This window comes from Glycine max, chromosome 19, assembly GCF_000004515.6.
Source record: "Glycine max cultivar Williams 82 chromosome 19, Glycine_max_v4.0, whole genome shotgun sequence".
Classification (NCBI taxonomy): Eukaryota; Viridiplantae; Streptophyta; class Magnoliopsida; order Fabales; family Fabaceae; genus Glycine; species Glycine max.
The window spans coordinates 2364300-2436388 of record NC_038255.2 but is presented as its reverse complement, the minus strand read 5'-3'; the positions used below and the strand labels follow the sequence as shown (position 1 = coordinate 2436388).

The 72089-nt window shown below is 33.2% G+C and overlaps 7 protein-coding genes across 10 annotated transcripts in view; 3 read left to right on the top strand and 4 right to left on the bottom strand.

Annotated features, from left to right (window-relative positions):
- Positions 1 to 2522, top strand: part of LOC100778657 (uncharacterized) — a 4302-nt gene extending 1780 nt beyond the window's left edge. Inside the window, exons 2-5 of the mRNA XM_003554839.5 lie at positions 1 to 338; positions 976 to 1365; positions 1848 to 2083; positions 2184 to 2522. The exon at positions 1 to 338 is cut by the window's left edge and continues 951 nt beyond it. Of these exons, the coding sequence (XP_003554887.1) occupies positions 1 to 338; positions 976 to 1365; positions 1848 to 2083; positions 2184 to 2435 (1216 nt within the window). The 3' untranslated portion in view covers positions 2436 to 2522. The remainder of the gene's footprint in view (positions 339 to 975; positions 1366 to 1847; positions 2084 to 2183) is intronic.
- Positions 2523 to 5443: 2921 nt separating this feature from the next.
- On the bottom strand, positions 5444 to 8898 carry LOC100778120 (putative NAC domain-containing protein 94). Of its 2 annotated transcripts, none has more exons than XM_041012848.1 (4): positions 8577 to 8898; positions 8084 to 8341; positions 7370 to 7668; positions 5444 to 6669 (listed from the first exon to the last, which is right to left on the bottom strand). In XM_041012848.1, the coding sequence occupies exons 2-4, from the start codon at positions 8259 to 8261 to the stop codon at positions 6043 to 6045; spliced, it is 1104 nt and encodes a 367-aa protein (XP_040868782.1). In that variant the 5' UTR covers positions 8262 to 8341; positions 8577 to 8898; the 3' UTR covers positions 5444 to 6042. The 2 variants fall into 2 exon arrangements, with proteins under 2 accessions (XP_040868782.1, XP_003554886.1); XM_003554838.4 differs by having other exon boundaries at positions 8084 to 8354; positions 8577 to 8897.
- Positions 8899 to 33532: 24634 nt separating this feature from the next.
- LOC100777064 (DExH-box ATP-dependent RNA helicase DExH18, mitochondrial) lies at positions 33533 to 37996 on the top strand. 2 transcript variants are annotated; one of them, XR_001386614.3, is made up of 4 exons: positions 33533 to 36199; positions 37100 to 37170; positions 37444 to 37689; positions 37782 to 37996. XR_001386614.3 is itself a non-coding variant. In XM_003554836.5 (3 exons), exons 1-2 carry the CDS (start codon positions 33765 to 33767, stop codon positions 37152 to 37154), a joined length of 2490 nt encoding a protein of 829 aa, XP_003554884.1. In that variant the 5' UTR covers positions 33533 to 33764; the 3' UTR covers positions 37155 to 37170; positions 37444 to 37996. The 2 variants fall into 2 exon arrangements, 1 of the variants encoding a protein (XP_003554884.1); XM_003554836.5 differs by having other exon boundaries at positions 37444 to 37996.
- A 974-nt stretch (positions 37997 to 38970) lies between these two features.
- On the bottom strand, positions 38971 to 49728 carry LOC100776536 (thyroid adenoma-associated protein homolog). Its single transcript, XM_003554835.5, has 4 exons — positions 46044 to 49728; positions 45496 to 45755; positions 43321 to 43911; positions 38971 to 41490 (listed from the first exon to the last, which is right to left on the bottom strand). Exons 1-4 carry the CDS (start codon positions 49347 to 49349, stop codon positions 39090 to 39092), a joined length of 6558 nt encoding a protein of 2185 aa, XP_003554883.1. The 5' UTR covers positions 49350 to 49728; the 3' UTR covers positions 38971 to 39089.
- A 2153-nt stretch (positions 49729 to 51881) lies between these two features.
- On the bottom strand, positions 51882 to 56368 carry LOC100782239 (cullin-3A). 2 transcript variants are annotated; one of them, XM_006603801.3, is made up of 3 exons: positions 56168 to 56368; positions 55864 to 56059; positions 51882 to 54103 (listed from the first exon to the last, which is right to left on the bottom strand). In XM_006603801.3, the coding sequence occupies exons 2-3, from the start codon at positions 56022 to 56024 to the stop codon at positions 52063 to 52065; spliced, it is 2202 nt and encodes a 733-aa protein (XP_006603864.1). In that variant the 5' UTR covers positions 56025 to 56059; positions 56168 to 56368; the 3' UTR covers positions 51882 to 52062. The 2 variants fall into 2 exon arrangements, with proteins under 2 accessions (XP_006603864.1, XP_006603865.1); XM_006603802.3 differs by having other exon boundaries at positions 55864 to 56051; positions 56168 to 56362.
- Positions 56369 to 62369: 6001 nt separating this feature from the next.
- On the bottom strand, positions 62370 to 63235 carry LOC102668209 (protein MAIN-LIKE 2-like). Its single transcript, XM_006604904.1, has 2 exons — positions 62573 to 63235; positions 62370 to 62483 (listed from the first exon to the last, which is right to left on the bottom strand). Exons 1-2 carry the CDS (start codon positions 63233 to 63235, stop codon positions 62370 to 62372), a joined length of 777 nt encoding a protein of 258 aa, XP_006604967.1.
- A 2905-nt stretch (positions 63236 to 66140) lies between these two features.
- LOC102668092 (uncharacterized) lies at positions 66141 to 66479 on the top strand. Its single transcript, XM_006604903.1, has one exon. The coding sequence runs from the start codon at positions 66141 to 66143 to the stop codon at positions 66477 to 66479; it is 339 nt and encodes a 112-aa protein (XP_006604966.1).
- The last annotated feature ends 5610 nt before the right edge of the window (positions 66480 to 72089 follow it).

Here is a 72089-nt window from a genome sequence, read left to right as displayed (position 1 = left end):
AAAGTTGAAAGGGAATTGTTTTCAAGATAGGCATGGCATGAACTTGTTGCATAGTTCAACAGGTTCAGATCTTGAGGATTCGTACCGGTTTGATGCACAATGGGAACATCAAGATTTGATAGAACAGCTCAAGATAGAGCTTAACAAGGTAAGAGATACTGGTCTGCCTACCACCTTTGAGACGCAAAGGATAATAATGGAAGACTTGAAGCCATGGGAAATTGATGAAAAATTCAAGCATGGTAGTGCCATAAATGATCTTACAAAATTCTACAAGAGCTACACAGAAAGAATGAGGAAATTTGATATCTTAAATTACCAAAAGCTGTTTGCCATAGGTCAGTAGTTCTAACCTTTCAGCTGTTTTCACTCAATGCTTTACTTTGCTTTTTTCTTTCCTTCATTTGTTAAATGAGTTTGTGGTTGATTGATAAACAATTTCATTCAACTTATAATTATCATCAATACCTAAATGGATAAATCGTTATAATTGAAGGTGAGAATCCACTAAATTTGATTAGTTGGACACTGGGAATGCATGAATTTTCCAAACATCTATAGCAGTAGAGTTCATTATGATACTCTAGTTTATTATTTTTTTTTTATCTTCCAAACATCATAAGATATAGTATTCATATAGAGAGCCATTCATTTAATCAATTTTATACCCTCTATGGTAAAATTTCCATCTTTCATGACTTAAGTTGTCAGTATTAAAACAAGCAAAATAGTATTTACTTAAAACAGAATTAATGCTTTTAAAAAATGGCATTTTTAGTTAAATATTATCATCTATTTCATAATTAAAAAATAGCATCTTCTATAAACTACTACTACTATTCAAACCAAGTCAGCAAACATGTTCTTATATAAATTTATGATTTTGAATCTAATTGGCCATTGCATTATGCTTAGTTTGGTGGTTAAGAATCCAATCAAAATATCGTTTTTTCTAACTGTCACGGCATATTATAGGTGCCCTGAAGACCAAGGACCTTGTGCTATCATTTTCAAGTCGTGAGAACTCTTCCACATTGAAGAAGTTCATGAGGCGTAAAAAATCTGATTCTGACCCATTGAAAAAGTTCGTGAGAGAATTCTACAGTGACTTGGAAATGGCATATGTGGGACAGTTGTGCCTTTCTTGGGATTTCCTTCAGTTGGAGTATGAGAAGGCTTTGCAGTTATGGGAATCTGATCAATGCAGGTTTCAAAGTTACAATGAAGTAGCTGAGGAGTTCCAGCATTTTCAAGTGCTTCTGCTAAGATTTATAGAGAATGAACGTTTCCAAGGTCCACGAGTTGAATACTATGCCAGGAATCGTTGTGCTATGCAAAATTTTCTTCAAGTTCCTGTCATAAGAGGTGAGAACTTTCAATATCGACAATAGAAATATTAGCAATATTTTTTAACACATTCTTTTGAACACACTCTTTACTATTAACTGAGATTTATTAGAAACTACAAATTTTTGGGTCAATTTTATTTAACGAGTCACACTTATAATTTTGTAATTTTTAACAAATTTTAACCAATAATAGATAGTTTATTACTAACATTTCTCTCATGAATAATACATAGATTCAGTTCCTTTAGTGCTCTTAGTATTGTTTTCCAATAAATGAAAATGCAGTTTTACCTTGGTAACGCACACAAAATTGGTTGACATTTAAAGACACTAAGTTAGTCCTTTTCAACATAATGTAAATTTGGTCACATCTCCTTTTAAGTAGTTACTTTTATTAGCCTCATTTTCATAGTCCCTTTGAGCTATGTGGAGGACTATATAAAAATCCATTCATAAGACAAATAGTATCTCATACTATAGAACCTCAATTGACTGCAGAGGACAAAACCAAGGAAGAAGAGAAATTCAAAACAGGAGATGCAGATAAAGATGAAATCACAATTGACATGCTAGTAGAGATTTTAGAAGAATCAATTAAGATAATTTCGCGTTTCATTAGAGCTGATAAAGATGCATCTAGCTTGGCTCATAAAGGTCCTAGAGAAACTCAAGTAAAGCTCCAAGACCCTGCAGATTCAGAATTTCTTAGGGAGATTCAAGCAGAACTTCGAAAGGTAATTAAGGCTTCTAAAACAAAATCTTCTTTGCTTAATGAAAAGGGTTTAATAATGTTTCTTCTTTTGTTAAATAACTCTTCTTTATTTGGACATATAGAAGGAAAAGAGACTTAATGAACTTTTGAAGAGAAGTAGCATAATGAAGAAGTTCCAAAAGCATGAGGAAGATGGAAGAGATCATTTGCTTTACTTTTTTCCTCAAGTGGACATGAAACTGGTTTGGAGAGTGTTGAACATGTCAAAAATATCTAGGGATCAACTAGCATGGTGTCATAATAAACTAAGTAACATCAATTTTGTAAACAGAAGTATACATATAGAACCATCTTTCTTGCTTTTTCCTTGTTAATAGTTATACGCTAGATTTGTTTTTTGTACATATGTTACTCCACATTTAGAAGACCATTGTGGATATAGTGAAAAGTGTTTTCTCCCCGTACAACTAAGAACTTTTTGATATAATCTTTACCACCTCCATTTTAACTGTTCAAAGAGAGGCTTGGGGATTTTATTTAAGCATGATTCTTGTATAAATAAATAAAACCATCCTCATGTTTGGAGAAAGTTAATATAAACTTGAACATATTTAGTAAACAAAATTATTTTCGGATTGGAATTTGTGTGTGAGGGTGTGGGGGGACATAGATCCTCTCAAGTTAAGAAAAAACTGGAGTGTCCAGTTTAACCAATTTGCATCATAGATCAAAACGAACCACTGGGATTTATTCACACCAAAGCTCAGTTTCATTAAACTTGCTGAACCTTCAATTCTAATAATTTGCAACTTGTTCCCACACCGTATAAACAACGGATTACTCTCACATCTTTGAGTTTGAGATTATCAAGTACCTGTTAAAAGGGTCACCAGAAGAAAAAACGTCTATCAAATTTCCAATATTTCATTCAATGTTGGTATATAATAATTAAAGACTCAGCGTTAAGAGAGGAGAATCACTAATAAGCAAGAAAAAAAAATAGAAAAATAGAAAAACAGTCTCTTTGATGAATAATTCTCAGCGGTTTGCAATTACTTTGAACCATCAAACTTTTAGTATATGACTAATATTCTCCACAATTTTACAAACATTTGTTTTCATGAAGAAAATGCTGGAGAAAAAACACAGATCTAATAATATTAGTTACAAAGATGACAAAGAACACACCATAAAATTAAAAAAAAAATGCAACATTATAAGAATAAAAAAAATATTATTTTCTATTTTGTGATTCGGACTTTCAATCCTTCATCTATAATCCACACTCCCATCACAAGTCTTTTAGGCAAACTTGTAAATTCTTCATTGGTATGATCTTCTCTCACTTAAGGGTGATGATCCCCTCTGGTGATTTTTTTCTTCTTTAAGAACTTTTATATATGAAGCTAGTATTCTAATCTTATAAGAAAAAACAAATTCCTAAATGAATAATATTTTTAAATCTAAACAATAACTTAATTTGAATAATATCTTAACAATTTAAAATTAAATATTTGAATTGTTTCCCAATTGAAAGAAAGGAAGAAAAATTACAAATCTCATTTCATAACTAAAAATTACATGATTATATAAAAGTTTTCATTCATCTTATATACCCATATTACATTATCAGTCAGCATGCATGTTATGAATCAAGGTGTAAAATCCCTATTTCCATATATAAGGTTGTGCATTTTATACTATTGATAATTGTAATTGCTAACATCTAGGAGCTGATCAAGAAATTTTTAAGACCATTTTTCATATAAAGCAAAAAGTATCAATTATCAACATTATCCAATGCATTTTATCAAACAATTTGGAGGCATCATTCAATGTCTGACCAAGTTGAAATAGAAAATATAAGGTATTGACTTGGAGTGTGCAAATCTGTTGTAATTAAATGGAACAGTATTTGATACAGTAAGTAGCTCATTGGTCAGTATAAAAATTAAACTATACATCTGACCACACTTGATCTTTTTATACATAGTTACATACCACATTTATTTTTTCTCAATTTATTTTATTATTTTTTCTCTATTTGGCCGTAATTTTAGTTGAGATTTTATGCTCTTCGAGCACTAATTTAGCATAATGCCAATAATTTCATGTTAATGGAATTAAAATAAATAAAACAAATATTATTACACACGTCAATGGGATTAAAATTAAAGTTATACTAGATTGATTATACAACAATGTTTTTTGTTATAATTAGTTCCAATAAATGGTTGTGTACACAACAAATCTCTACCGTGGTGGAGACCATTTATTATTTGTTGTTATTTCTAAGTGCAATAAAAGAACATAATGAAACAAGTAATTTGCAATGATTTAAATTTACATTTATTATATGGTCATGATAACTAAAATATTTTAAAAATATAACACTAACATATAGAATGTACTATTATGTATATTTTAATTAGATTCTCAATAAATATTTTTTTAAAAATAGATTAATTAAAAAAATTTAATGACAAAATAAGTTAATCCATACAAGCAACCAGTACTCGATCATCCTGACTTTGTTAAAAGTAAAGAAACTTGTGACTCTATTATCTCTGTACGCGGTGGCCTGAAAATTGGCTTCTCTGCATAACAAGAATATTATTATATATCTCATAGAGTTTAGCGTGTGTGTATCTAATTATCCATATATTTTCTATACACGTTAATGACGTTGTATATGCTTAATCCATTTTTTTTTCACTTCCCATGATGCACTAGATCATCTCTGAATTTCATTATTGGGACCAAGTAACGTGAAAGTGAACAAAATTTGTCCCAATTGACTTGTCAAATTCATTCTTGCACGCCACATTCCTCCACTGTATATCCTCTCACTATGTGAATTCATGTGCCAATAGTATTTCTTATTCGAAACAGCGAAAGCTAAATTTTATTTATAATTTTTAATCATCAAAATCTTTTGTGTATAAGCCAAAATTAAAGTCTATATTCTCCTAACAGAAATCTATTTGTGCTTTCTTTTAACTTTTAGCCTTTTCAGCTATACTCCAAATAACGAAGAAGATTCCAAGAACCTCTTTCCAATTTTTAGATACTTTCTGATTTTATTTTATTTTTATCAATCTTTCTACCTAATATCGAAACATGTTAGATGCCTAATTAATGGTATAGTATATAAGGGAGCATATGTGATTAAAGGATTTGTTTTTTTTTTTTTAAAGTAAGTGGAATATAATTGACCATTAGATCTTACCAGATTAAAATAATTTAATTATGTAAATTTTTTTAAAAAATCATATAATTTTTTTAAGTGATCATATATGATATTAAATTTTGATTATGTGTAATTGTATAGCCTAAATTTAATAGCTAGTATATGTTAGATACTATAATTTGAACAAGGATATAGATAAATAAAACAATAAACCAAAAGATTAAAATAAAATTAAAACTATACGTGGAGATATGAAACTATATGTACAACTAGGTAAATGTATGAAATACGTGAAACATATAAGCAAATAACAAAGCAAACCTCCTCGAAACTACAAAGTGTCTCCCCCCCCTCCAAAAACGAATCATTCCAAGAGAGTTTTTCAAATGACAAAAATCACGTGAATAAAAAATATAGACACAGAGACAATGATCCCACAAATTTTCATAAGACCTTGAAATCTTTGTGTCTACATTTTTTTTTCTTCCTTCACATGACCCTGTCACATGAAAATCCAACATGAGAAGATCTATTTTCCCAGCACATGGTTCATAAAATTTGTGGCTCTTTTGTTTCTAGGTGGTACTGGTAGTTACATTCAGGTACATATAAATATGAACAGGGAAAAAGTGATAGCACTTGTACATTTACAAGAAAAATCAGTACCTAATGGTATTGATTTTAGTGATAAATATACTAAAATTGTAAAAACAAAATGGTAACTACTAACAAGCCAAAAGTCTTCTATTGCCAATACCTGATCACACCATGAATGCCCCTAATTTGTTTAATTAAGTGTAGCATTTATTAGTGGAATAGGTAGTGGACATGTCACTAGGGCAAGGAGGTGAATCCCATGCCACAGAAGAAGCCTTCCAAGCAGCATCATAAGGAGGACTCAAACTGAAGGGAAATCCAGTGGTTCCTGTTTCTGTGCTCATGTTTTGTTGCATATCTTGAGGTAGATTGATTGAGAAGCCACTATAATGTTGTTGGTTTGGCTCTTCAAATGCTATGTAGTCAGGGTTGGGATGAGAAAGCATGGAATTAGTGGCATCAAGTAGTGTGCTGCAGCACTTGGTGGGCCCTGTGTAGAATATGAAGTTGTCAGCAGCAAGGTCTCCATCTGAAACAGGACTTTTGGAAGCTGTGCTGTTGTTGATGGGCTTGTAAGTGGGAATATCTGAGGCTGTGAAGTTGGTGTTGATGGCATTGTTGGAGACTTGGTGTAACTCATCCTGCTTGTCACCACAAAATTGAATGGCTGGTGATTCTATGTTATGGCAGTTTAAACCTTGTGTGAACATGTCAGATACCATGCCTCCAGGTAACTGAGAGATCCAAGGGAGAGATAATGCTTTTTGTGCCATGGAGAAGGAATTGGCTTTCTTGAATATCCTACAAATTGCCCATGAATCCTGAAAACACACAAAGCACTACATGAATAACCACAATTGAAATACAAATTCTATCTATCTGTCTATCGATATCTATCTATCTCTATGTCTATTTATCTCTCTATATGTTTATCAATTAACTCTTCTCACATTTTCCATGCTCTCTCCTATATACAATTAGGTGAGAGTACGAAGGATAAGAAGAACTAATCTTAGTTGTTCATTCTTACATGGATAGTAAAGATTAGTTTAACTTACAAGTTTAATTTTTACACTGTTAGTTTAAAAATTCTACACTATTAACCAATCGAATACATCATTAATATGACTTTTAAAGTAATTACAGTAAAAATCAACAAATTTATTATACATGATAATTTGTGATTAAATGATACTATGTAATTGTCCATGTATTTGCACGGTTTTAAGAAAAAATATAAAAAGTATAAAGGACAATGAAATTAATAAAAAGAATGATAATTATATAAAAACTGTCCAGCCGATACGTGGTGACGGCTGGACAATTTCTATATAGTTATAGACTAAAGAAACTTATTACACTATGAGTGCATAAATGCTTAACATATATCTAATTTTGACCTTGCATGTAATATGAAGTGATCAAGATTAGTCCCTCTAAATCTTTCATGTTGCCACTTGAAATGTCATATACATGTATGTATGTTTGTATGTATGTATAAGAAATTGGTGCAATACATACACTTGGAGGGAGGCTTTTGTCAGAGAGTTTTTTGGGAGGGGATGAGTCTGATATGCAAGGAAGCCTAAACTCATGCATCATCCAGTCAGTTTTCATTCCTTTAGCAGCTCTTCCTCTGTAGAACACAAGAGACTTCTTCAAACCAATGCACTTTCCTTCAGAGGAATATATAGGCCTGTCAGTTCCAGTGGCCTTCCAAAACCCAGCTCTTGTGACTCTATTTGGACGTGCACTGTTCCTGTATTTTCTGTCCCTTGGACAGTAGAAATACCACTCTTTCTCCCCAGTACCTGCCAGCTCTTCATGTGCATAAAAACAAAAATTGAAACCAAGTTAAAATTATAAGAGTTTTGAACCTTTGATGCTCACTCTAGAAAAATAAAAGGATAAAATATATTTTAGGTCCCTTAAGATTTGGTCAATATTAACTATAAAAATGATGGTTTTGGTTCTTGTTATTTTGAAATATGATGAATTTTGTTCTTAATCCTATGCTTTATTTTGACTTGACCAAGGACAAAATCTACCACATTTCAAAATTATGAATACCAAAACTACCATAGGAACTAAAATGAAATAGGAAGACTTGGTTGCAAATTAGTCTGACCCTGTATGTAAGATTTGTCTATGTGGCATATAAAGCAAAACAACAAAAGAAGAGAAAGGTAGAGAACAATGAGTGTGTGTGTGTGTGTGAGTCATGAGAGTTCTTACTTGGAAGGTCCCATGGATCATATTTGTAAATATCCACTTGCTTAATGAGTTCAATAGGAAGAGACTTCTGCTGAATTTTTCTCTTGAGATAAAAATCAACAAGCTCTTCATCAGTGGGGTGAAAACGAAATCCTGGCATCACATCATCAATTCTTTCCATCTCATTCCTCTCCTCCATGTTCTCTCTCTCTCTCTGAATTTCTTTGTCCAAGAAAACCAAATGCAAATATATAGAGAAGCTTCTCAAGATATCAACACCTGTATTGTTGTTCTAGTATCGATAAGAAGAAAATATAAGATATTATTATAATACTCATGGTTATCAAATTTGCGTACATGGAAACACAAGCATCAAGCATATTGTTTGTAGTTTGTAAGTTTTGAAAAACAAAACAAAACCCATCATTATTAATTTGCTGTTCTCAATTATGAATAATGACAAAGTAGAAGTTAAAAGAACATAGTAAGATAGTTTCAAGTTATGCTAACTCACAGTGTGTACAAATTTGCTTAGTTCAAGGCCTTGTTATGTGCCTCCCAAGAAATTTTCTGTTTTCAAAGCTTCTGCCGCCCTTTTAGGATTTGCTCTAATGAGAAAGTGTGTTGAGAATTTGGATAAAAATCACGATGACTTTGGTGTTGAGAAGAGGTTGTGTTTGTAAGCTATTTAAGGTTCTTGCAAAGGAAGATGTCACTAAGTCAAGAAAAAAGTAAAACCCCTAATATACTTTGTTGTGTGAATGAATGACCAAAAAATAAGGATCAGAAGAAGAGACTGCAGAATTAGAAGCATTAAGGGGTGTTTTTTATATTGTGAATGTGTGTGATTATTTCATTTTCATTGCTGATGATGCTCACAAACATTTCCTTTTATCTTCAACAAATCAAAGACAAGCACAAAATGACAAGGCAAGCTTCTAACGTAATTATTTTATTTTTTTTCATTTTCTAACAGATCAATTAATTCTATTTTGAATTGTTCTTTAATGAACTATATAATATTCTTAATGTTGCTTTCAGTATGGGAAATTCTCTGCCTAATTCTTCTGCGGAACCTTATAGGACAATTTTTGTCATTTTTGTGCTAATTCTAGGATTGCAACATTCCCTTTTATTTACCAAACTTTTCACGTCTTATATTCCTCATGTTCCGTGACAAATATGAACAAGTGAGGTTTTTTTTTACTGTTATATACACTCTCTTTCTAATTTTTCCTCAAACTACACCTATTTATCTAATAATACCCAAACTACATTCATTTTTATCCCCTTTGAGAAGTTGGGGTCCCGCCTTCCGTAAGGTGCTTCTTTTTTTTAATTAATTTTTATTTGTAAATTTTTATTTTAATTTAAATTTTTAAAATAATATAAATATTATATTATATAAATATTTTTTAATTAATTTTAAAAATAAATTTTATGAAAAGATTATTTATAAAATATAATATTTATATTATTTTAATAATTTAAATTAAAATAAAAATTTACAAATAAAAATTAATTAAAAAAAGAAGTACCGTATAGAAGTCGGGATAATCAATCTCGACTTCTCAAAGAAGATTATGAAAAGGGGTATAATTTGGATATTATTATGTAAATAGGTGTAATTTGGAAAAAAAAAAATAGAAAGAAAGTGTGTATAGCAGTGAAAAGAAAAAAATAAAACCAACAAGTGACATGTCACCAATTTAGGTACTTAGTCTAAAAGATAATTAATTCAATATGCTAGGCTATACACTCTTGATTGAGAGGGCATTCCCATTTATTGGAAACAGAGTATTTGAGTAAGTTCAACTAGTTGACCTAGGACTAGGAGTGATAGTATGGTGTTAGAGCAATCTTATACTCATTTAAAGAGTATCCAAATTTATAAGTTATTTTTTTCACACCAAAGAAATCAAATACAAGTAATCATAAATTTTATAAACTACATTAATTAGCTTATAAGAATATTTGGACCTATTATATCCATGTTTTATTTAAATATAATATTTTAATGTGTCTTTTTACAAATTAAAAAAAATACTTGAATATTAAAATGAAATATGAAAAATTAATGACAACAAAATATTAATTGAAATTATAACATTAAATTTGATTAAAAAATAGTTCAAAGATTTTTTGAATTCTAACAATAAAATATAATAAATATTTATTTATATAATTTTATTTATTATATATAAGTATGACTGTATGAGTGTGGGACAAGTTAGGTAGTATAGTAAATTAGTAGTCACATATGCACTTGTACATAAAAATATGTATTAGTGATTACTTATGTCTAGACTAGGACTTATTTGATGGATATTGCAAGTCATTTTTGTAGGTACTCGTTGAATCTTAATTTGATTGTACGTCCTTTAAAAGCAATTCTAACAAAAAATTGTCTATGTTAGATGTCATTTGGTTTTAGAGAAAATATGATATTTGTTTCCACTTTTACTAGCATTATTTGTAGTAAGTCCAAACTAACTGTGCAGAGAAGTTGATGACATGCTCAAATCACATGGCATAAAATTGCTAACCACGCACATTATGGCTAGGTAGCTAGCAATTTAGGAGTCTCTACTAAATTCCAAAAGATCAAAGGGTGAGACTACAAAATCCAAACATGGTGAATTTACCAGCACTTAGGTCTCGTTTGATGCTCTTGTTGTCTGTTTCGTGCGTCTTAGGGTTTACAACCTATGTTGGAACAGTGGTCAAACTTCTTCTGCTACCTAAGTCTTTGTCTGTGGACATCAGCCCCTAAACATACTAATTATGACTCAAAATAATGCTATACAATAGTTAGTTATTAATGCTGTGAATTGAGTGAAACTTTTAAATTTTTTATTTTCATTTTTTTAATTAAATTAGCATTATTATACAATAAGTTAATACTACATTCGATTCGATTCTTATTATGAGGTCCAAATTAAAAATGTAACTTTTTTTTTATAAAATCTAATCTAAGATATTCCTGCATTAATTTTTTTTCATAAGAATGTCATTTATTAAAGTCAGTTTTTTAGAATGGATATGAGAAAAACATAATTCATTAATATTTATTAGTTTTATTCACATGAGTAGTTTTAGAAAGAAAAAAAATATTAACTTAGTTAAGATATATTTAATGTTTTCAATTAAGTTAACTAAATTTTTTTAATCCTTGGTAAATTACTATATGGACCTTATAATAAGTACCGAATGTGGTATTTGCTTCAGTGTGTTTAGCCGGTTTTTCATATTAGAAAGTGATATTCAAGTAGCATAATTTCTAAATAATTTATTTTTAACCCAAGTATATCTTAGCCCAAAATTATGGATTAATTTTTCGAGGAATTGATATTTATTTAAAACATTAACATTTTTTAATAGATATTTTCTCATAAGATAATCAAAATAAGGGATTAGGTTATCAAAATTGGGTTTGTTTGGCAAGCCAAATGAACTAGTCTCGTGCCCATGAAATTGAGGTCCGAAAACTGTTAAATCTATGTAGATAGATATTTTTTCTTGTAAAATTTAAATAAAATTATTTTGAAAAAAACTGAGCCAATTTAACTTGAACTTTTGTGTCCGGTCAAACCAACAAACAAAAAAATATAATATGTAAGAAATTTAGGTTAATTTAACCTAACTCCTTTTCACACCTTAACCCAAATTACATATTTAATTAATTGTGAAAATTATTTACCACCTATATTGCAGTTACACAATGGTACATTCCGATTAAGATACTGTTTGCTTAATTGAAAAGTTATTGCCGCAAATTCAACCCATAGGCCTTATCCGTTACAAAGTAGAATCGCTGTAAAGCAATTTTGACAGCGCCATGAATAAGTCAGTGCAGAAGCTAACGTTAATTACTGTGTGAAATCAAGTTTCAATCAGAGTTCTAATCTCGTTTGTATTCAAATAACTTTTAACTATAAATAAATATTCCCTGAATAGATTGAGGAAGCAACAACATGGAAACAACTGGCCAATTTCCAATGGATTTCTTGCTTGTTGGGAAATTTATATATTACCTTCACGTGATTGTGTAAGTGCTAGATAGAGGGGTGAAATATAAAATTGTCTTAAATATTTCTTATTAGTAATTATCAACAGTTTTATCATCAATAAAACACAAAATATTTAAAATCTAATCAAAATATTTTAAACTGTCAAAATAATTAAAAAAAAATTAAATCAATTACCAGAAAAACTGGAAACAAAAAATACTTCCTTTTTTTATTTCATTTTGGTTTGATTTTTTTATTCCTGTTGTCAAATCAAAGTGAACCAAAACAAATTACACCTAACCCCGTAAAATCAGCCTAATAGTCGGTGTTGAAATAACTTGCATAAAATTTTGATTGAAAGTTCAAACCTTGGTACCATTATTATATAAAAAAGGCTTCATCTTACTTTTAATATATTATGTTGAGCAGTTGTTTCATTTTATGTTACTTTTAATATATTATGTTGAGCAGTTATTTCATTTTAGTATATTAAGCTTTAAAAAATTTCTTTTAATCATTTATGCTTTTCTGAAATATATTATTTTAATTATTTTTCAATTTTCTGTTAAAAATATTAATATTTTGTTAATTTTTTAATTTTTATATTATATTAATTTATTTTATTATTCGTCAAGTAAAAGATACTTTTTTAACTGAAGTAAAATTAATTTTAAAAGTCGTATATTTAATCTCTATAGTTATTTTGAGTTTTAGTTCCTACATGAAAAAACAAAATATATAAGTTTTAATTAATTAGTCCCTACACTACACCTACACCTTACAATATGACAGAATAACTAAAATTAGAGGTGTCTTCTTATTATATGACAGCTTAGGAGTTCAATTGGTTAGCCCATCCTTATTTAATTCGGATATATGGAGTTAATTAACCTATATATTAAAGACGTAAATGAATTTTTTTAGAGGAAAGTGGTAAATGATATGCACGGCATTTGGAAAATAATTTTTTATGATAAAATTCATTAATTAATTTTTGAAATATAATGAGAAGAAAACACAGTTACTCTCAAAGTTTTCTGTAATGCAGTGTTATTTTTTAGAGGATTGTGGAATATTCATGGTTTCAAACACTCTATCCATGTTTCACACGAAATTGGTACGTAGCTCTCAAAGTTTTTTGTAATGCAGTGTTTTTTTCTTCTTCTTCAATTGGTTGATATATATAGACCATATATTTCACGTTCTCACTTATTTTTCAATTTCCTTTTTGTATGTAAACACTTATTTTTCATTTGCTGAGACATTTAATTGACAATTAAAAACTTTTTACCTTCTCAAAATATACTCCCGCCGTCTTTAATTTAAAATTCATATCGTTTCAAAAAATAATTATCATATTAAATTTGTTAGTTATTTATACTTTTATTCTAAATTACTTTTTTATTCTCTCTATTCACTTATTTATTTCTCATTAATGTTTTAAAAAAAATAATTAAATAAAAATATAAAAGGAAAAAAATAATTAATGTATTTAGAAATTAAAAAAGAATCTTATAAAAAAGTGAAACCAAATTTTTGAAAAATATCTTATAATTATAATTAGACATAAAAATAATATATTTTAATTTCACGCGAACTAATTAAATTAGCATGCTTAAAAAAATATTTTAATTTAAGCAATTATTTTATTATTTTGTGAATACATTTTTATAATAATAGGCGCCAGAATTCCAGTTACCCAATTCAAGTATTCAACAAAATACACTGAACACACACAAATATTAAAGAGTATTATAATAAGGAGAATTACGTAAAGATACGACCTTAAGTATAATTTTTGTCCCTAAATCATGAGAATTCCATGCTCACATTTACTGACTCATTTATATGACAGATTTGCTGTCCAATAAATTTAGCCGTTTAACTAATGATAATGAGTGATGACTTGTACATTTTTACTTTTTCTTTATATGGTTTGGTAAGTTTGTAGAATGAAATGAAACATTCAATTTGTCTTAATTTTTTTATTTCATATTGCCGTATTTGTCTTCTTAATTTAATTTATTGTTTAATTATAATTTTTTTTCAAAAAAATCAACAATATGTTAAGACGGTATCAGGAACAGGACAACCCAATGGTGAGAGGAACTAAAGTAAATTAAAAAAAAAAGTATTTTAAAAGAAAAACTATATTTTAGGTTTTTTGTCAACATACATTTTTGTTAATATATATGATTTTTTTTTATTTTACTCTTAGATCGATCCTGAATGGTCTAACTCAGTTAATTAAATTAAATAAAGTATGAGTTTTATAAACCATGTGTCAACAATATTCTGTTTTTCTAATCTTATGTTCTACTCTGTTTTATTTATAAAATGTTTATCAAATGTATATATATCATATGTCATGTTATTCCATTTTGATACCTCTGTCAATTACTATTGTATATATATCTTCTTATTTTCTTTACATTTACACACAAATGAGGAAAAGAATGAAATAAATGCCTAGCAAATTCAAAAAACCACGCGGAATATGAATATCTCACAATTAATGTTATGCTAAACCAAGCATGTGTGCATCATCTATTTCGTATGTTAGTTTCCTACTTACCTATGTTTGTGAACCGGTTGAAAAATGGCTCAACCAGGCTCTCTGTGTAATTAGATTATACTTAGTTCAGTATTCATATATTAGATAAACACAAGCATGTAAACAGTGAGGGCAACTAAGTTCATGTTTGGATTAAAGTTTTCATTGCACGAGCAATCCAAGTCTTCATTTTGCAAAATTGAGTTTCAAGACAAAATTTTCATCGCAAACAAATTGGGAGTAACCAATCATGTTACCAAAATGAGTTTATTCTCTAAATGTATGTTCAGCATCCAAAATTACTTTCTTCAACTGATAACCAAACATATTGCTCGGGTAGAACTGAATATGTGTCAAATATAACACAACACTCTTGAATTAGACACCAAAATCACTTAATCAGCCTCCAAAGTCCAAACAATCAACTGATTAGATATGAATTGCACTTGCATATTACTCTTTCCTTGAATCTCTTTCTGCAATTACAACAGAATCCATGGATGCAGGTGACTAGCATTCATCAATTGACATTTAACAGGGCAAACTCTAAAAGAACTAGAAGAGAAGTAGTGTTCCAAGTTCCAAATGACCGTGCTGTTGACGTGAGTTATCAAAGAGGAATCATAGGAAACAATAATATTCTTGTTACCTAATTTATATCGTTGAATATCCGTTGAATTATTTTAGCCTAGATTAGTGTGATTATATTTTTCTTCCAAAAATAGCTTCATGTACAAATTATATATAGCCTCCCTTTATTACATTGGAAAATAAGGAAAAATAAAGATATTCTTTCTCTTTTGTCTCCTCTTTAACATGGTATCAGAGCAGGAATTCTAGATACATACGAAAAAGAGAGAAAAATGGAAACGCCTACAATAGGGGTGCCGAAATAGGAAGGGGAGAATTCACTCCTCGCAAAATTTACAACAAGGATTACTCAAGCATTGAATCTCAACCAAACATAGAGTCAAATTTCAAGTTCTGAAGCTGCAATACAAATTGGAATCAAATTAGATGGTACCAATTATGCACTATGGTCCCAAATTGTCAAGACGTATATCTCAAGCAAAGACAAATTGGGATATATAAATGGAGATCTTCCTGAACCCCCACAAACAGACCCTGCATTCAAAAAAAGGAGAACGAAAAATGTAGTGGTGAAGGGATGGCTCATCAATTCTATGGATCTAAAGTTGGTTAGCAACTTTATTAGATTTCCAACGGCTAAGGTTGTTTGGGATAGTATTGCTACAACATACTTTGATGGCGCTGATACATCACAAGTATATGATCTCAAAAGAAGAGTGACCAGACTCAAAGAAGGCGACAGATCTATTGAAACGTATTATAACAACCTACAAGGACTATGGAGAGAAATCAATTTCCGTCGACCAAATCCTATGAAATGTGATGCTGATATTCAGAAATATAATTTAATTTTGCAAGAAGACATAGTCTATACCTTTTTAGATGGGCTTGATGATTGTGTTGACAAGATTCGAGCGGATGTACTTCAGATGCAACCATTCCAAACGGTGCAACAAGCTTATGCACTAGTCTGAAGAGAAGATTTGAGGTAATTTGTGATGATGGTAAATAAAGATATTGTGTCAAGAGGTGCTATACTTTTAAGGAGAGGGCATAAACCTCAACACCAATTATCTCTTCAAATGACTTCAAATGGCAAGCCAACTATCAAATCTCAATCACAAGGAGAAGGAGAAGGATGCAGACATTGTGGAAATATGAAACATACAAAAGAAACATGTTTCAAACTACATGGTTATCCAGATTGGTGGCATGAACTCAAGGAAAATAAAAAGCGTGAATCAAGTGGAGGAAACAATTCTAGTCATGCAGCTCTTGTGAGCGTAGAGCCTTAACTATCTCTTATCACACAACAAGAATCACTAGTGGCCATGTTTCTCAAAATGATTCAGGTAACCAAGGTTCTTCTTATTCATGCTCTAAACTGGGAAACCATGATAATTGGATCATCGACTCTGGAGCAACTGACCACATGACATTTGATCCATGTGACTTTTCTAAAACCTTTCAACCGAAGTGGACATGCATTGCCAATGCCAATGGAGTAACTTATCCAATGACAGGGGCGAGAACAGTTGATTTTTCTCCTTCTTTCTCTTTACCAAACACTTTACTTGTCCCGTTACTTTCTAACAAATTGTTATCTATCAATCAAGTGACTAAGGAGTTGAATTGTTGTGTTGTAATGTATTCCAACTTTTGTTTGTTTCAGGATATTCTCACCAAGGAGATTATTGGTCCTGGTACTAAAAGGGGAGGGTTGTATTACCTAAATGATTTCAGTTATGGTAGAGCAAATAATGTGCATTCTATTGGAGTAAAGGAAAGACAAATTTGGTTATGGCACAACCGATTGGGGCATCCGTCATTTTGATATTTGAGTTATTTATTTCCAGAGATATTTACAAAGGTCAATGAATCAGACTTCAAGTGTGAAGCCTGTATTCAAGCTAAGAGTCATTGTGTACCTTATCCAATTTGTTCGAATAAATGTGATACACCTTTTTCTATCATGCATTCTGATCATCTAATGTTTGGGTTCCTTCCCTTATTAATATTCCTTCTGGTGTTCAATGGCTTATCACATTTGTTGATGATTGTACACAAATGACTTGGCTATATTTGCAAAAGCATAAACATGAAGTTTTTGAGATATTTAGATCATTCCATAATATGATCCAAACACAATTTTCTGCTAAACTGTTGATTCTTCGGTCTGGTAATGGTGAGGAATATGATAATGAAAAATTTCACAAATATTTTAAGGAACATGGTTAGCATCATGAGACATCTTGCTCTCAAACACCACAACATAATGGTGTTGCAGAGCGCAAAAATATACATATCTTAGAAATCACTGGAGCTCTCCTTTCAACAGCATATGTACCTAAATGTTTTTGGATAGATGCAGTGGTGACTGCTATGTACTTGATGAATCAACTGCCATCTCAAGTCTTGAACTATAAGACTCCACTTCAAGTTCTAGCAAAACATGTGACATTACCATTTATTCTAATGCTTCCTCCAAGAAAGTTTGGTTGTGTTACATATGTTCGCATTCATAAAAATCAACGAACGAAGTTAGATCCATGTGCTGCTCATTGTGTTTTCCTTGGTTATGGAGCTCATAAGAAAGGATACCGTTGTTACGATCCAGTCATAAGGCGTCTTTATACCACCATGGATGTCACCTTTATTGAATCAAAGAATTTCTTTACTTTCCAATCTTCCCACTCCTCTCGTTAGGGGGAGATAATGAGTGAAGAGCATAATTGGGAAGATTGGCCAGGTTTCGAAGCTTCAAATGATGTATGGATGGAGGTTCAGCCGAGAGAATCAGAGACAATATTGATAGATCAAAGAAAATAAATTGAAGATGTTGAAAATAATGAGCAGGTTGGAGCAGAAATTGAAGAATCTGCAGAAACTGAAAATGAACAACCCTTCCATGACTTGGCAGTGCCACAATCAAACCAATCTCCTGAGAATATCTCTAAGGTACAAGTTCTAAACTCTCCTTAAAACATTTTTGTTGGTTATAAATTACCTTTCTGGCATAATCGGGGGCAGCCTCCTAATCGGTATTCACCGGATCATGGAACTAGTAAGTCAAAGCACCCAATTGCCAATTGTGTCTCAACTCACAAGTTATCTGAGCCTCTCAAGGTATTGGTTTATAACTTATCTACAGATGACGTTCCTTATACAGTAATGAAGCTATGAAAAATCCCAAGTGGATCCAAGCACTAGAGGAAGAGATGAAAGCGTTACAAGAAAATAACACTTGGCCACTTGTGCCATTACCAAAGGGGAAGAAAACAGTGGGATGTAAATGGGTGTTTACTATCAAGCACAAGGCAGATGGATCTGTTGAAAGATATAAAGTGAAGCTTGTCGCGAAGGGATTCACTCAAACGTATGAAATTAATTATCAAGAAACTTCCTCTCCAGTAGCAAAATTGAATACCATAAGAGTATTAATATCACTTGTTGCAAACTTGGACTGGTCGTTGCACCAATTTGATGTAAAAAATATTTTTCTCCATGGGGATTTTGAAGAGAAAGTGTACATGGACATTCCGCCTGGTTTCATTCCCTCTACACAAAGGAGTGTGGTTTGTAAGCTGCAAAACGTATTATATGTAATAATTTGGTCTGTAAGTTTTGAAAAATGAAATGTTTCATCAATTTTGGAATTGAGAAGCCAAATATTGAATAGCTACTAATGGGTGGTAGTTTTGTGGCAAAAACTTGTTCGGGAATAATGATCTGCAAATGCTAATCAGCAAGTGTACTAAGTCGCACAAGTAATATAAAATGGTAAGAACCGAGTATCGAATCACAGGGAACTTGTTTCATTCATAAAATGTGCATTCAATAAGTAACTAATAGTAAATAATCAAAAGGGGTTTTTTGTCTATAATTCTAATTAACTACAAACTAAAGTAACTAACAGTGAGAGGTGAAAATAGTTAAGTAAAAACGTTGGGTCATTTTACTAAACCAACTTTGATGTTATTAAATATTTTTCTCTATTTAACGTTATTTTAGTGTTCTTATGCTAAAAACAACTACCCAAACCAAGATCTCTCGTGTGAATGAGCCTAACTCTATTTAAATTTCGTCCTTGATCCCTCAACAAACTTGGTTTAAACGAGTTGTATTAAGATTACAACATAATATAAACTAAATCACTGCACTTCGTCCCCAGACATACAGTTTTCTAGCATGCTCTATCAAGTTCTAAGGTTTTAAAGCACTTCCCAATACTAAAAATCCTAACTTTACATACAAATGGGTGATCAAGCCACAAGCCTGCAAGAAATAAGCACAGATAGAAGCAATGAACACATAAAAACTACTTTAAATAAATAATGAAAAGATATTACATCAAGTGTTCAACAGAAATCTCCAACAAGAGATCTAGCCTTCCATTGTAAATTAGTAACTTTCAGCACAAAGGATAGATTTTTGAAGAAAACTAAGGTTACAAATGGATGAGGATGTCTCATCCACCTCTAGAACCCTAAAATCACTCCTAAAACCTAAACTCTCTTGAAAGTTGAAGCTTTGCTCTATTTTTTTCGTCTCTCTGTGTGTATCTTCGTTTTTCCCCTCTATGTATGATGTCCCTTTTTACACCAGCTGCTTCACCTTCTTCTACTTTTAGCCTGAAACTGAAGTTGATTCACATTAATTCACAAAAATGGGAGTATTTGCTGAGCAAAATCAAACTAAGCATGCAAATATGTACAACTCCTACAAAAAGAACCATAAATTGAGGGAAAGATGTTAATTTCATATAACCATTCAATACAAAAGTTAGTCGTAAATGACGACTAATAGTGGTAATGACCACTAATGAATAGTAATGGCTACTAAATGCATTCTTGACGGTAGAATACTTATATATAGCACATGTATTTGGTCCCTAAGTTCACCTCTTCTAATTTATTTTGATACACCATCTATAGAGAGAGCTTGGAAGAACCAAAACTAGGCAGCTCTTTCATGGCAATGGCTAGAGGTACATTTTGATTTTTGTTTTTCCGCATTTTGTTAATGACCTGTGTTTCATTTTGTTTTGTAGTTTGCAACATCCCGATTAAAAATTTTAGTCTAACAAGATACTTTATTATGCACAAGCCACTAAATTGTTGAAGGTTTTTTTATATATATTTGTTTTTCATATATTATATCCTTATTCTGTTTACCTTTACAATTTATACAATTTTGATGTACTTTATGCAATAATATATTCTGCAAACATTTTATTCTATGCATATATATATGAAATCAAATGCATAATATTATGTGTCAATTATTAAATTATATATGAGAATTTATTCATCATTGTATTATATCTTGATCTTGAAATGAATAATATGATTTATTCTCATATGATTAAGTTTTATGTCTAAGTGATTTTTATAATTTTGATTAATTATGGATTAGTCCCGAAATCTATAATTTGATTAAAATTATATATTAAGTTGTTTAAAGATCATATAAGGAATTAGACATAATATTGTGATTAATTATACTTTATATAATAAATTTTATCCCATATGAATTTTTATTATATTTGTATGATTAATTGGGATAAAATGACATTTTTCATGGTTTACCCACAGGGATCATAAGGTATGTATAATTTGTCAATTTTATCATAAAATAAATATTAGCAATAAAAAATTAAATTATTTTCATGTTGTACCTGTAAAGCATGAATTTGAGTATGTGATTTGATTATTCTATCATAAGGTTTAATTGTTTCTTATTGAATTAAAAATTTAGCCCACAATCAATTTTTATGTCACAAGATTCAATTTTCTAATATGCTTACATTGGTAAAAGACACAATTAAGATTAATATGTCTCAAATTTTGACGTAATCCTTTGGATTTTGCAGCTTCTCAAACTGTTAGTTTTCTGATATTCAATGTGATGTTCCCGAACTCAAAGGAGATAACTATAAGATACGAAAGGAGAGAATTCTTTTGCAATTGGGGTGGATAGATATAGATTATGCTATAAGGAAAGACAAACCACCTACAATCGCTGATGAAAGCCTAGTTGATGTTGTGCTATATGAGCGGTGGAAGCGATCCAACCGGCTCAGTGTGATGTTCATTAAGACCAAAATCTCGGTCGGGATACATGGTTCTATCAACCAGCATGAAAAGGTCTGAGACTTGCTTAAGGCCATTGATGACCAGTTCATCACTTCATATAAGGCTTTAGTAAGCACCCTGATCATGAAGTTCTCCTCTCTTCGGCTCACTAGTGTGAAAGGTGTGCGTGAGTACATAATGCAAATGCGAGATATTTCATCTCAACTTAAGAAACTGGAGGTTGATATGTCTAAGTCCTTCCTGATGCACTTCATTTTGAACACCTTTCCACAGGAATATGGGTCGTTTAAGATTTCCTACAACACACATAAGGACAAATGGTCTATCAATGAATTAATGACCATTTGTGTTCAGGAAGAAGAAAGGCATGTAATGGAGATGGGTGAGAGTGCATTGCTAACAACTACCTATGGGAAGAACAAAGAAGCTAAGTCTCAAGCTAATCAGAAGGGGAATGTTAAAATACCACCTCAAGCTAATATTAAGAAGGTGGCAAAGTGTTTATTTTGCAAGAAGACGGGACACATGAAGAAGTATTGCCCCAGATTCCAGAAATAGCTTGAGAAAAAAGGTAAATCAATCTCATCAGTATGTTATGAATCTAATATGGTTAGTGTTAATATTAACACCTGGTGGATTGATTCTGGATCTACTATCCATATTGCAAATTCTTTATAGGGTATGCAAAACCTAAGGAAATCAGTGGGAAGTAAGCAAAACATTTTATCAGGCAATAAGCTAGGCTAACTTGTGGAGGTTATTGGAACTTGCATTTTAACTTTAAGTAGTGGCTTTATTTTGAAATTAGAAAGGACCTTTTATGTACCAAGTTTTTCTCAAAACTTGATTTCTGTTTCTAGACTCGTACCTTTTAGATATTCCTTTAATTTTAAAGACACATTGTTTGAGTTATTTTATAATTCTGAATGTGTTGGGAATGGTATCTTGTCTTATGGTCTTTATCATCTTGGTTTACAAAATTATATCACTTATATTTCAATGCATGTTCAAACTGGTATTAAAAGGTGTAATATTAATGATAATTCCTCTATGTTATGGCACCAGAAATTAAGACATATCTCAATTGAGAAGATTAAAAGGTTAGTGAAAGATGGAGTACTCAATACTCTATATTTTGTTGACTTTAAGACTTGTGCGGACTGCATTAAGGGTAAGCAGACCAACATGTCTAAGAAAGAGACTAACAGGAGTTCAAGCATATTAGAAATAATTCATACTAATATTTGTTGTCTAGATATGGATGCATGTGATTATAAATATTTTATCACCTTTATAGATGATTATTCATGATATATGAATGTTTATTTGCTTCATAACAAAAATGAAGCATTGGATGCCTTCAAAGTCTTTAAGACTGAAGTTGAGAACCAATGTGTCAAGCAAATAAAAATAGTGAGATCAGATAGAGGTGGAGAATATTATGACAGATATACTGAGAATGGACAAGCACCTGGTCCTTTTGCAAAGTTTCTTCAAGAACATGGGATTGTTGCCCAGTACATTATGCCTGGTTCTCAAAATCAAAATGGTGTGGCAGAAAGGAACTGAACATTATTGGACATGGTACGGAGTATGCTTGGCAACTTTAATCTTTCTAAATCCTTATAAGCTGAAGCACTAAAGATGGCAATGTATATATTAAATTGTGTTCCAACCAAGGTTGTCCTAAAGACACCTTTTGAGTTGTTTAAAGGTTAGAAACCGAGTTTGAAACATATGCGTGTTTGGGGTTGTCCGTCTGGGGTGAGAATATATAACCCACAAGAGAAGAAACTTGACCCGAGGACTATTAGTGGGTATTTCATTGGATATGTTAAAAGGTCTAAAGGTTATAGATTTTACTGTCCATATCATATTACTAGGATTGTGGAATCAAGAAATGCCAAGTTTCTTGAAAATGACTTGATCAGTGGGAGTGATCAATTGAGGGACTTAAGTTCTGAAATTGATTATATAAAGTCTCAACCTTCCACATCAAGTGAAAGATTGGTTGTAATTCATACCCTCAAGTTCAAAGGGATGATGAACAACACATGATTGGCATTCCATAACCTGTTGCTGATAATCCAGTAGATCATCAAATTCCTAAAAATGATGAACAACCAGCTAAACAACATGATCCCTAAAAAAATGTTAATGCAGCATTAAGGAGGTCTACTAGAGTAAGAAAATCAGTTATTTCTAGTGATTATATTGTATATTTGCAAGAATCTGAGTATAATATTGGAGCTGAAAATGATCCCGAAACTTTTGATCAAGCCATGAGTTGTAAATATTCAAATTTATGGTATGATGCCATGAAGGATGAGATGAATTCCATGCAGAGTAATGGATTTTGGAACCTTGTAGAGTTGCCTAATGGGGCAAAGGCCATTGGTTGTAAATGGGTCTTTAAGACCAAAAGGGATTCATTAGACAACATTGAGAGATACAAGGCAAGACTCATTGCTAAGGGATTTACTCAAAAAGAAGGAATCGACTACACAGAGACTTTTTCTCCTGTATCTAAGAAAGATTCTCTTCATATTATCTTGGCATTAGTTGCTCATTTTGACCTTGAGTTGCAACAAATGGATGTGAAAACAGTCTTTCTTAATGGTGATTTAGAGAAGGAGGTTTATATGAAATAACTTGAAGGCTTCTCCTCTAATAGTGGTGAACATTTGGTTTGCAAGCTTAATAAATCTATATATGGTTTAAAACAAGCCTCCCATTAGTGGTACCTTAAGTTTCATGGGATAATTTCTTCATTTGGTTTTGATGAAAACCCCATGGATTAAACCTGCGAGAAGCCCGCTTAGCTAAGCTAATCTGTAGCTAATCTACACCTATAAAAGAAGAAGAGAGAAGAAAGAAAAAACACACAGAAATTTCAAGAGAATATAATTCCTTATAGAATGCAAAGGCTAGAAGAAAGAGAAGCAAGCATTGAGAGTCATTTCTCTTTCTATCTATTTAATAATATTATATTTGCATTATCCTTTCTTGTGTTTAATATTATTGTTTGTGGCTTGATCACCCATTTGCATGGTAAGTTTTAAGGGTAACGTTGGAAAACATTATTTTCTAATAGAACTAGGAAATGCTATCTAGATAAAGTCATCATTAAGGATAAGTTGATTTTCGTTTAGTCTGTTACACATTTCTATTCTTAGTATAATTTACTATCTTAGCTCTGCAAAGGGAATTGGGAGAGAAAATAGATAAATTAGGTTCTTTCATGTGGGAGACCAAAGTTAGAGAATATTAATAGATGCAGGTGTAAATTAGAATATTTATAAATAGAGAAAAATCGTTAACATTACATCAAAGGGTTGATAGGCTAAGTTACCAACATTCTCATCTTTTGAATTTAACTTCTATAATAATTGGCTTTTCTTTTCCTTTATGTTTTTAATTAATTTAAATTCTTGTTTAATTTAATTCTTTGTCAATTTAAATTACTGTTTTTCTCATAACCTTTTCAATTTAAATTTTCTTTAACTTCTTTTATTAATTAAATATTCATCGACCTAAGTACAAACAAAGTCTTTGTGAATTCGACACTCAAACTTCTGTTTTGACTTTACTACTTGGGACAAATTGGTGCACTTGTCAATACATCAACACTCTCCTACTCCAACCTCGCTCCTACATCCCACATCTCTAATCTCAACATGGATCAGGCTCGCCTTATCTATGGGATCATCATGAAGATGGACATGGACCTAGGGAGCATGATCTCATGTCAGATCACCCAGATAGCCTAGTCCAACTCATCCCGATTCAGCTTCCCTGCTCTTATCACAACCCTCTATGATGCCAAAGGGGTCCATTCCAATACCTTGACCTTCGAGTCCTTGAGCCCTATGATTAACTTGGCATATATACGGAAGAACTGTTGGAACCCAGCAAACACTTTTGTAGTATTCCGAGGGAACAAGAAGACTTGGGGGTGAGCCACCCAGGAGGTCCCTTCAGCACCACAACCAGCTCTTACCCCTCCTATTTCCACTCCTTCTTCTTTTCAGACCTTCGCCTTGGAAGATCTCAAACTACAAAGCATCCATCAAGGCCAACAACCCATCATGTCTATAGAGGAATTCCAAGTGCATTGCATGGCCTAGAGACTGGCCTGCTTCTACTGGGGGGTGAGCCTACTGTTGTTGTTGAGGCTACTGCTGAGGCGGAGATTACTGCTGCTACTGCTGAGGTGGAGTTTGTAATTGATATTGCTACAGAGACTGTGGTAGGACCTACTACTATTGATCCTCTTGTTGATGTTGTTGAGCATGGGGAAAATCTTGATTATATTGTTGATGTCTCAACGACTCAAACTCCAGCCAGGGAATCCATTATCTACATAGGATTAGGCCATCTAATTGTGCACTTTTCTTTATTTATTGTTTTCTTTCTATGATATTACTTGCACTATAGTACTTTGGTTTACTGCTTAATTAAAATTTTGCATGATAGATAATTATTTGGTATATTTTGGATTGATTTATTTGGCAATTCTTTTTGGAAGTATGCCTAGTTGAACCAATTGCATGACTAAGATAAATTGTGCCTGAGTAGTATTGTTTTGAAGTTTCCAATTTGTGAGTGAGCACGTGTTGTTGTTGAGTGATGGTTTTGTGATTTTAATACACATGAGTGAGTTGGTTAGCTTGCATGACAAGAAATTGTGAATGAGAAACTTAATGTTTCACAGTACCATGTGAGTTGTGTGCACCTTAATTGTGAGAGAAACGACTAATTTTATTTTCTTGAATTGCTTGAGTGCATACATGATATGGATATGATCAAGGCCTTGTTGTTTTTAGATTTCAGTCACTTGGCCAAATAGCTAACCTGTAGTAAATGAATAAGTGAATCTCTTGCACCCTCATGAGCCTAAATGTGAATAACTTTGTCATTGAACCCTAAGCCAAATGTCCGTGTTTTTGTTGTACACATACACCTTATCTAGGTTGTAGGAGAGCATTGTTACGGATCAAGACAAGTTTGGGGAGGAAGTGTCTTGGATGAATTTTGTTACAGGGAAGTAATTTATCAGAACATAGAAAATCGAAACTATATTCCCTTGTAGTATATGTTAACATAAAAAAACAAAACAACAACAACAACAAAAAAGGGGAACAAGGTCTGAAGGTAAATACATATCAATAAAATCGCTATGTGTTGTGAATAGTGGCATGATACAAAGGTTTGGTGGTCATGAGCAGAAATTGTTTCTTCAAGTAGATAAGGAAGGGAGAATGCTCTCCTAGAACCTAGATGTTTGAATTCTGAGAAAAATCATGATTCCTTGTTAGCCCAGCCAAGTTACAAGCCTGAAAAAGTCCTTAGTGATCCATATTATGTGTGTGCAATTGCACTTATTAGATAATGAGCAAATTTGAGATTTGTAATTTCAGTTAGTTTGAACGATAGACACATAGCTGAAACACTTGTGTGTTGAGTGAAACATTAGTCTTGTGAGGAGTGAAACAAGGTTAATATTCTTGAATACTTGTCATGCTTACTAACCTTTTCAATCTCTGAGTGCGTTCCTTGAGTGATTCCATCATGAAACCATGGCTCATGTGAACTTAAGAATTGGAAATTGAACTTGTTGGAAGATATGCAATCATCTTAGTTGTTGTGATTGCTTACAGCTTAAACATTGCCATTGATCTAACTTAGTATGGTTTTAGTTTACTTTTGCTTGAGACAAGCAAAGCTTTAAATTTTGGGGAGTTTGATAAGTGTTATGCATACGTTATTTGTATACTGAAATCACATAGAAATTATCTCATTTTCTTCTCTTTTATTGCTTAGTTTGTATTAAAACAATAGAAATTTAGCTTCTTCTGAGTATTTACCCAGAAGATGCTAAAGTTAATGATTTTTATAGTAATTCTTGTTATATTTTGTAGAGTTGTAGCAGAGGACCGAAAGAGGATTCATGAACTGAAGTGTCACGTTTAGCACGACCCCTAAGCAAGCCGCTTAACGCAAGAAGCCACAATGGAAGACAGTTGTCACGAGCAAGCGCACATTCTACGCTTAGCACATGACCACTTGATCCAGTTGTACAAACGTGCTCGGTGCAAGTGTGGCACTAAGCGCACAAGAGAGTTCTAATTGGTCAATCAATTGGTGAAGCATATAAAAAGGTAAGGAAACAATACCAACGAAGTAACGAAGAAGCAGAGGAAAGCAAGGAAGACAGTGCAAGGAGAATCCATTTTTGGAGCTCTGGCCAATCCATTTCCTTCCTTTTTATCCCACTTTTATGTTTGTAAGTCTCTCATGACAATGAGAGACTAAAATCACCCGTTGTTGGGAGCTCTAAAAACTAAACTCTCTTTGATGTAATGATTCTAAATTATCTTTATGGTTTGTTGGGAGCTCTGTAAACTATATTATTATTATTCATCCCTATGCTTATTCACATACTTATGGTTTGATCATGCATCTTTATGCATTGTATTAGAATTTAAATATTGGGAAATGTTTGTATGCTAAGAACTTGGGAAGAATATCTAAAGTGAGCCATATCTAGGGATATAATGGTCTTCTTTAGCCTGTTCATGCATCTATGCTCTTAATGAAATAATTTAGTAATCAATCACCTAGGGATTGAGAACGATATTAAGTGATTTAGGTTCTTACACTCGAGGGATCTTGGTTAAAATAGACTAGTAGATGCGGGTAATATTAATGTTAAAAGAGAAAAATCTATTAAGATTACATCAAGAGTAATTTTGGCAAGCGGAACCCCCAACACATTCCTTAACTCATCACAACAGCATCTCACAACTTCGAGCGTTTGTTTTCTTAACCTTCATCTTCCTTGCTTTGTAGTTAATTCCTTTTAGTTTATACTTGTAGTTAATCAATGAACAAGATTCGATTTGAGTCACTAATTTCTTAATCGTTAGATATACATATAACTCTGAGTACAAGCATAGTCCTTGTGGAATTCGATACTAGGCATTACCATTTTATACTACTTGTGCAACTTGGTACGCTTGCCAAGGAGACAACAGTAATGAAGTGAAAAGTGATAGAAATTTTTGACAAGTGGATTGGAAATATTTCCTCAACTAGCATATTCAAATATACATCAATGTTTGGTAACGCAGTCCAATTCCTTTTGATTGTGATGGTAATATAACTTGTCTGTTTATGTAAATATTGCAGTATTAATCTTAATTAAGATTCCTTTTGAATCCAGAAGGGGACCTCCACTGTTAGAGTGATAGGAAAAGTAAGCAATGCAACATTTGATATAACAACTAGTTAGTTCTTAATACCAATCATGAAAAGGACAACCTCAAGGGATAAATGATGTAGCTCCATGTGGAGCTTGTAGGCTTTGGATCTTCTTCATCAATGAAGTTCTTTATTTCTTGAAGATTAATGGCAGCGGAAAGGAGATGGAAGAATGATGATTGGAGACGCCACTTCAAGGAGAAGATGAGTCAAGAAGAAGCTCACCACCATAGGAAGTTATGGATAAGAGCTTGAAGGTAGAAGAAGATGAGAGGAATGAGAGGGAGAGAAGGAGCATGGAATTTTTTGCCTCAAAAGAGGTCTGAACTTTGAAGTTTAATTCTCAAATGATCAAAGTTGAAAAAATGCACACACATGACCTCTATTTATAGCCTAAGTGTCACACAAAATTGGAGGGAAATTTGAATTTTTATTCAAATTTCACTTGAATTTGAAATTGAATTTGTGGAGCCAAATTTTGGAGCCAAAATTTCACTAATTATGATTAGTGAATTTTAGCAATGGTTCAGCATACTAATCCAAGATCAAGTCCAAGATTCTCCACTAAGTGTGCTTAGGTGTCATGAGATATGTAAAACATGAAGGACATGCACAAAGTGTGACTATAAGATGTGACAATGGGGTGTAGCAAGCAAATGTTCACCTCCTCCTCTAAAATTTAATTGGATTAGGCTTTTCCCAATTAAATTTGTTTCTCAACACACATATCAAATATTCACTTAATACATGTGAAAGTACAAAATTACCCCTAATACAAAAACTAGTCTAGGTGCCTTAAAATACAAGGGCTGAAAAATCCTACATTCCTAGGGTACCCTACCTACACTATGGAGCCCTAAATACAAGGCCCAAAAATAATGAAATCCTAATCTAATATTTACAAAGATAAGTGGACTCATACTTATCCCATGGACTCAAAATCTACCTTAAGGCTCGTGAGAATCTTAAGGCCTTCTCTTGCATCTCTGGCTCAATCTTCTTGGAGTCTTTTATCCAATGCCCTTGGGGGTAGGATTGCATCATTCCCTCCCCCTTGAAAAGGATTTGACCTCAAATCCAGAGGTTCTTGAAACTCTGGGCTTCTTCCCTCAACACCTATAAAAAGAATAAAAACATATATATTAATGGTGTTTGATATGTTGGAGTAAGGTAAGGTCTGAAAACCTATTTCTTGGGCATCTTCCCATGAAGGAACATGGTTCCTCACCAACTCAATGAGTGATGCTACAAGTATAGAAAAATATGGAACAAACCTTTTGTAAAAGTTTGTTAAGTCATGGAAGCCCCAAATTTTTCTTATACTTGGTGGAGTGGACCACTCAGAAATGACCTTTATTCTCTTAGGGTTCGTGGGAACCCCTTGATCACTATTTAAAAAATTAAGTAATGCAATAAAACATACCTTTTCTGTATTTTCATGTTGATTATTCCTACCAAAAAGTACGACACACCTAAGGTGTCCCATATAAGTACCTAAGTTTGTATTGAAACTAAAAATAAGAACAAACCTACCTAATGAGTCCCTATGTACACAAATCATGAAGATGTTGGGTGCATGAGTGATTTTACAAAAGAGGGTTGCACCACTCAACACATTCATCATACCACCTATCATAGGGATTTGGTGCCTAATAATACCTATTTTGGGCACCAACAAAGCACAAGGATTTAAGTTCTTGCGAACCAAACCCTCATCCAACAACTCCTTTACTTGAGGAATAACATTAAGCCCAAGAGGTATGACGGTGCTAAAGGATGTTTCCCTTGATAGGAGAAGGTAGAAAGATTGTTTAAGAAGGAGTACACTTTTGATATCACATTTTGTTGCAAAATGATTTTTCTTCTTAACAATCTTCTTGGAGGAATCATTTTCCTCTTTTTCCTTCCCATTGGCCTTTCAAGGCAAGGCCTTATTATCCTTTTTTTTCTTTTGATTTTCTAGTTTTTCTTCCTCATCCCCCTTATCTTTCATAGTTAGTTGATCATTGGCCACATGCGAAGGTGTTTGAGGATGCAACACAAATTTAGTGCCAAGATGGGTGAGGGTAATCTCATTAGTTAGGCCATTATAAATTATCTTCCTATCAAATTTCCATAGCCTTCCTAAAAGAATATGCCCTGCCACCATGGGAACTATATCACAATTAACTTCATCCTTATATGTCCCAATGGAGAAAGGTACCTTCACTTGTTGGTTAACTATCATTTCCCCTTGTTCATTGTGCCATTGAAGTTTATAAGGTTTTGGGTGGGGAATGATAGTGAGGTTCAACTTGGAAACTAATCTTGTGCTACAACAATTGCAACAAGATCCACTATTCACAATGAGAGAACAAGTTTTGTCTAAAATTTTGCATCTTGTATGAAAGACGTTCTCTCTTTGGGATTGTGATAGATCACAAGATTGACCTCCAAGGAGCTTTCTAACCATTAGGAGGTCACCTTCTTCATGGGGGTAGACTTCCTCACTAAACTTTTCACCCCTTACTTCATCTTCACTTCCACTAGAGGAAGGGAAAGAAGTAGTCTCCTCTTGACTACTATAAATGTCTTGATCCCTCATAATCATGGTTTTCTTTGTGGGGCATTGAGAGGTAATGTGACCTCTCCCAAGACAAGGGAGGGTACATCCCTTGTGGATCTTTGCTTGTAAATGGATTTTTACAAGGTTGAAAGAAATCTCAAGGACCGCAGGTCGCTTGGGGACTGGAGGTAGGCACGGGTTGTTGCCGAACCAGTATAAAAACTCTTGTGTGTTTGTTTCCTTCTTCCCTACTCTTTTACTTTTCGCTGTGCATTTAATTTTCGCTTTTACTTTCTGTTAAGTTTCTCTTCTACTCCGTATTCTCTTAACAACAAAAGTAAAAGCCTTAAAAGAGTAATTTTTAATTGGTAAAGTTTTAGGAATAATTAATTCAACCCCCCCTTCTTAATTATTCTGAGGCCACTCGATCCAACATTCAACAACAAGACTACTTCTAGGAATTGATTTAGAACATGTTATGAACTAAATAACATGCATGAATTAGACTCAAAACTCAAAAAATAGGCTAAGAATTACAAGAATACATGAACAAGTGTATCTATAATTCAATCAACAAAATAAAAATTCAACACAAACTTAGAACATAATGTGACAATTATTATGACTAAACATGACTCTAAGACAACATGGATTAAGTGATTTACACTATTGAAGAAGGGTGACCAATTATTATGATTGAACGGATTAAATCTTACAAGTTTATTTTATTCCATGTGGTGCCTTATTTTTGGGTTGGGTGAATTTCGAAAAAGGCTTTATGATTATATATAGAAAAAGTTTCATGTGGTGTCTTAATTCTTTGTAGATGTGATTAGTATGTCAATCAAAATAAGAATTTGTGTGTATTCCTGATATTTTATCAGTTGTATGACAATTAGGGAAGCCAGAAAATAAATGTTTTTTTCTCTTCAAATAGTAACATAATTACATACTAACTGACATGTCAATTGTTAAATTGAACAACCATTAACAAAAATAATCCACTATCAATAAAGGATTGTCTAAACTTAGTTAAAACATGCTTAATAAGGACCATCTAACACTTCAACATTCAACTACATACTCCAACCTAGTCACTTAAATATAGTTGCAATAATAACAATGCCAAGAACAATTACAATTAAAAATGTGAAAACAATCACATTGTTCTTCAACCATTCAAAAATTAACTTCCACAACTTTGAAATTGGTCTTCATTTTTGCAATTTCCCTCTTCAAATCTTCAATTTCCAACATAAATTTATCATGCTCATCTTCAATATCCTTTTCACACCAATCAAAGTAATCACATACTGCCACTTACACTTGAAGCTTCATTGCGACATTTTGCTGAACACCTTACCTACATCATAGCATAACAAGTTTTATAAGCATTTATTGTGTCAATCCAACAGATTTCATCATTCACATTTGAAAATAACAAAACAAAGGAAAAAGAAAAAGAAGGAGGAAACAATCCATTAAATAAACAACAACACAAAACAAAAAGAAAAAACAAAAACCCATGAAGCTTTTGTCAAATGAAAAATGCGTAAAGGAAAATATCAGTTTCATGCCTAACATCACATGCCACAAACATCCACTACATGTCTCTGGTTACACAATCCCTTCCGGCATCAAACAAAAACCTCCATAAATGAGAACAACAATGTTCTCTGATTTAACGTCAATGTTATTAGGTTGAAGGAAAATATAGTTTGGAAATCAAAATTCATTAAAATGTCGTGAGAAACACATTTTTTTTCCTTATGTTAAAAGATTTAATGAAGTTAATGGGTCAGGGGAGGCATGTGTAACATTTTCATATCAATTATAGAGGTTTTGGTAGGTGTTAAAAATAGATGGGAGACATATGTAATTTTTACAAACTTCAAGAGAAACATGTATAATTTACTATATAAGTTATTATATGATAGAATTCAAACTAAATTTGTTTGATGCATGATTTCTCGGCTAGAATTGTAATTTGTGAAATTAGAGTATTCAATTAGATTAGTCTGTTTTTTTTTTTTAGTTCTTTCTGTTTTTTTTTTTAGTTCTTACATTGCTATGTTTTTGCAATCGAGGTTGGAGAGTCATCTCTTATTGCTTGAGGACTTTCAAGAAAAATCATTAGCTTCAACTCTTTTGCTTAGAAGTTTAATTTAATGTCTATATATGTTTACTAAAGTGATTTAACTCATAAGAATATCTTTATGCCATAAAGTCCGATGAGTCATCTCTATCCAATTCACTAAAATTTTTAACTCACAAAAAACAAAATAATTTCGCTCATAAGCAACACAATGATGTGATTTTTTCCCTAGCATTTGAACTTGTCCTTAACACATTATTTTAACACGTTAATACCAACTCTTTTTGTATTCCTCCTTCCTACTAATATCATGAATTTAAAAAATATAGAAAATTAAAATCCTGCATTGCCCTAGTTTTTCTTCAACCATCAAAATCTCTAACCAGACCCTTCCCGCAATTTCCTCTCCTTCTCTCAAACAAAAACACTCAATCCTCTTTCAAGTATCCACCATCAAACAAGACCAAAACAACGAAATAAAAGCCCACCTTAAATGCTACACTCTTGTCGTGTCATCTTTCATTCTCTCAATTGAAAACCCTATTCTCTATGGCTAGAGGTCTCTTCCACTTGTACACACGCAAGAGAACCCTCTCAAAACTTCAAGCTCTTCTCTTCAACAACCACCACTCCCAATTCCACACTTTTCAAAACCCGGTTTCCCCAATTTCGACCCGTTTCTCGAACCCTCTCCTTCGCCCCAGATTCTCCCAAAGTTCGAGACTTTCCGGCGAAAGATTTCGCCCCACCAGGCCGTTTTCCGCCGCCGGCGACGATGGCGGCACCACCGAGGCGCCGGAAGGCGAGTTCGTCGCAGATTCCGGTAAGGGAATTGATTTTGAGCTTGGAAAGGAGGTTGTTAATAGTGTCCATGGTTTTCCTGAACATGGGGTTGTTGCAAATGATGATAGTAATGAGTGCAATTTAGAGATTGATGATTCTGTAGAATGTAGTACTAGTAGTAGTGGTGGTGAGGGTGGTGGTGGAAGTGATAATAACAATGAGTTAGGGAAGAAGAATGAGGAATTTATGCACGTGGCATCGCGTGGCCCGGTCGAATTGTACCGCGAAATGTGTAGAGTGGAATGGGGTCCAAGGCTGGACAGAACAGAGGTGGAGGTGCTGCTGGAAGTGTGCCATTGGTTTGCCAAATCAGGTTGGGCATCCAATCAGGCCCTTGCTATTTACATTGGTATGTCATTTTTCCCCACTGCAGCACACAAGTTCCACAAATTTCTCAAAAAGAAGTGCCCCACCGATGTTGCCAAGTACCTGGTATATCTTGGGCCGAGTGATGAGGCCATGAGGTTTTTGTTTCCTATATTTGTTGAGTTTTGTTTGGAGAATTTTCCTGATGAGATCAAGAGGTTCAGGAGTATGGTTGAGTCGGCTGACCTCACGAAGCCTCACACTTGGTTTCCGTTTGCGCGGGCGATGAAAAGGAAGATAATTTATCATTGTGGGCCGACGAATAGTGGGAAGACTTATAATGCTTTGCAGCGGTTTATGGAGGCGAAGTCGGGGATTTATTGTAGTCCACTTAGGTTGTTGGCGATGGAAGTTTTTGACAAGGTTAATGCGAAGGGGATTTACTGCAGTCTGTTAACTGGACAAGAAAAGAAGCGTGTGCCGTTTTCAAATCATGTTGCTTGCACTGTGGAAATGGCATCGGCACAGGAGTTGTATGAAGTGGCCGTTATTGATGAGATTCAGATGATGGCAGATTCGAATAGGGGGTATGCATGGACAAGGGCTCTCCTTGGGTTGAAGGCTGACGAGATACATTTGTGCGGTGATCCTAGTGTTTTGGATATTGTCAGGAAGATCTGTCAGGACACTGGAGATGAGTTGTGTGAGCAACATTATGAGAGGTTCAAACCGTTGGTGGTCGAAGCAAAGACCCTGCTTGGAAATTTTGAAAATATTCGGTCTGGGGATTGTGTAGTTGCATTTTCTAGGAGAGAGATATTTGAGGTTAAATTGGCCATTGAGAAACAGACTAAACACCGCTGTTGTGTTATATATGGTGCTCTGCCACCTGAAACTCGTAGACAGCAGGCTAGTTTGTTCAATGATCAAAGTAATGAATATGATGTTCTGGTGGCTAGTGATGCAGTGGGAATGGGCCTGAACCTTAACATTAGAAGGGTGATTTTTAATAGCCTTGCAAAGTACAATGGTGACAAAATGGTTCCTATTCCAGCATCACAGGTTAAGCAAATTGCAGGAAGAGCTGGTCGGAGAGGATGCCTTTATCCTGATGGACTCGCCACAACCATGCATTTAGATGATTTGGACTACTTGATTGAGTGTTTGAAACAACCTTTTGATGATGTAAAAAAAGTAGGCCTTTTTCCATTTTACGAGCAGGTTGAATTGTTTTCCGGGCAACTTCCAGATTTAACATTTCCCCAGATTTTAGAAAAATTTGGTGAAAATTGCCGTTTGGACGGGTCATACTTCTTGTGTCAACATAATCACATCAAGAAGATTGCTAATATGTTAGGGAAGGTCCAGGGATTATCTCTAAAAGATCATTTTAACTTCTGTTTTGCTCCTGTTAATGTTAGAGACCCAAAAGCTATGTACCATTTGCTTAGATATGCCACATCATTTGGTCAGAAGCTTCCTGTAAATGTAGCTATGGGCATGCCTAGAAGTTCTGCTCGAAATGATGCAGAACTCCTGGACCTTGAGACTAGGCATCAGGTATTATCTATGTATTTGTGGTTGTCAAACCACTTTGACGAGGAGACATTTCCATATGTGAAGAAAGTTGAGGCAATGGCTTCATGCATTGCTGATTTACTGGGTCAATCTCTTGTCAGAGCTAATTGGAAACCTGAATCAAGGATTAAAGGGAGACCAAAAACTGAAAAAAGTGAAGGGGGGCAACTAGAAACAAGGAGTGAAGTTGAATTACAAACTGAAAAAAGGGAAATGGGCTATTCAAGGCTGCGATCGCTTTTAAAATTATATGAGAAGTAAGTGTCCCTGGATGTATCTACCTTTATCCAAGTGTTCATTTAATTTCACTAAATGTTGAATGCAAACATCTCTCCTTTGCTAGCAAACTTCTGCTGTTTTTACCGTCTAAGTCTATGGCTTCTTTATCTAAGTCCCTGGCTGGTTATGGTGTTGTGTCTGTATATCTGTTGGCTCATCTTTGTGGAATAAGATTTGTGGTTGTAGAAAACATTAGGGGGGTAAAGTTCTACTGTTGAAGATAGTTCATGGGAAATATTTTAGTGTTATTTTTTCTATATTTTTGACATTTAGGAAAAAAAATTGGTTGGGGTGGTTGTTTGGTGAAGAGGATCAATATCATGGAGGGAGAAATGTTAGCAACACACTCTCTATCATTGGTTTATTTTGTAAAAGGTCAAATTAGTCATGTCTCATAAATCGATCACTTTTTAATGCAGGTATTCTATAATTACACTTTTGGGTTAAAGTTTGAACTGAAATTAAAAAATGGATCAACAATGAAGAATGTATTGAAGAGTGTATTGCTAACATCTCTCTCATTATAGAGCTGGTGAGGTGAACACTGTTGTTAATTTGTGGGGCTATTGTACAGGTGATAGACTTTTATTCTAAAATAGGAAATCAGAATGGCCCGAGTGGATAAAGAAATAATTACTTTGGAAGTCTGAATTTTCTGATTTATCGGACATTAGTTAAGAATCTATCTGATTTATCGGAATTGTCTAAAATAAATAAAACTGACTGGCGCTTTGTTTCCTCACTTGACCTCTACTTTTCTGAATTGTACATGTGTTCACGAATCATAGTTTTTTATATGGTCTAGTATTCCTTTTTCTGTCTTCTGTTTATCTTTCCCATGATCTTTGTTACCTGACTAGTTATTTTTTGTTTTTCAGGAAACGGCATGAAAAATCCTTACTGCTTGGTCATTCAAAGGAAGTGGCTGCGTAATATGATGACTTTGGAGGTAGTTCTGCTAATATTCTCACTTCTGTTGGGGACCTAGATTTTGGATTTATTTTCTGTGTGATAAGAGTACCCTGTGATGTTCTGCTTACTACTACCTTAACATCGAGTTTCTAGGAAAATCGGATAATAAATGAATATCATGTGATATTTCGCTTGTAGTTTTTTTTTTTTCAATTCTATGAATGGTTGCTGCTCTAGTTCCTCTAATCTGTAAATTATTTCACTCAACGAACCATAACTTTGATGGGGGTTTCATCTTTTTGGTGTGCAGGTAATTTATCAACGACCACACTGCAACATAACAACTCATACCAGGGCTTTCAATAAATTCACAAGTTACTAGCCAAAGCTGTGGTTAGACCTTGTTGACACAGCACTGCACCTGACCTCAAAAGAAAGAGAAATTAAAGACCGTATTAGGAATGAAGGATAGTGACATCTATAGAGAGAAAAACCAACTATGGATCATGCATTTTGCATCCTGTTTATGCAGATAAACCAAATTGGGGCATTTGAGGTGCTGCAAGTGTTCTGTTTTGTACTTAAATCAAATGTAGCCTTAGAAATTTTGCTGAATTATTTTCTACGCTGACACATCTTTTAGTACAGGGTTGAATGTTTTAGGCTCCATTGTTCTTATTACGCTTTGGTTGTGGACTTGAGGACTTGAGGATGTGAAACGGGGAATGGCTAGGACGACCAAGGATATAATTTGTTAAGAAATAGTTAATTTTGTTGCTCTAACTTAGATATAAAAATGTGTCATACTTCTAGTTCCCTGTAATAATCTACTTTGTATCAGAAACATTGAAGTATTGTCTTGAGATGGATTTGAGAAAGTAGAGTTTATAAATAATAAAGATTTATAGATTTTGCAGCTTAACAATGAACAAATAGGTCAACCGTAATTTCCTTATAAGAATTGATATTGGAAGGACTCATCATACCTTAACCTATTTCTTTGTATCCGTAGTTACGCTTTCATCGTGAGGTTTTTTTGTTTGGCTTAATTATATTTTAAGGTTTAATTTGGTTTCTTAATTATTAAAATGTTCAATTTAGTCTCTTAATTGTTTAAATTCAAACAACTATATCCTTTTCGTCAAATTAATTAATTATTTGATGGAAATCAGTATTTTTTGCATCAATTGTTAACATAACTGATGTAAAATGTTGTATTTTTTAAATCAGTTGCTTGACAACTGATATAAAAAATACTGATTTTCATCAAATAATTAATAGATAGAAAGGATATAATTATTTTATTTTAAAACTAAAATAATCCTTAAAGAGACCAATTGTATAATTAAGTCTTTTTGTTTTACCATTTGTCCGTGGTTTTGTCTTGTGGTATCTTAGTTTTAGTCAAATGTGTTTCAAGACATTTTTGGGAAGAAATAAAACAGACTGAGAAGACAGGTTGACACTGTCGACATGTATTACTTGTTATTTGTAGGTAATGCAGACAATGGAAAATAAACTCCTCTCCATTAAATGGAATTTTCAAGTTAGGAATAGAAAGAGACAACGGAGTTGTGTGATCCAACTGAAAAATTGTAGTGAGTTGAGAGAACCGCAGACAATAGGTAACTTTTGGGTGACATAAGTAGTAGATGACAGTTGCTTTCCAAAATTTAATTCGAGGTCGTTATCTTATACACAAAATTGTTTGCATGATTTTTATTTTTTTTTCTTTTGAATTTAAGCATCAAGATAAACACCAAGATAGTAAGTTATAAAATACAATTAATAGCGACGAGGAAAATGCCCATCTCAAAAACAATAACCACTACAATACAGTTACAACTGTTCTTCTGCATAATCATCATCACTCTGGGAAAATTGTAGTGTCATTTCAGAATTTGCTTGAGGCTCCCATAGACGGCCTTAGTGTAAATTACAACAAGTATACAAATCCTAGCCAAGAAGAAAATACGGATTAAAACTATCCCAGATAGAGCAATTTCCCATCTCAGGGGACAAGCCGTTAGCAACATCACCGGCCATTTTCTTATGTGATTGTATGACTAACTTAAATAGGTTAGAAATTAAAGGGTTTCTAAGAAATGGATTGATGGCTCTTCCGACAACAACTACATCAGATAGAAGTGGTTTGGCATCATTATTGCCAGATACAAGGAAAATGCAGTTAGAAAGAGAATAAAAACCGAGTAAATTTGCATATACTGGCAAAAATGCATCTTTATGGTTACCCACGCCTCCTATCCAATCATTTCCTTCCTGCTTCCCAATATGGTCTTCAGCATATGACACCAATTGATGGGAAAATCTAGCTCTCCGTCCATCTAAATAGCTTCTGAATTCATCTTTGTCCGCCCAGGACTTCAAAATAGGTAACTTTTCCATGTTGGAGCAACAAATTTGGCTGATCAACAGCTTCTCTTCATAATGATTGTCAATCTCCTTGTCAAAAACCCGTCTCACAAGATCTCCTTGGGGTGCTACACAGCTTTCAGCCCGTAATACCCACTGACAAAGGTAATCAAAGTAATCAATCCAGTGACCAAAAATGGAAGAGAGATGATCAAAACAGAATCTTATCACTCTATCTACTTGGATTGGAACCGACCCAGTAGTAAGATTGCTTCTAGTTTTCTCTGTTGTAAAACACTTCTGAACATCAGAGGAAAGCCTCAATCTAACTGAGTCATCTTCGTCTTCCAAAAGCTTCATGCATGAGAACCATGCATCTAGTACCTGATGAGCATACAAATTCACAGCTTCATTTTTCACAAAACAAGAAGATGAAGTGCCCAAGGGAATCTGGTTATTCAAAACGAAGGAGCCAAGGAGCCCAGCCTGCTCAAGCAAACCAGATGCTATCAGAGATTCAGCTGCTGCTTGGCGCATACTTGCTGGTTCAGATGATGAACTACGTTGTTTAATCATGTTACAGAAAAAAACAATGCAGTCAAACAACCAACTTAACATTTCCTCCTGATTAATTTCACCACATACTAAAAACTCTATTCTTTCATTTGACAGAATAGAACTTGCAAACAACATTGTTATTCTCTTGGTGCATACTCCCAGACAGCGAACAAGGGTCTCTTGGGTCTTTGCATGTCTTGTTTGCTTGTACAAGGAAACTATTTCATTCCAAAATTGGAACACAGAGTCAAAGTCCATTTCACCAACATAATTTGTACCGGAGCACTTGTCATGGCTAGCCTTTTCAAACTGCAGCAAATTCCAAGCTACAAGGATCCTCAGAATGTTATATTTACATTTGTGGTTCTTCTCTGATGCCAAAATCTTCACTAAGGTTCCGTTAAGGTTAGTTTTTGCCCAGAGTTCAACAGCCCTGATGTCATTATGGAAAAGATCATAGACCTTACCACAGGGTTCAGATGCTTTCAGTAACTTCAGCAACCACTTCAATGTTGCAAGTCTAACTTCATATAATGAATCTGACAAGCAGCAAATCAACCTATCCAAAAGACTAAGAGATGTGTTCTCTATTTCATGTTCAGGCAATGATTCTGAAGTAGGAAGAGAATGTCTCACTGGTAAATGGATTATCTCTTCCTCATCTATAGATGCTTGAAAAAAACATCCAAAATAGAAAATGGCTGCTTGCTCACGAAGTTCAGCGATGGTTGGATCATAATATGATGACCCATATGATTCTACATCTAAGCATTCTGTTGACAACTCCAAAAGTAGCTTTGAAATGGAATAGAAATGTTTAGTGATTTGGCATGTTCTTGCTATATTGAGCATTTGATCCAGAACTCTTAAGAATGTTTCATTGAGGATAGGGCACTGACAATGAGTAGGCCTTGCAATCCATGACCGAAGTACAAGAATTTGGATCAACTCACCAATGATATGATCTTTCTTTGAGTTATCAGCAAGACCTTTACAATTTATATCCAGCAAAGCACTCAATTGCAAGAGAATTCCATGAATGAAGTTGAAGGAAATTGGGAAATTAGTTGATTTGACCAGTTTATCTACACAGGGCAAGTCGGATGCAATATTGAAAAGGACTGATGGCAATTTCTCATTTGATACTATACTGGTCAGAGCTCTAGATGCAAGAACACGAACACGTAAATTGCTTTGGGTTGAGCACCTTCTAATCCAAGGCATGAAAAGGAAAGGGTCTAGCTCATCTCCTGTCTCACCAGCAATTGATGAAGGTTTAAGCCTAGATAAAAGAATCAGAATAGGGTACAAGCTTGGATGCAGATTATTTCCACGGATAGATTCTAAATCTGCTGAAGATGCACAACCGAGAAACTCTGTTGCAACTTCTAGTTCATTGAATAGAAATGAATGCAGTGCCGGATACCTGGGTCCAAAAGAAACATTAAAAAGTCAATAGTCATTAACTGTTCACACTATCTCCAAACATTCAAACTCATAACAGACAGTGCAATCTAGAACTATTGAAAGTACATGTGAAGTTATATTAAGACAAATGGGCCCATAGGCTGCATACAACTCATGATTTCATGAAAAATTGAAAATGTTTCCAAAAGCAGTTTCAACTTTGAAAAGATACAAACATCATTAGTGGACAGTGTGAAGGAAGATCACAACTGCTGCAACATTCCATTTGAAGGATCAAGGATGTTACTTACATGCATTTTACTTCTCTGCAACATAAATTTCATGGACAAATGCCCAGTGACTTATTTCCAGAAATCATCTGATCATATCTATACTTATCAACAGGTAATGTGCAGATTAAAGCAATATCAGAAACCAGTGAACTTATGGCACCTTCAGAAAAAGTGATATAATAATAAATTTATGATTATGCCAGACATACGATGTCCCCAACATGGAGATGTCCCAACCTTTGAAATTCATTCAGTAAGCCCGTGTCCACTTATCAGTAAGCATATCAATGTGCCAATTATTGCCAAAGATCAAACGCTCTCAAAAGCTTGGGCTACTAGGTGAAAGCCTGACAAGGGTTTATAACTCTAACAATTATCATAAAAAGATTGAGATACAGCTTACTAATCTTAAATGATAAGAACCTTTCTATAGAAAGTCATTCTATGTCCTAGGAGTTTATTGTCAGATCCTTTTCCATCTCCACAATTCAGATCAATGCATGATTTTATCCTCAAAATATCAGGACGTACTTTTACCTACAGCTTTTGCCCAAATTCATTAATTCCACCCTAATGTATAAAAGAAAATTTACTTACAATATATGTTTGATCACAAGACTTTGAAGGAATAAAGCCTGATTCCATTCCATCTACTTTTCTACCTTTTATTCTCTTCCATTTGTGGTTTCAGTCTCAAATTCTTAATACCTTCTTAATTGAATATACTTTCTATGCAAGTAATATAATATCATTAATCCAACTTTTGTATGCACTTAACAAAGTAAAAAATCAGTTTACTTAAATATAAAATAAAAAAAATGTGTAAAGCACAGAAGTGCACGAGTGCCATACTTCAACTATGGGAACATAACTGTAGACCTAACAAGTACGTATGTATGATTTAAAAAACTTATAATGAGGATAATCAGACCGAGTATGTTCCCTGAAAATGAAACCACTTGAATTACAGGAGCTTAAAAGACTCATCTTTAAAGTTTTCTCATACAACACTCTTTAGTATCATTTTCCTGAAATGGACATACTTGCTGGAAATGGAGGTGCGCTTTACCAGCACAGCTGTTTAGTCCAGTGTTCATTCTCAACTTCTCATGACAGAGTGAGTCTCGTAACAGAAAGCCTATCTCTCAAATAAAGACTGAAATACCAAAAATATAATAGGACCAGTGTCCCATAAAACAGGTAACAAGTGGATTTTCCCTCTGTCAACAGAGCAACCCCAATGGCTATAATTATGGGATGGCAGTCGTGACTCCCACTAAACAAAAACACACTTCACTACAAAGTCTGCAATAGCGGCCAGAGGCAACACCGCTACAGCGCACTATTAACAACTATCATCACATGGCATCTAACTCAACACATTCATGGGTATTGCAAGCAGCACCACTATTAGAAGGCCCTAAAAGCTTCAGGGATACTTTCGTGAAGCAATAAACCATTTTCTAGCAATAAATTTCTTGGATTAAAAATATGAACATGTTCTACTCATATGGAAGGCTTCGAAAAGCTAAAGTAATCAGATCCAATAGCCATACCTATGAAAAAATTCAAGCCCAGTTATTGCTCGTCGTGCTGATTCCCGCTTATGAATATTGAGGAATCCGATCATGCGACGAACCAAAGCAGTATAAGCCAGACAAGCACTGTTTCTAATCTCCCAGTGTGGTGAAGAGAAAGAGCGAATAGACAAAATCAAAGCCTCAGCTGAGAAACCAGATGTATCAGTAGCCAAGTTAGAGTCATTGAATGCAGCTCTCAGAACATTAAATGCATGTACAGTAGGAATGACACCTTCATCTCTGATCTTTGACAACATCTGTCTCACATTTCTTTCAGCAGACAGTGCATAATTATTTCCATTTGCTGAATCATTTGGCTTGCATGGGTCACCATTCAAGCTATTGCTTTTAGTCTGATTCAGCATTGACCCATTCCCTACATCTATAAGCCACCTTAATGCCCGTGGCAGGAGCTTCTTTGGGGTGCCTTCTGGCTCTGAGAGAAACAGAGCAATAAATGCAGCAGGTATTCCAGCACTTCTTCTCAGCAAGTCATCCACTACTTGTCCTTTGGCCACAGTTCTTTGCATAAGTTGTTCCATCCAAGACTCTGTCAATCTATGAAGTCTGAAAAGGAAGATACACATCTAAGAAATGGCAAAAACATGATTTCTGATTTAATGAGTAATGACTAACCTTCCCTAATTAAATCAAACAAACATAATTCTCTTTGTATTATGTATATGAGGGTACATGATATAGCCCAAGAATCTTCATTACATAAGCAAGTGTGTTGTACATGACAAGATCGTAAAATCAAAATTTTACAACACATTTATCACACATCTGTGTTTTATCTATGATGATATAAATGAAGAACATAGGAATTTAAAAACCTAATTGCTTTAATATTTATCAGCAAAGGAAATACTAAAAAGCAATGAAAGCCACCTCCTTAGGCATTCAGTATTTGAAAGCACAAGAACAAAAATTCCATCCACTTAGACCCAGCGAACAGTCAAGAACAGATCCAATGAAATCTCCCCTGTACAAGAGTTACACATATACTCCAACCAAATGCACCCAAGTATAGAAGATATTGCACATTGCCACAAAAATATATAAAGCGCCATATTAATAGTTTGTTATTGGAGTTAGAATTATATGGGTCTGGATTAAAAGGTGAGAATGCTTTATTTGATTATTTTTCAATTGATTGGATTGTCATTACTCATTGGGAATTATAATTCAAATTTTAAAAATAATACCAAACATAATTTTAGAATTGCAGAGGCTTATTTTATTAAGAAATATAATTGACTAGATGGAGATTCGAGAATGCTTTATTTAATTATTTTTTAATTGCTTACTATAGTCATGGGGAATTAGAATTCTAATTTTAGAAAGCATAGTATTATAGTATACCAAAAATGATATGTAGATTTGCAGGGTCCACTTCCAAGATCCAATTCCAAACTCAGTACCTTGCATTATTTTGGAATAACTACATTACCAAGGAAATCAAGACACATAAAAGCTGTCATTATGAGCATCACAATGCCTGTAAACTTGTCATGAGATAAGGATCTTTATGGATTCACTTCAGTGTTGCATTCTTTAGTTAATCATGATCCTTAGTCAAATGCTTTCTATCAAATGATATTTTATCCTCCCCCTTAATTGGACTTTTTCAATTTTCTCTCCAATAAAATTTCTTTTTTTCCATCAAAATGTAAAATAAATAACAGATCAACATATAACTTCCCTTCCTGTGTTCTGAATCTCATTGCCCTCTGTAATGTGTTCTTTACACCTCATAGTTTCTAAATCAACATGTAATTCTTGTTATTCTTATATGTTTAGCATAAATTGTTTATATTGTATCTATAATCTTCTGTATAACAGTCATCCTGCTATCAGTTATGATCCCATTATAGCATTTTCGGGATAAGCTACTAATAACCCTATCAAGGATAGACAACGCTGGTACAAATAGGGGTGAGTTTTCTGTATTTTGTAATAGACTAATTGTATCACATAATTTACACACTACATATATGTAGCCTCCTTATTGAGTAAGCCTTTCTTCTCTCTTAATCCTTCTCTATTTACACTCAATAATTTCAACAATAAAAGAACTTTCTTAATATGCAAAACCAATGACGCATTTCATAGAAATAAAAATAGAGTAAAAAAATCCATATTCCATACCTTGAGTCACTTGAGCAAAGTAATCGATTGCAAAGAGCTGTAAACCCAGCCCTTGTCTTATCAATTGCACCATTATGCTTCATCTTTAAGAGGACTTCTAAAAAGTGATTCCCTATTGTTTTAAGTTGTTCCAAGTCAAGAACAGAATCAGATGAAAAGCCAGCAGTGTCAACAGAAGGCTCCTCTAACTCAGATAAATCTGAACAAGCATTACTTGGCAATGGAACCTTTCTTATAATAGTCCCCAAAAGAAGGCTCACCTGACAAAGAAAACATAGTGAAACATTAGGAACAGGAAAAAAAAAATGTAGACTTCATACATCACATGCTGAACAACTTTCACTTGTTCATGATTGAAATAATCAATGCACTATAATTTGTAAATATGTTTTCTTGGCTTAATTTCAACAATTATAAGCATGTAAATTTACAGTCAAGAAATAGTGAATGATAAATTGAAACATTCTTTTTGTTACCCTTTAGAGAGCTAATACCCTATTATATTCCAAGGCAACTAACAATTCCTACAAACTGTTCAAGTTATGTACCTCTTTCATAGCCAGCCAGCAACCAACCATGACTATCTGATCTGATGATCGGCCATCATGGGAAGGCTTTGAATTATTATTCTCATATTCAGATGAAGGCATACACTCATGATCTGGTATCTCCATCAAAAGACTATCCTCATCAAGCATCTCATCCATGTCTTCAGGGAGATGCCAAGCATCTGAAGAAACCACCCATAGTGCCAATGAAGTTATCCTCACTACAAGGTCTAGAAGTCTTTCCAACAAATATCTCAGCTCCGAGATGCTGGCTGATATAACATTAGAATTCCAGTCCAATTCCTCAAAAGTATAACGTAAAGCAAGTAATACACCATGGACAAAGCTGTTCTTGCATGCTTTGGAAAGATCTTGTTCCCCATCTCTTACAGCAGCATCCAGCCAATCAATCATTGATTTCAAATACAGTATTACAGGATTCCTGAATTTATTGAACTGGTTAACTTCATTTACCAATTCAGACTTTGAGCTTAAATGGACAACCTTGAATGAATCTTCAATCAACCAACCTAGCTCCAACACATACTTCTTAAATATAAGCCGTAAAGATAGAGCTCCAGCATCACTTTCCCTTACACGTGGACTGCAAACTAATTTCATAGACGAAGCAATTAGCTTCTTCAGCGTGTCTTCATTAGAAATTCCAGGTAGTGGGCTCGGAAAATGGAGTAATATGTGAAATGAGTTTTCTCTCAACCTGTCCCAACTATCAACAATTGAGCCAACTAACAATAGAGTTGAATCAGATGAAGTCATTCCCTTACTGTAAGGATTGAGATGACTTCCTGGCAAAGAACTATTAAACTCCAAACTACTTGATGACTTGATAGACCAAACATTTATCATAATCAAGATGAGATCCATTGCCATTATTTTTCTCTTGTAAGGAGCAGAAGGATAGCATGAGAAAAATAAGAATCCACTCAACCACCTCATAAAGTGAAAAAGATCATCTGCTCTTTTAATTGTCAAATCATTATTCCCTTTTGAAGGACAAAAAACTTCACTACCTTCATTACACTCAAGAGGGTTCCAGTTTCCTTGCTTGAATTGTCTCTCCAGGGCTGTTCGAACCCTAGAGAAAAACTTACGAAACAAGCTGCTCCACTTCATCTGAAAAGCTGAGAAGCAACACCTCATATTCAAAGGTACAGCTTCCTTCATTAGAGTGAGCTCTAAATGAGAAGGCAGACTAGCTGTCTTGGGGTTTAAGAAAAGCAACTCAGCAGCATCTACCCGTAGTGACTCATCCACATGAGTCAATGCATTTACTAGCCACTGAACATGGATCTTAACATTTATTCCCTTTATGCAAACAATAGCATGGCTGTCTGTTCCCAGACCAGGCTCCTTTATGTTTGCTAAAGGATTTTCAGCCCAATCAATGTCCCCTTCAACCAAAGCAAGCGACCGAGATACCTTGAGCAATGAAACTAGAATTGCAATTCTCTGTTCAAGATTCACTTCCATGTCCACGTAAACAAGCTCTGGATATTGCAATCCATTCTCATCCCCATTCGGCCCAACCGAGATGAAACTAAGCATAGGAAATATACTATCCACATCGACTTCCAGCAAAACTGGCAGGGCATATGTATTTAAATTGGTGCGAAGTTTAGAGAATTCAGAAGCTAGCCCATAAAGAACTGGGGGAAGACAATGCCCCCTATAGAAAACATACCCCCCTTCAATGCCATCACTCTCCCAGAACTCATCACGCAAACACTCGAGGAAGCACTTCAGAAAGGATGTGGCAGCACAGCAGACATCATCGTCAACATATGCCCGCATTGTCTCAAACAGCAAATCCGGGCTCATATCCAACATCTTCCTCGCTCCCAATCTCTTCGTCAGCAACGCCAAAGGAACATACCTCCCCTTACACCGCGACCCCAGCGAAAGAAGATCCGATCCAATCTTCACTAGAAACTCCTTTATTCTGTCCCCACCCTCGCAGAGGGAAAACTGGATGTCCAAGAAAAGATCAAATATCAAATGCACTTGCTTCACCGTTTGACTCAAAGGATCCTCCAAGTTATTCCAAATAATCTTAAGTATCCGCATCCCCATTTCCTCCGGAATCGGCTCATACTCCCCAGACAAATCAGTTAAATTCGACAACAACGAAGTCTTAATTTGCTGCAAACAAATCTGCATCACCGTCAGTGCATGAAAATTGAAATGACTATCAACAGGATTCTCACAGTGCCTACAGAGCTCAGGCAAAACCCCGTCATACAACACAGTCTTAACACCACTCACACCACTAAAATGAGCATTAAGCAGGTCCCTAGAAATTGCGGTAAGAATCCCTCTTATAAGACAAAGCCTACTCAACACAGAAAGACCAAATATTCCTAAATACAAATCCCCCTTACAAGGAATCCTCCCAATCACATCCCTAACCTCACCAATGTCCCCATCACAACAACCACCACCATCCGAATCTAAACCCTGCAAGTTACTATTAAACACACCACGAATCAAAACCAAACCAAGCTCTTGTTTACTAACACAAACTTGAAAAGCAGCACACAGAGCCACACCGGCCGCCACAAAACAATCCCTGGAAAACGCAGTTGAGCTCAAAACACCCAACACAACACTCACAATCCCTTCCATAACATCACATTCACAACCCTCGCGAAACTTGGAAGGAAACTTCTGCAGCAAGTAATACAGACACGACAGCGCCTCCTGGCACTGTTCCATGACAACAGGTGAAGGCCGGGAGGTCTCGGAGATGACGCCGTCAAGGCCATTGACGGCGTCGTAGGCGACGAGGACGCCGCAATTTTCGACAACCGCAGCGAGGTAGTCGAGCTTGGGCAAGCCGAGGACAGATAGCGCGGCGCGCGAAACGGAGAAGCGCGGGAAGGTTTTGGTGTGGAGGAGGGTTTCGAAGGAGGCGGCGAGGGTGGAGCGGAACGGCGTCGTATTGGCGAGTGGGGAAAGGAGGGTTTTATGGAGGGGGTGTGAGTTTTCGAGGAAGAGAAGGTGGAGGTAGAGTGAGGAAGCGAGGAGAAAAGGTTCAGCTTCGGAGGGAGGTTTAGGTTGGGATTGGAGGAGGTGGAGGAAGGTGTTGGCGAGGTGTTTGGTTTGGGAGAGTTGGGAGAGGGTGGAGGAGAGGGAGGTGAAGTGAAGGAGTGAGGAGTGGAAGGCGGAGAGGAGAGGGTCATCGGAGAGGAGGAGGGGGAGGGAGGAGAGGAATGAAGGAGGGAAAACCACGGCGGTGTAGGTGTAACGGTGGCGGTGCTGCAATGCGCGCCACTTCGCCGACGACATGTTTGATGAAATGCCCAACACAAACACTAAGACAGAGTGTGTGAGTTCGTTTTTGGTGTATGAAGAGAAAGTAAAGAAGGAAGCGCCGGGGTAATGTTCGATGATATGCCTCACACAAACATACAGAGAGCGAGTGAAAGTGTGAAGTGTTCGTTTTCGGTGTTTGGAGAGGAAGGAGGCGCCGCAGTAGGGTACGGAGGAGGGGTAATTTGCTTTTAAATTTTTAATTAAAGTTTTATTTGGGATTAATTATATTTTTAGTCTTCAGCTGTCACGATCGATGATTGTGTGATACTACTGCTCTTCCACATTTTTGTTTTTTGGTATTGGTCCTCCATATTTCAATTGCTTCTTCTATTTTATTTTTATTTTTACAATCAAGTTTTTTCTTCTATGATTAATGTTTTATGAAATTAGTTAACGTGGTGAATTAGTGATAGCAAAATAATAGTAGTAACTAGTAAGTAAATGTTGTATATCAGTTAAAACATTTTTTTATAGGCATTATGACTTAAAACATATAGAATGTTTGAATTGGAATTACCAAAAAAGTTGTAAAGACTGCATCATAGAAATTAAAATGTGTCCCTTTCAAAAAATTAAAATGTGTGGTTAAATTCATTGTAGGCAAATGCTTTCTGCACTTTCATAGTTGATTCATTCAACTGTAAAATTTTAGATTTCATAAAGACTAATTCGAAATGTAATTTTTCATTCCAGATTAAATGGTCTGTAAGTTTGGAAAGGTACAGGGAAGTAATTATGGAGGTGCAAGAAGCAATAGCCTTCGTAACAAACCCTTGTATTGCTAGTTGCAATCCATCTTAAAAGGCCTAATCATCTAAAGTTGAAGCCCAAGGTCAAGAAAAACTTGATCAAATTACTTCCGACACCCATGTTTCTCAACCTGCACCCATATGAAATTTAAAAGGCCAAAAATTGTCTTAGCCTGACTTTGAACCCTAAGGCCACCTTTAGCCTCTTTTTCTTCTTCTTCCCTGAAGCAGTCTCCGTGCACCACGTTCTTCACCTTCTTTGCTCTGTTTGTGTGTGTTGTTCTTGGTCCCAAGTGAATTCCGAATTGCATTTTTTTATATAAGGATTGATAAATCCATAAAAGATATGTGTGTTTCCATATTAGATAATTCGAATTTTTTTTCATCTGAATTAAGTGTTCCAGATTGTTGTTAGAGTATTCCAGATCATAGGATATATAAGTTTGATTTTTTGGAGTATTTCAGATCATATGATTCGTAAATTTGAACTGTACATTCCAGAATAGTTGATCCAAAATGCAAAAACTAATTCGAGAAGACTGTTACAAATTACTTAATCCAAAAGATTAGGATTTGATATCAATTCCTAATAAGGTAATCCGAAATATAAATTTTATGAAATGTTTTTGAAAATCTTGAACTACTTCTAAAATGTTAGTTTGCAATTATGTGTTACTTTTGTTATGGATTAGGAATAGTAGAAAAAAAAAAATTATCTCCCCTTTTAACATAAGGGGTTTTGCTTGACCTTTCACCTCCAATAGGTCTTATTACTTTTCCTTTATCAAGTGTCTCTGCTGTGTGAGTAAGATGACTGGAAAAAGGGTTGTGCTAGTTGAACTAGGAGCAAGAAGAAGAAAAAGAAGAATACAAAACAATAATGAGAAGTTAAAGAGAGAGAGAGAGAGAGAGAGAGAGAAATGGGGAGTTGGAAGGCATAAAAAATAAAAATAAAAGCCAAATTACACTCGCTCTGTGATAATTTTTAGCCACTACTGTTTGCAGAAACCGTCAGAATTTTCATCCTAACATCATCGGTGTTAATTTAATGGAAATAATCAATTGATGCATTTTTAAATAATTTGAGGATCAAATTAAAACTTTAAAAAACTTGAAAACCAAATTAATAAATAAGCCTTAAACATTAAACTAACAACTCTTATATAGTCATCCTTAATGTTTGAAAACAAACATTGACACCCCCTTGGAAACATTAAACGAGGAGTATTGTGTGTATTTGAAAAAATCTTAGGGAGTGTTAATATAATTTTCTTTCAGATAAAACAAAAATTATTATAAAAAAAACACCACTCAGCCAATTTGCAGCCATGAGTTTATTTATAGACTCAAGACAAAATTGCCTACTTATCTCAAATCATTTGGGTAACAAACGAATCACTTATCTTCTTCCTACTGTGATCCCAACCGCTCACATATCACCCGCTCAATCATATCATAATAAACATCAAATCAGAATAATTTCTTTCCTTTTCATTTACTACGGAGTTAGGACGCCAAAGACCTTAACTAGCACAAGAACCTTTTGACAGAATATGCTATTCATATAGGTAAAAGCTTCTTTTCTACCTGTTAATAATCATTTCTGGTAGAAGCTTTTCACAAGCAGTGTGGTTTAAGAAATAATTCCAAATCTAAAGTGAATGAAAATTGAAGAATATATTACAGTTGAGGGATATAAGCTAAAGAAAAGATTTGGTTTATTGTTGTTTAGAAATAAGAAGCTAAAAATGATATATTTAAGTATGCAAAGAAGATATATTAAGTTTTGCAGCCTGAATGAAGTAACCCTAACAAATCTAGGTTTTGTTGAGTATGCAAAGGAGAGTTACACTACTTGCGGCAATTTGTGATGTGCAATCAAACTTATGACAGACAGAATCACACAAGTGCCATGCCAAATCAAAAGCACATACAGTTCAAGCAAGATAGCGGTACAGTTTTCTGTCCACTTTATCCCTCTCCAAAAACTCACGCTCAATAAGGGATTCAATCCTCTTCTTAATAACAACAGGATTAGGCAAAAACCGTGACTGCAGCTGCTTTGTGACCTCAGCAACAATATTATTATGATCTAGAGTCCGCCTAGACTTCATTATCCTCACAATGGCTGCTTCGATCTGTGGCTTTCTGTCTTCTTCCACTCTTTGCCGAGTTTCTAGGTTTTCTGGTTCAGACTCCCTCTGTGCAACAACAGTCCCTATCTTTACCTTAAAGAACTTGCTGGTGAATTTGTCATTAAAGAAGAATGCATCATCCTCAGCTATGTCCTTGCTCATCGGCTCTTTTCGAAGAACATTTTTTCCTTTGACACAGGCCAGAGACTGAAGGCACCTCCTCAAATCTGACATGGGTATTGCTGTAGCCTGCTCTATCTCCTTACAAGTCAACCGCTCAGCGCTGTTGAAAAGCATGAGTACACACATTTGATATGTGGAAACATTCAACTCATGCTTTTGGCCCTTACCAAATGTTGCTTTCAAATCAGCAGTCCCCATATTAGTTTGCCAGGACAATCTCCTACCATTATGGGTGCCAAGATAATATGTCCGAAACTTATCACATACACCCAGTATTTCTACAGGAAGATTACACGGCGGGCTAGGTTGAGTAGGCCATGATCCTGTCGTAAGCACCTGGACAGATAGCATAGGGCCATCCCCCAACTCAGTGCCAAGGTTTGCATAGAAGCCCTGCATCGTATCATGAGAAGTTTTCATGTCAGTAAACATACCCTCTAACTTAGAAGTGAATTGATATCCACATTCTGTTTTGAGCTTAACAATCAAACTCCTTTCTGCATCATCGGATATAGTCTTCCCTGAAAGAAGCCTTTTTGCCAAGTGTTGCTTGTAATACTTCTCAAACACATCCTTCTCTTGTAGGTATCTGAAAAGCATCATGACTTTGTCTAGTACAATCTCCACATCCTCCTCACCAACCCCTTTCAACCCTCTGCGAAGTTTGTCATCCACAAACAAAGAAATGAACTCTGGAGACCGGGCATTCAAATTGATGAAATATTCAAAAGAGGAATTCAAGGCATTCTGAAATGTCTTGTCGTTGTTAAATGACATAGTAATAACCCTGTCATATTTATCCTTCAAATCCAAGAGACGTTGAACAAAATCCACAGGATCTCTCAACCTTTCAGGATCCATAATTAGCTGCTTGCCTGTATCCCGTACAAAAGAGGTCATGACATCTTTAACAATTGTGAGCCCATCAGACACCCGGCGAAATAAGTTATACATTCTTTGCAAGTCTTCATATTTGTCATCCACAAGCATACTAACCAGGCCTGAGTTCTCCATGTGAACTAGAGTGTGCATATGACTCTCAATCATTTCCTTCTCCACCACATTAGTTATCTTTGACTCGCTTCTAGGATCCAAGTAGTGAGATACTCTCTCCATTTCTTCATTTAACCGTCTCTCAGCTTTCTTCAAATAATCACCACAATCACATGATTCAATGAATTTCTGGGACTCACGACAGTAAAAATTTGCTGAAACATCAAGAAAATGCTTCTCAAAGTCCTGTTGGTAAACAGGCAAACCCAAATCCATAAGCATCTTTATTATATTTCTCATCAATCCTCTGTTTATTACTTCACCATTCCTTTCTCTAAGCACAAGTTCAAGAAGAGTATCTAGAAGCCTAGCCTTAGTTTTGCTGGAATGGATCACAACATCTCTCCAAAGATTCAATCCAAGCTCGTGAACAGGAGTTTTATGGTTGCTTGGTATAAACGTTCGATCCATGTACATCAGTATATCTCGGATCATTTGTAATGCCTTGTTATGATCTACCCACTTCCTGTTGAGCTCTTCCAAGAAAATTTCTCCTTGAGCAGATTCAATTGATTGAGAAATTTCTTTTAGATGAGAAGTCATGGTCGTCACAAGTCCTGTGTAAAGTTTCTCCCCAAATTTGTATAACACCATATTATAAGCATTCCTGAATGGGCATATCACAATGATCAGAAATTTGGAAATTATATACACGGATATGATTATTGGTAGGTAGGGAGATCTATAATACTTATAGTTTATAAAGAAAGCTTAGGCAAATAATTAATTTAAAGAAAACTAGACTACAGGCCTATCACGTAACATCAATTATATAAAAACTCCTGATTTTTGTTCAATTATAAATTATTAATAAATGGCAAGCTTAATGGCTTTTTCTTCTTACTAAATGGTATGAACTAAGCTAACACAGCATTTTTTTTGTCCATGTGAATAAGAATAAGCAAAAGCTGGTGAACTGACCATACAAAAAGCATAAAATCTACGACAGCCAAATAGCATCACAGCGAATGTTTCAATATAACATGTGCCATATAAGAATCTGTCAACTTTTAGAAGTTGTAACCCCAAAGGAAACAACCACTTGATGAGGGTCATGTTCAGTATCAAGACAAGTTTTACATTGGCTGCCGAGAACCTAACACAACCCTCCTCCTTCACCTGGGCTTCAGACCTGGTCAAAAGCTTTAAACTCCTCAAAATCAACAAATTGAATAGTAATTCTAGGACAACATCATTAGATCATAACCTCAAATAGAGAATTGTTAAAAATCTTCCTTGGCAATCAAACGGGGAGAGTAACCCAATTAAAAAGAATACTTAAATATTTAGACACACACATATAGAACAGTGTTAGCAATTGCAGATTGTGGAAAATGGCAGAAATCCAGTAATCCACTATATCATATAGTTTACACCATTGTGGGCATAACAGAAATCACATGATAGTTGAAAATATATGATATATGTATAAGAAATTAAGTTGTATGCAAATAAAAATAAAAATACATAAAAATTGGCATAATATTAACTCAAAGTTCAATTGGCTAGAGACTCTCCATAGATGATAAAAGGATGCTTATACAGTTATACGACAAGAAATGGATCCTCTCATGTTAGTTTTTTCACATGACAAGATTAAATGAAGAAAGAGATCATAAAATACACTACACACGGGTCTTGTCAAAATTAAAATCTCTTTAGGTGAAAGACAAACATTAGAAGATTCATTTCAGGTAGACAAATGAAAAAAAGAATATAAAATCATTAAAAAGAGCTTTTCGATTAATACAGATATAAAAAACACTACACACATGGGATCTTATCAAAATAAAAGCAAGTGTTTGGTTTTGCTTTAGAAACGTGCGTAGTTTCACAAAATCACCTCAAATACATGTAAATGATGCGGAAGCTACAAACTATTGCTTCCAATTGACACGCGTCAAAATCTCTTGAACATGCAACCAGACATGCAAAAAATCTCTTTAGGTCTATCTCTCTTCACACAACCTACTTATGTGAAGGACTACCATTAGAAGATTCATTTCAAATAGACAGCTGGAAAAAAAAAAAAAAGACCTTTGATAATGTTCAAATTCAAACCCTATAATTCGCCATTCAAATTTTCACAGACGGAACTGATCAAAAACTTTCACAAACAGACAAAACGTTCAGTAAAGCAATTAATCCACAATTTTAACCACACGCAATCTAAACATTCCACTATAAATCCTCGATAACACAAATTAATTCTAAAAAATGCCGCAGAATCACAAAAAAAAAAAAAAAAACCCAACAAAACCACACTATTGAAAAAATCCAAACCCGCATCGCACAATTCACAACAAGGTTTGAAGTATTGAAATCGAAGAAGCGTTAATCGATAGTTAAACGAACGAATGAATCAACCTGTAAAGCTCTTCAAAGCTAAGGCCACTAGCGTTGTGATTATATATCTCATGAATAGCGTGTTCCAGAACTTTCCACGTCTTCTCGGCGTACTTGGGATCCACCACGATGCGGTGCCTAAACGCCTCTATCTGTAACGCTCGCTTCTTCTGCGTGCTCATCTTGCCTCGCGAATCGGAACTCGAACCCTACAGAGCTACGCGTAAAAAGTTCAATTCAGAGAACGAAAAGAAAGAAACAAAAAAAAAAAAAAAAACAGAAACGGAGAAGAGGGAATTGGGGGAATCGAGAGAGGAAGACGAACCCTAGCGATGGGGTGCGGAGAGAGAAGCGATTGGGGAATTAGGGTTTTTGTGTGAGTGGAGAAGGGAAGGCAATTGAAGCAAAAGGGAAATGAAATGAAGTGGGGAAAAGGGGAATGAACAAAAGAGAATGAATGGTAGTAGTAAGTGATGAGTAGTGAACCTCATACTTCGAGTGATTGACTAAGGAGGACTTTGTCTTAAAGCCAATCACAGACATTTTTTTCACCATTTTTGGACAATAAAAAAACAATAATTTAGACCATGCGGGATAAAATTAACTAGAATAATTTAAGTTCAATAAAAATATGCTTGCAAATAGGAAAATATTCAGATTTAGTCCCAATAAAATTTTGAATGGTATTTTCATCCTCATAAAATTAAAATGTTATTTTTTTTTTTAGAATTAGGTTTGATGGATTATCATATCTATTTGTCACTTTTTTTCTTAAGTGTCACTTTTTTATTGGTCCATGTCTTCTTACAAGTTACAGGGAATAAAAACAGTCATAAAATACAAAAAAAACAAAACGTCAAAAATATTTTAGCCCCTATTTCCTAATCTTCTTTAAAACTTTTGAGCCCCTTCTTTCCTCACTAGATTGTCAACAATCAGGTTTAGGTGGTTTCATTCATTAATGAATGTCCCTCCCAAAAAATACAAAAGCCACCATCTTTTACTCTTCACCAAAAGTCATATTTTTATTTTTCTCAAATATTTTAGATTTTTTTTTCTTTTTTTATTTCTTGGGAAAATGGTTGGTTGGACACCAATGTTAATCTGGTTACCTTTTTCGTTTTTGGAAATGAGAAGAAGCTAGAGTTTGGTAGCATGAAGACCAAGGACAAAGCCATCTTCATCCACACGCTTATCTTCTTTGCACTCTACTCCATCTTCATCCTGATCGTTAAAGTCCACATCTACACCAGTTAAATCGGTAACCAGGATTATAGTTGGTTGCTCCTTTGTCGATATATTTGGTTACTACTAAGAAAGTTGTAAATGGCACATGTGATTAGAGCCCGCATATGTGATTCACCTTCAAGTGTCGTTTTGATCCCAATATCTATTCGTCGCAACCATCGCCGCTCGACAATCTTTGTCGATCATTCGTTAACCTCTACCACTGCAACTTCCGTAGAACTTCACCACTCAATGCTGCACCTCAATGCTATCTTGGGTAGACAAAAAAAAACCACATTTTCCATTGTACTCAATCCAAGCATTCACTGAATCACTATTTTTGAGATCCACCGCATTGGTTCCCAAGCTGTTAACTTTCATCAAAACAATGATGTTTAGGTTCAATCCATTCAATGATTGTGGTTTTCATCTATGATTTTGGGGTTGTGGTTTAATGGGTTGGAAGAAGATGAAAAGGTTAGGAAAAAGGTGGCTTTAAAACTTGTGGCATTTTACTTTTTTGCATTTTGTGACAGTTTTAATACCCAAAAATCATTTTTTGAAATTTAAATTAAAAAATTAGGTTTGGATTTTCGAACCTACATCTAAGCCAAAAAGTAATATATTTTAATTTTGCAAGGACAAAAAAACTAATCAAAATTTTTGAACATTTTCATATTTATGAGGACGAAAAATATATTTTAAACTTTAAGTTATATTGGGCAAAACTAACTGAAAGCTGAATAGTAGCTGAAAGTTTACCTTAAATATAAAAGATTAAAAAGGAAATTAAATAAATATTCAAGGACAAAAATGGAATAAAATAAAATTTAGAAGCTAACATTTAAAAAAATATTATTTCAAGTGACATTTCAAAAAAATTTAGAATTTATTAAAAAAAACTTACTTACCAAACAATCAAACAAGTTTTTCAACTAGTAAAAAAATTAGAAGTTATTTGAAAATGTTGTAAAAACATTTCAGACACAATCATGAATGATATAGTGTGTATTTGGTTCCATGTTTGGAACCATCAAACATGAGTCATGATTCAAGTAAATACAATTTTGTTATTTTGGATATGTTTAGAGGTCAATTTCTAACTTTGATTAAAATCAAAAACATAAGTTGAAGTTGGAGCTACACGAAATAGCTAGTGCATTAACCAAAATCGGTTTTTATTTTAGGTATATTTTAGTTTGTTCTTCTCAGAGTGTAAGAACTTGAAAAAAGCCTTATAAGTTATAACTATGTCTTATGCAATATTGAAATCGTGTTTGGTTATATTTTGTGCGACTGTTTGTAAAGATGTTTCAAAATTTTCTACTTGTTTTTCATAATACTTAAGATGAAGAACAATAACTATTTTTCATTTATATATATAAATATTTTTTAGCCACATGTTGTTTGTGTTATATTATTTATCTTTTTAACACAGTAGTTATCTCGTCAATACAATAACACAACTATACTTTTTATTTTTAATATTTAATAATCTTTTACGAGCTTAAATTTGCACTATTTTATTTTAGATTTCTTCTTTTATATTTTTATTTTTCAATTATATATTGTAACTGGACATTGCTTTTATAGAAAAATGGATCTATTTTAGTAATTAAACACTTAAAAATCAAATTTGACCATAAGTTTTCAAACAATCGTTTTGTGGAAATCAATTTTCTAATAGTTGTTATTGAAACAAAAATTATGTTACTTTAGACTAACATGTAGTTAATAAATCAATTGTATTGAATCATGTTTATTCAAGATCAATTCTATAAACGTTATCCAAACACAAACTTAAAATCATTTTGGTATGTTAATATGATATGGTTTAGTGGATCTATTATAATTTTGCTTTGTTCTTATGATATGTAATGTTTTTGTTGATATAAGATTTGTATCTTTAGTTTTGATGGGTTTTTGTTAACATATATAATATTTGGTCATGATAATTTAACATGGGTTGTTTGTGTAAATGTTAGCTAGTTGATATTTTTTTCTTTCTTTTGATATTTGGTTATTTTTCTTAATTGATATGATTTATTTTTGTTGATATTAGATTTGTCATAATAATCTAATTTTACTTATATGATTTTGATTGTTTTTTATACTTTTGATCCCAAGAAAGTAGCATCCTAGAATCATGGATACTACACCATTAGATTGCGCAATACACAAAAATTCAACCTTCTCTTTCTCTTAAAACTATTTTCTCTATATTTTGAATCTACGAATTATTTTGAAGAATAAGAATTACAACCAAATTAAAATTTGGTCTCTTAAAGTTATTTGTATATTTGTAGCATGCTTTATAATAAAACTTGTAAAAGTCTTGCGAGTGTCAAATGTTGGTTATGAAATATGTGCATAATTTCTCTTATTTTTTAACTTAAGATTGCATCTCAAAGCTAGCAAAATTCAACTGATCAAAATGTTTCTTAGTAACGCCCATTAGTATGTTTCTCACCTTCTTTATCATGTTTCTCCTACAAAATTTTTTTAAAAAAATCTCACCTTACTTTGAACCCTAACAGCCAGATTAAAGTCACGTCATTCACAATACTCTTTTCTTCCCTTTTTTTCTTCACTTATAACATTTACAATTCACAAATCACAACAATATCTACACATCTCTATTCACTATAACGATTTGTTGTTTGTGTGAAATGCAACAATGTCGTTTTCTTAATGATTATATTTGAAACCTTATATTATTTTATTGCAATTTTTTATTTTTGTTTTAAGTTTAGTGAACATTGTAATGTTATCATGAAATTAATTTTTGTAAAATAAAATCTATCAAATTACAAATCTAACCTAAATGATTTGATGCGAGTTTATAAAAATAAAAAAATAGTTACAAAATTTTATGATATTTTCAACTTATTATTAATTTATATGCACTACATATTACATAATTAAAATAAAAAGTAATCAAATTTAGAAAATCACATGACACATATAGATGATTATCATAATAATAAATAATTAAATTTAAATTAAACAAATTACTACCATTAACAAAATCAAGTAACTAATTGTGAGTACAAATCAAAACATGTATTCTTTTTATAAGAGATGACTCGTGTACTTTTTGAAAACAATGGAAGCAATACTAAAAGCTTATTCGAATGCAACAATCGAAATTGGAATGCTCAACGACCCACTAGTCATTATGGACAAATATGAAAATCTATTCTTATTACCATTCTACCATAGTAAGACATTAAAGTTTTCATAGTAATTGAAATCCAAATTTAGTTCTTCCCCCCAAATTAACATCTAGTTGAGACTTTCTAATCTTACAATCAAATGTTGATTGTGAATTTTTAATTCCTAAACAAATAAAAGGAAGGAAAAAGAAAATATTAAAGTATTATAATGATAATAAAATCCAATAAGAGAAAGTAACTAAACTGTTAATTGAATAAACATAAAAAACTTACATTAAACTACTAGAAGATGTCACATCATTGGGAGTGATAGTGATCTCTCCTACTAGAAGATGAAAACTACTAGTTTTCTTGTGTCAACTTTCCACAAAAGTAGATATAAGTCCTCTGTCGCTAGTGTCCAAGGAACATGCAATCAGGAGACTTAATCTTGTAGCAATCACTATGCCTTCAATTTCTGGTGTAAGCCTTCCAAATTTTTGTACCTTCATTCCATGAGAAGACAACTTCAACTCGACTTTTTTACCAATCAAGGTTAAAAAAATTAGAAATTTTTCATTTCGGGGTATATTTCAAAAAATTACCCAAAACGGGATAAGTCGTAAAAGTTGTTACGACTTTTGAGTTAGAAGTCGTAACACCTGTTATGACTTTTTAATTTTTTTATTTTTTTAACTAAAGTCATAAAAATATTTACGACTTCAGTGTAAATATAATTTTTTTTTACGACTTTAAAGTCATATTTTTAAAAAAGAACCAAAGTCGTATTTTATTTTACGACTTTAAAGTCGTAAAACTGTCTTATTTTTTTTAAAAAAAATTGAGCTATACAACTTCAAAATCGTAACCTCCCTTTCTAAAAAAACGTTGTTTTACTATTTGCAGCCTATTTTTAATTTGTTAACCTTTTTTTTTCGTAAATTTGTTTTTTTTAATTTAATAATGTTTACGATTTTATTTTTTTAAAATAAAAAAGTTAAAAAATATATTTAAATATATAATAAATAATATTAAGTTGATTTTATTAGTATATTTTTGGTGATAATATTAAGTTAATATAATTTACTTTAAATGTTTTTTATTTAAAGTTTAAATAATCTATCAATAAAAATACATTAAAAAAATTGAAAGACTTTAAATTAAAAATTGATTATATTTAAATAAAAATTACATATTTGTTAAACTAATAATGAGATGATGTCCCACAACGAGTTCTTCTAGATATGCGTCTGGGTCTCTCATCTTATTGGATTGGATTTGTCCGTGTTTGTTATCCTCTCGGTCTACGGCCTCTACCTCCTCTTGTTCTAGGATGCTGACGTGTAATCGTCCGTTGTTGTTAAGGAACATGATGACCATTGTTGTCATCATCATCGTCATCGTTGTTATTATTGTTATCCTCATCCTCGTCCTTATTCTCGTCCTCATCTTTGTGACTTATGTCACGTATTTGAGTAGGTAATGATGGACGATAACAAGAACTCGATGGTGCAAGATTATATGCAGATGGAGGAGTGTTGAAAGTGGTGGCAAACATTTGTGAGGAGCCATAAAAAACATTTGAGGTAGAAGGGACTTGAAATGAATATTGAGGTATATATGATGAGAACCCCAGTGGTTGAAAACTTTGTTGACATCCTTGAGACGCATGACCAGAAAAACTTGTTGATTGATATTGTGCTTGTGATGGATGATGTTGGGACATAAATCCAGGAACATGTACTGGAGGTACATTAGGTTCCGCATATGATTGATGTTGGTGATGACCAAAATAATACTATGATTCAAATTTATAAAGTTAGAAATAACAATGAATAATGATATCAAGAATGATTAAAATTGTAAAGTAGATTTACAACCTCTGTAGATATATATCGTCTAGTTCGACGTATATATCATTGCATGTATTCTGAATTTTCATGTAAAAGACCTTGGTCCATTTCACCATGAACAATATAATTATTCCAATGATTCCATTTGAGAATCCACTGAACGATGATGGTGAGGCCAAAAAATATTTGTTCTCCGTCTCATATCTATGTTGTGGATTTGATCTAGATTTGGTGGGTCATCTGGAATAATTTGTCGCAGTCCAAATTGTCTCATGACCCTGTCTATTGGATGTCATTCGACAATTGCAAAACATATAAGAGGGACTTTTGCTCGAACAATCATTGATACCTCTACATCATTAATTAATGGCCTTATTTCTGGTGTGTCATAAGGAGCCCACAAGAACTGCAACACATACATTATTATTGTAACATATTTATAATGGAATAAGAAACTGGAAAAAATAGTTAATTCATGAAAATTCAAAAATGAACCTCATTAATATCTAGTTTATCAAATATGATGCGTATCAATCTCACTGAATTGGTTGGAATATTTGGTTCGGTCCTTGGACGAGACCACCTTCGTGCAAGAGGAAATCCGAGTCCTTGTCGTACTTCTTCCATGGATAGGTGATCTATCTTTGGGGTAATACATTTAATGCGGTCGCACGCCCATGACTGTAGCAACAACAAACATCCACCGATTTCAGTTTGGTCTGGCTTCACAGCCCGATCTAGAGCTCGAAAAAAGGATGCTAATACTGTTGCACCCCAACTATAATGACTTGCCTCAGTTAAATTTGATAATAAAAGAAGATCCATAAAATGAACTCTTGCACCTGATGTATCTGACATCAAACAACTGCTTATAATCATCATCATATGAGCTCTAGCATGTTGTGCAATGACAACATCATCAGCATCAACAGGAAGTTGCTGAAAATTTTGCCGTAACCAAGTTAGGTAAATCATTTTACCTTTTACATACTTATCAGGTGGAGTTTCCCCGAGTAATGTCTGACAAGCAACACATACATCGCCGGTGATAAAACCGGTTACCGGCAATCCATCAATCTTTAAGCCCAACTGTAGGGCCACATCCTGTAAAGTAATGGTTGTCTCTTCATGTGGAAAATGAAATGTGTGTGTCTCCATTCTCCAACGTTCAACTAACGCACTAACCAAATGCTGGTTAATATCAACTTTTCCAACATTTATAATATGTCCAAAACCAGCTAAATTGATTAGATTTTTTACCTAATTATCTATTTGATCCAAGTGGGTAAAAACCTAAACATAAGTATATCTCGGACGAATGATTCTCTCTTGGCCTTCCCATACTTGATTTGAAATATGATTGTCTTGTAAGCGCAATAACGAACAATCAACTAGTCCGGATTGTGCATATGCCATTGGTAAATGGATACAAGGATGAAAATAAGAATAAGGAAAAATGAAAGGAGGGAGGTATGAAAGGAGGGTGGTTCGTGCTCAACAATTTTTGAAGTCCAATATGTTAACTTGTAGAATATTGCTCAACAATTTTTTAAGTCTAATATACACAATGAAGTTGGTCTGTGCTATGATAAATCATTTGTACAAAATAAGTTAAATTTGACTACTTTATTGTTTTTTGTCAAGATTCTATTTTATGATAAATCATTTTACTATGTAGGTTGCTGGTAGCACTGCAAGATTCCCATGCTATCATAAATTGTCCATTGTCTATCATAAATCATAAAAGTTGGATTCTCTTACGTACACACTTTGTGAGTGATTTTTATTTGACTTAAAATATGCTTTCAAGAGTTAACTAAGTTCTTAATCTTAAAAATCAAATTTTAAGTTTTAGTCCTTAAAATTTAACTGACTAAAGTCTCTAAACAATTTTTTCATTAAGATTTTAGTATTTACCTTCTATGTATGCCATTAAATGATGATGTAATGTTAATTTTATTATTATTTTATTTAGTGTTTATTTTCTGACGATAGAAATTGCTTGTGTCACTTTTTATTAAATATTAAATTATTTGTGACAATTTTTAACCATAAAAAATTCTACACCCCATTTTTAATTCATCTTAAGTAAATATGTTTTAAAGCGAAACATGATAAAACTTGAAAGTAATTGTTATACGTGTTAATTCCCATACTATTATATAATAAAACTTTATTAATAATATATATATATATATATATATATATATATATATATATATAAGCTATACGTATTAAAGCTATTTCCTTGAAAATCGTGTAACCTTCATGACTTGACTGCAGTTTTCTACTATACGTGTTTTATTAATAATATATAACTAATAATAATTATTGCAAGTTGGAAATCGTGTAAGCATGCTTCATGACTACATGAGTTAACAATACACTGCCTTGCCTGAGCAACCTTCACAGGTTCTAAAGCTATTCCTTGGCTGCAGTTTTCTGCTATTTCAGTGTTGCAACATGAGTTAATAATACACTGCATTAGCATGAGTGAACAATACACTGCGTATGCTATTTTCAAGGATCTGTTTTCTGATTTTCTTTGTTGTTTTTTGTGCTGCACAAGTGATGGCCTTTCAATTTTCTGATTTTTTGTTGTTGTTTATAAACTGCTTTTTACTTTGGAGTATGACTTCACTATTAATTCACAAGACAATTGTTGAAGTCGTGGAATACCACACGACTTCACTATTAATTAGTTTTGCATTTTTAATATCACTTAGTTATTATTAATTTATGGTTTAGTATTTTAGAATATTGGTGTTTAGTTATTATTAATTTATGGTTTAGTTAGATAAATTATTATACATGTTAAACTAATTTTGTTAAATTATTATTTTGTGTTTTAGAATATTAGTGTTTAGTTATTATTAATTTACGGTTTAGTTATATAAATTATTATAGATGATCAATTAATTTTGTTAAATTATTATTTTATGTTTTAGAATATTAGTGTTTAGTTATTATTAATTTACGATTTAGTTAGATAAATTATTATACATATTAAATTAATTTTGTTAAATTCTTATTTTGTGTTTTAGAATATTAGTGTTTAGTTATTATTAATTTACGATTTAGTTACATAAATTATTAAAGATGATCAATTAATTTTGTTAAATTGTTATTTTATGTTTTAGAATAATACTGTTTGGTTATTATTAATTTACGGTTTAGTTATTATTTTGTGTTTTAGAATATGAGTTAGATAAATTATTATTACACTGTTCACTCCCATGAAACCTATAAAAGGAGGGTTCATTCTCACTTCGGTGCATCTGTTGCATCCAAACAATCAGCCTGGTTCTCTGATTTTGACGTGTTTCTTAGAGTCATACTGACATAATTTTTTTAGTGTTACATACACAAAATAGATATTTAAAAAGGTTTTAATTTTTTACATTACATGTAATCCAATGATTCCTTACTAATCAATAATTTTTTTTTACAGATGACTACTAAAGAACCCATAATAAGAGATCATGTTAGTGACTTCAGTGATGACGAACAACAACATGATTTTGGTGAACATGGTGAAACAAGCAATCAAAGTGAGTCATCTTCATATTTTGAAACTATTAGTAGCCAACTTTCTGAAAATCAAGAGTACTTAAATCCTTATCAAAGGACAGCGAGTGTTAATACAAATGACCTTTATGAAGAGTTGACATTTGAATCAAAACAAGCTGCTGTGAATGCCATTAAACAATTCCATTTTATGCATTCATTTAATTTTGATGTAGTCGAGAACAAGAGTGACAAATATGTTGTCATGTGTAATCAATATGGTAATGGATGTTATTGGAGGGCGAGAGTATCGTTCAGCAAAATACGCAAAAGGTGGGAGTTGAAGAAATTAAACAATATTCACACATGCACAAATTCTACCATATCACAAGATCATGTTAGGTTAGATTCTTCTGTAATTACCCATAATATTATTCATTTAGTGAAAACAAATTCGGGTATCGAAATCAAAACCTTGATTGCAGACATGCATCAACGGTTTCATTACACTGTTTCATACAAAAAAACATGGACAACTAAACAAAAAGCTCTTGAAATGGCATTTGGAAGTTGGGAACAATCATATAGTTACTTGTCTATATGGTTCACAGCTGCTCAACACTTTATACCAGGTACCATAGTAAAATACAAAACTTCATCTTCAATGGAGGAATGTGACGATAACCCTCCTAGGGTGATTCTTAATCGTGTATTTTGGGCGTTTAATCCATGCATTGAAGGCTTCAAATATTGCAAGCCACTTGTGCAAGTAAATGAGACATTTTTAACTGGCAAATACCATGGTACTTTGTTGACTGTCATCGAACAAGATGGTAGTAGGAACAATTTTTCACTTGTTTTTGCAATTGTTGAGAGTGAGACTAAAGAAGCTTGAATGTGGTTCTTGCATTATTTGCGAAGATATGTTACTCCGCAACCAAATTTGTGTATTATATCAGACAAGGGAACCGATTTGCTAGCAGCTTTACAATCCGAACGCGTTGGCTAGAATGGACCAGATGTTTCGTCTGTGTATTGCATTCGCCACATTGCATCAAATTTCAACAAATAGTTTAAAAATGTTGACTTAAAAAAACAAGTCATCAATATGGGTATGTTTCTACCTATTTCATGCATCATATTCTTGCTTTATTACATGTTCACTAAATTTTTTACTCATTATTCTATCTTTTCGCACAGGATATGAGATGAGGAAATCACGATTTGAGGCTAAGTTGCTTGCTATGTGAGCAGAGTTTCCACAAGCAGCAGATTGGTTGGATCAAATTCCTAAGAGTAAAATGACTCGGGCCTACGATGAAGGAAAACGGTATGGCCATATGACTACCAACCTTGCTGAATGTATGAATTCTGTTTTGAAAGGAGCTCGAACATTACCTATTACTGCCTTAGTCAATGAAACATTTAATAAAATAAATGATTCATTTGTCACTAACAGCATCAAAATCATGAATATGATAAATGCAGGGCATAGGTACTCCGAAGACGTATATGTCATGATGCAAGAAAATCAACACATTGCTACCTCACATTATGTTCGCATGTATGTTCGAGACATAGGAGTTTGAGGTTCAAGAAATTGCAAATACGCGACTTGGTCGACGAGCAATGGCATGCACTGTCAAATTGAATGAATGGTTGTGTGATTGTGGAGAATTTCAAACACTTTGACTACCTTGCTCACATGCAATCGCAGCGTGTGCTTTTTGCAATTTAAATTATGATGACTTTGTTGACCCTGTATACAAGTTGGAAAATATTTTCAAAGTTTATCGACATCATTTTCATTTCCTTGGAAGTGAAGACACATGGCCTTAATACTTAGGTCCGCATTTTATGTCTGATCCTTTGAAACGACGACAAACATCAGGCAGGTCAACCACTACTCAGATACATAATGAGATGGATGAACCAATTCCAAATAGGCTTAAGAAATGCTCATTGTGTAGAACTGAAGGACATAATCGGAGCAACTGTCCATACAAACAAGTACATGACTAAAATAACTTGTAATTTTTATGTTTTTCTTTCATTTGTATTGTGTGTTTTATATTAATGTATTAATTATGTTGTTTTTAATTTTTATTGATAGATTATTTAAACTTTAAATAAAAAACATTTAAAGTAAACTATAATAAAAATATATAACATGTTTTAAATAATTAAACATTAAAATAAAATAATAACATATCAAATAAAATCACAAAAAATACACTAATAAAATCAACTTAATATTATTTATCATATATTTAAATATATTTTTTTTAAAAAATTTATTTTAAAAAAATAAAACTGTAAACATTATTAAATTAAAAAAACAAATTTATGAAAAAAAGGTTAACAAATTAAAAACAGGCTACAAATAGTAAAATAGCGTTTGTTTTAAGAGGGAGGTTACGACTTCAAAGTCTTGTACCTCAGAAAATTTTTTAAAAAATAAATAAGACAGTTTTACGACTTTAAAGTCATAAACAAAATACATTTTTTTAAAAAAAATACGACTTTAAAGTCGTAAAAAAATTATATTTACACTGAAGTCATAAATATTTTTACGACTTCAGTTAAAAAATAAAAAAAATTAAAAAGTCGTAACAGGTGTTACGATTTACCCCGTTTTGGGTAATTTTTTGAAATATATCCCCAAATGGAAAATTGCGAATTTTTTTACCCCCAATTAGCAAAAAAGCCCTTCAACTTAGGACGTTCCTAAAAAAAATAAAATTCATTACTTGAGGTTGAATGAAAAATAGTTATTCAAATATTATATAATTCAAGTATTAAGTACCTCTCCTACCCAAATTGTGGTTGCCACATGATAAACATAATTTGTTAAAACCAATGTATTGTGGGGCCCGTATAGAAAATCCTAGGCAACAACACATACATCATGAGTAATTGGTTCCTGGGGCTGCTCATGAACCGCGCCAGCTAGATGATCAACATTTTTAGCAACAGCTGCAGCTGCCCGTTGTCTACATGCAGATGTTGTCGGTCATCACTAACTTGTGTCCCTTAGACTCTTCCTAAAACTCTACCTAAAACATGACACAATCATTTCGTTCTAACCATAATCTACAAATTTAAATAGTAATAACAATTAATTAATGTCATCGTTCAAATAATAGTTGAGTTTCATAAACTAACTAAGAAATTGACTAATAAATAAATTTGATTTAAAATATTTAATAAATTACTATTTGATAATTCATAAATAAATATTTTATTATTTTCTAAATAAAATTTTTAATACTTTTATATATTCATAAATCAATATAGAAATTCTTTTTTAAAATTTATAAACTTCACATCACTAATTCTAATAAACTAAAATATATGGTGAAAATCTAAGTACAAACTTGTTTTTTATTTCTAATAAATGACTTATTTATTTTTTTACAAATTAGTATTGGAATACTTTTAAATATTTATAAACAAATGAAGAAATTTTAATTTTATACTTCCAAGCACTATTTATATAAATATTTAATAATATTAGTGTAATGATATTTATACGACTATATCAATAAAAAGAATTTGTCATGTACAATATTAGATTTTCTTGTTTAACCAAATTGTACAATATATACTTATAAAAAAAAATGGAATTTTTGATATTTAACAAATTTATAAAAAAAAACTATTTAAATATCAAATATAATTAAATTACTTATATTTTAAAAATAAATAAATAACTAATATTTATACATTCATTTTTAAATAAACAAAATTCGTAAATTAATTAATTATTTAATTAATTAATTATTAAAAACCAACTTAAAAAAACAAATATGATTAAATAAATAAATTCATATTAAAAATATACAACAATATTTGTTTATTAAATAAATATTATAACAAAAAAATATTAATTTATTTTTAAATAATAATAATTTATTCAATTATTATTTTATTAATTAATAAATTAATAAATTAGATAATTATATTGGAAATATGTATTTGTATGCATTATACTTATAATTTATTCAGTTATCTTTTTGGTTTTGTCTTTGTAGCTTTGTTTAAGTCCTTCAATCAAGGAGTGGAAAAGAGGAACTTACGGCGAAAGCAACAACAGTGGTGAGGACTGGCAACATCATGCAAATGAAGGCACAAACGACAGTAACGTGGCAAGAAGAAACGAATAACGAAGAAGAGGGAAACACAACAACTCAATGTAGGGAGAGGGAGAGGAAATGGAGAGCTTTTTAAAATTTTAACGAAGAGTAATTTAGACAGTTCACTTAAAATGTTGGGTACACAAGAAATTATAGTAGGTACACCTAGCAATTCCCCAAATCTAACCCCAATTGTAAAATGACTAGCCCACCTGAAATGCACAACATAATCAATAGATAAACCTAAATAAAAGTAAATAAATTAGACTTCGGATCTAATTGAGACAATCAATAATTAAAAAATTCATTCTATTTTTCTTTTCTTTTTTATTTTTAAATTTCCATACATAAAATAATGAAAATAGCAAAATCCTATTTTCATATTTTTCTGTACACTTTTATAAAAATAATAAATAAATAATTTAATTTGATGTTTTTATAATTATTTGTAAATAAAATAAAAAATTCAAATTAAACAAAGCAATCCATAAAATTGCATTAATTTTCATAAAAATAAATGAATCTCACTATTTTTTCATACTCCTTCATTAAAAAATGCTCAAACATTCTTTCACCTAAATCAGGCCTTAAGAGAAAGTCATATACATTATAACTAGAGCAATGGACCAGCTTTGCAAGGCACAAAAACAAAACAGTGGCCTATTTTCTAAAATGCAAGAGAAAAGGAAAGTGAGAATGCAATAATGGCACATGCAATTTTATAATGGACGGAGTTGATGATTTAGGGGGATTTCTATTTACAACCCTTTATTGTTTTTCACACTTCCAAGTTTTTTTTTAAAAAAACCCTTAAAACCCCTTCTTTTCACTAACCTTTATACCCTTACTTTTTTCGTAAATTTTACATAAATTAGCTTTTGTATTGCATTAGAACATAATTACATCATACATGTCATGTGTTCGCAATCTGTCTGGCCACATTGGAGTGCTTGGAAGGAATTCACGTGAAGGATAAAATGGAGGAATTGATTTCCAATGTTGTGATTCTTTCTCTCGGTTATTCTTCTAATTGATGAGATCATTAAGCACCCAGCAACAACAAAGACCCGCCACGTTGATGTGGATTATTTGGAGACAAAGAAATGATAAGGTATCGAAAGCTAAAGATTGTCGTGATGTTGGGGTCTTGAGTAGAGCAAACTCCTTTTTCCAAGACTGGTTGAGAGCAAAGAATCTATTTGTTAGCAATGAGAAAGCTCCTAATGAAAACTTTATGGAGTCATGGAGGGCACCATATGGTGGTAAGTTGAAGTATAATGTTGATGCATCCTCTCATAAAAGATATAAATGTATTGGCTTTGGATTGTGTGTTTGTGATGATCAAGGAAGGGTGCTATCGGTTTCCATTGGATGGATGAATCTATGGCTTGAAGTAATGTAGGGGGAAGCTAGTGGTCTTTTGTTTGCATTAAAGCATATGTTATTTCCTTGGGCTTGCAAAATGTCCATTTTTGAAATGGATAGTATGGGTGTTGATGATAGAATTCGAAGCCCAACCCCATGAGGTGTTTGAACTTGGCATTGTGTTAGTTAAGTGTAGGAGTTTATTTTTTAGTATCCAAAGTTTCAGTGTTGGTTTTGTTAGGAGACAAGTCAATCTAATTGTCCATGCTTTAGCAAAGGTGGCTCCATCTTATCCTTGTTCCCATGTTTCCTCTTGTGTTCCATCTTGTATTTCCCAGTGGATTATGAATGAAATGCTAGAAGTCTTTGTGTAAATAAAAGAAAACATAATTGCATCACAAAAACTAATTTTTGTAAAAGTATATTTTTATTTAAAAGACTTAAATATATTTTTAGTTCTTATAATAAACTATTTTTTGTTTTGGTCCTTATAAATGTTTTTTTTTCAAAATTTCCTTGTATTTTTTTTTAATTTTAGTCGTTGTTATTTGTTTTAGTCCTTGTAATATATCCATTTGTCAAAATGAACAAACTATTATAGAGACTAAAATGAAAAATTTATATATATATTAGAAGGACTTAAACAAAACTGCAAAGACAAAACCAAAAAGAAAATTACAAGGATCATTTTGATTATTTTTTTATGAAGACCAAAACCAAAAAAATAGTATATTATAAGGAGAGAAAAAATTGGTGGGCATGCAAAGAGTAAAAAGGGGATTCTATATAGTATCTCCCATGTATGTCGTTGGATTTGGGCCACTAGATGGAACTCAAGACAGTTTAGGACTTTGCTTCCTACACCCACAAGTTTTCCTAACTCCCTCCCCATAATTTCTTAAATTCGAAAATTACCCTTTATCTTTTTTTTTATAAAGTTGAGCTTCTTCACCCATTCCCCTCTAACATTAATAAATTTGAGTTTCTCTAGCTGTTATTCCCTT

Coding starts and splice junctions, on each gene's coding strand:
- LOC100782239 (XM_006603801.3), bottom strand. CDS start 56,024: ATGAGCACGCAGAAGAAGCGAGCGTTACAGATAGAGGCGTTTAGGCAC. Junction 54,104..55,863: donor AGCTTTGAAGAGCTTTACAG/GTTGATTCATTC, acceptor ATGCCCATTCAG/GAATGCTTATAATATGGTGT.
- LOC100776536 (XM_003554835.5), bottom strand. CDS start 49,349: ATGTCGTCGGCGAAGTGGCGCGCATTGCAGCACCGCCACCGTTACACC. Junction 45,756..46,043: donor GCTGGCTGGCTATGAAAGAG/GTACATAACTTG, acceptor TTTCTTTGTCAG/GTGAGCCTTCTTTTGGGGAC. Junction 43,912..45,495: donor CTTTGCTCAAGTGACTCAAG/GTATGGAATATG, acceptor CTTCCTTTTCAG/ACTTCATAGATTGACAGAGT.
- LOC102668209 (XM_006604904.1), bottom strand. CDS start 63,235: ATGGAGACACACACATTTCATTTTCCACATGAAGAGACAACCATTACT. Junction 62,484..62,572: donor ATAAACTAGATATTAATGAG/GTTCATTTTTGA, acceptor TATGTGTTGCAG/TTCTTGTGGGCTCCTTATGA.
- LOC102668092 (XM_006604903.1), top strand. CDS start 66,141: ATGGCATTTGGAAGTTGGGAACAATCATATAGTTACTTGTCTATATGG.
- LOC100777064 (XM_003554836.5), top strand. CDS start 33,765: ATGGCTAGAGGTCTCTTCCACTTGTACACACGCAAGAGAACCCTCTCA. Junction 36,200..37,099: donor CTTTTAAAATTATATGAGAA/GTAAGTGTCCCT, acceptor TTTGTTTTTCAG/GAAACGGCATGAAAAATCCT.
- LOC100778120 (XM_041012848.1), bottom strand. CDS start 8,261: ATGGAGGAGAGGAATGAGATGGAAAGAATTGATGATGTGATGCCAGGA. Junction 7,669..8,083: donor TGATCCATGGGACCTTCCAA/GTAAGAACTCTC, acceptor ATGCACATGAAG/AGCTGGCAGGTACTGGGGAG. Junction 6,670..7,369: donor ACAAAAGCCTCCCTCCAAGT/GTATGTATTGCA, acceptor GTGTGTTTTCAG/GATTCATGGGCAATTTGTAG.